Source organism: Populus alba, chromosome 14, assembly GCF_005239225.2.
Source record: "Populus alba chromosome 14, ASM523922v2, whole genome shotgun sequence".
In the NCBI taxonomy this organism is placed as follows: domain Eukaryota; kingdom Viridiplantae; phylum Streptophyta; class Magnoliopsida; order Malpighiales; family Salicaceae; genus Populus; species Populus alba.
Window position 1 is genome coordinate 19,640,875 of NC_133297.1, and position 72,089 is coordinate 19,712,963.

Below are 72,089 nucleotides of genomic sequence, written 5' to 3' on the forward strand. Positions count from 1 at the left end.
ATTACAGGGATGAAAGATTGTAGTTGGTAAATCAATTGTTCAGCAGTAGCAGCAGTGATTATGATTTGTCATGCCAAAGATGTTAGAAATTCCTGTTCCACAGCATGATCAAGAAAAGACAACAACTTATCATAAAAACTATTAACATTTAACAGACCTATGGGTTTATGGTGAATGTGCAGTTGGGCCTAAGAGGAAATATGAAAAATCTCTTCCAATGTGCCTAGACCACCTGGTAAGGCAATGAAGGCATCAACATGGTTAAACATTGCATTCATTCGATTAGACATTGTGGGGACCTGTAATTCTTCTCTAATTGTTTTTTCAATGATGTCCCCTTGTGCTAAAGCTTTAGGGACAACCCCCAATACTTTTAAACTTTTAGGATTGATTAGCCTTAATCACGCGTTGAAGTTCGATCAAAATATTTTGCCAAAATAAATTTTGAAAGAAACATCTTCTCATTTCAAAACAATAATAAGACTAAGAACAAAACATAATCCATTAAAAGGTGAGATGTGATCCCAAAACCAAAATGATGGACAACACAATTGACAACATGACATTTCTAAACAGCTTCTTCATCGGTCATTCACGTCTTGTTATCACTCATTGGTGATGGCCTGTTGATGATATGACCGTTGGTATCATTCTTCATAAAATCTACTTGTCTCTTGCTCGCAAATCCTTTGGACTTAATCTTCAAATTTCCTGCAATTCTTCAACTTTTCCTCTAGATTATTATGTCTAGAGGATCATGTCTTGAGGCAATGATCTAACTATGATTTTTTCTTGGTGGCAAAGGTGAGTTGGAATGGGAAGCACCCATGGAGCAGACCCCTTCCTAATTGTAGTATGTCAATGTGCCCAGTCTTAAAGTTGAAGAATATTACATCATGAAAGTATTCTCCCATCAGCACAACATCAGCATTGTAGAAGGCCAAGGGCTTATGTGGGGTTTTTTTCTTGTTAAAACCTCTATGTTTATTGAATGCCTCTTGCTCCATCGTTTCCTGTCATGATCCTCCATGATCCATACTTCCATGAAATTTCTCTCCCTATCGATGCAGGTCATGGCGAGCTTTCCTTTGTAATCAGTAAGTCTAATATCTTTGTTATCATTGCTCTTAGAGGTTGGTAGGGGAAGTGGGAACAAACAATGACTCTCCCTTTTTATATCAAATGCAAAGACGTTTCCCTTCCAAGTGCGCCAATGAAATGAGCCATTTACGGATACTTTTGTCATGCAATGAAGGGACTCTTCATGAGGCAACTTCACTTCGTCCAAAAGCTTCCATTTCCAAATTGCTGATTCAAACAACTCGACTCTAATGCATTGGTACATATAGAATTCTTTTTGTGAACAGAATTTGGGCTTAGAGAATCTCACAATCTTGTATCGTAAAGGCTTTGACCTTTCAATCATTAGGCCAAATTCTATAGTATCATATCGTGTCTTTGGATTCGGGATCTTTTGCCATTATTGGATCGACGGGATACACATATAATAGCATGATTTATTATATGCCTGACAAAGTAGAACTCCTTGATTTGTTGATGACACAATCTTCACATGTTCTGGAAGAAAATCAAAGGGTATTTGCATATGGGTTTTCACAGCATCAATTGAAACAAAGGAAACTTGATATTTGTTCCTAATCATGCTTTGGATGAGGAAACTAGAGACAATGTTGGTTCTTTGGCTGTGTAGCCTTGTGAAAAGGGATTCGTAGGTCAACTTGTTATACTCTTCAGAAAGAAGCCTACATTTCCCCACAGTCTCCATTGATGAAAGTGTTAGCACTTCGTAGATGGCATCTCGGCACAAGTCCTTAGCTGAGTCCATTTGAAATAGAGAATCTTATTACCATAGGTTGTGTCTTTTGAGCGAATTTTCCTTGCCACCATCAAATGTTGACAATTCTTAACTCTGAAATAAAAGCAGAATTAGGGGACCTTTATTTCAAATTATGAACATGCATGCTTAAATGTATGAGGATGTTTTATATGACAAGCTTGCCCTTCCAGAGTTGACACATGGTTGTAACCCTAAGAATTTTGATTTTTGCAACACAATGGAAATTTTCTATGTGACGACCATGTGTCAACCACAAGTCTTGATTTCAAGATGCTTCAGGAAGGGTTTACTTTGATGCAAAACAAAACATAAAACACACAACCTAAGGACATGTTCTATTCATTAAGTGAGACAAATTGTAGGTTGACTATCTAGTCTCAAAAAGGGTCTCATATCTGCCTAGTGACGATCTTTGTAAAGACAGTATGGGGGCGTTGCAAGGAACAGTTAAGGCACGTATGCCCACTATTACCAAGCAGGCACTCAGATATGAGTTGGGTGTTTCACGCATCTGAACCCCGACCAATAGTCATAGGAAAGATCGCTAATTCCCAACCTAACTTAGAAGCTTGTGTGTGCTTTCAAAAAAAAAAAAAATTAAAGCATGTGATGCATGAGGCAGTTCTACACAATGTATGAACATATATGTACAGAAAATTAAAGCATATAAAATAAATAAATAAATAAAATAAGCTTATTAACAAAAAACACACAAACTAAAAAAAAACACAATTATCAGACAAAAACAAAGCTTAGTCCACAAGGTCCCTAGTGGAGTTGCCATTCTGTCGCATGTGTGCGGCGTCGCGATGAGAAAATCCACTCTCAAAATTTTTGTATTATCTTATATTGATCTGGCAAATATTAGGAGACAAGGAATTCTTGTCTCTTATCAATGAAAAATTGGAATGGGAGTCGCCACCTAGTATTTTGGTCACTAGGAACTCTAACTAGTCTCAGAGATCGGGTATAGGGACTGATTGCGTAATGGGAAGGTATTAGCACCCCAAATACGCCCTACCTAAGGTAAGCTGCATTGTTTTATTGTCTGATAAAATTTAAAGTTTTTTGTGTTTTCTAGTTGTTGGCCCGTCATGGTTTAAGAAAAAGTCTTTGCGGTAAAGAAATCTTTATCTTATTGGGTAAAACCTAACCGTTCTAACATCAACAAATAATTTAATATCCGGAATACGTCTTACATATAAGGTCGTAATCCTAGATATTAAAAGAAAAACAAAATAATTTTTTTGGAATTTTTGAAATATTGGCCAGTTCTCGTGACTTTAATAAGCTGGTTATTAAAGCAAATTGCATGCTAAATTTTATTTTTTATATGAAGATATAATATGATTTTTTTGTTATATATATATATATATTTTAGAGAGACTTGGCCGTATGCATGAAAACAAAACATTTTATTTATTTATTTATTTTGATGAAAACCAGGTATTTAATACCAGATTTGTATCTTTACAGTATAAATATTGATCAAAATGCAGTAAAATATTTGCGAAAAATCATAGATTTTTTAAAAGAATTTTTTTGAATTTTTTTTATTTTTCAGGCAAGGCCCAACCCGGTCCATGTGGCTGGCTGGACCCAACAGGCCCTAGCCGGGTCACTGGCCTGATTTTTAGACGCAAGCGTGCATGAACAATTCACGCACGCCAGCTACAACCAGGATGTAATTAAGTAGCACCTGCACAGTATTTGTGCAATTATAAACGGAAGGAGAAGGAATGAAAAGCTTACCTAGTTCACAGCCGCTGTTGGGAGAAATTCCTCCTGAGCTTGTCACTGGAATTCTGGGAAGAAGCTTTGATGCCACTCCTTGCATCTGGCTTCCTTTCTGTTTGGTCTTCCTTTCGTGTCCGTCTCTTCTCCTCTCTCTGTGTTTGGTTCTCTCCCTCTCTCTGTTTCTTTTCTTAGTTCTTCTCCTGTTCTGCTCTGTCTCCTTCTCGTCGTCTCCTCCCCTGTTCTCCTTTCTTTTTATTTTGTCGTTCTCCCCTCTTTTGTTTTTTTCCTCCCTCTCTCTATCTTTCTCAAGCGTTCTATTGGTAACAGTCACGTGCATCACGGCGGCAAGGAACATCAAACGCAAGACGTGCCTCCTGATTGAAACAATTCCCCTATCATTGCCAACATCTCTTGCCTTTAATGCCACAACTATTATGTTGACAGTGAATATTGCTTCAATGGAACGACGCCGTTTGGATTTCTTCTGATTTGGTCATTGAAGGTTTTTTGCAATTTTGTAATCAAATCCCTGGAAAAACTGTAACTGGATCCCTTAATTTTAGCATCTTTCCTGGTTTGGTCCTTGGTTTCGGATTGTTTCAATTAAGTCCTTAATTGACCATCAAACTTCAATAATAATGCAATTAAGCCCCTGATTTAACCAAATCAACTCTTCAAAATTATAATTGCACCCCATAACTTTAATTACTTCTTCCAATAAAAGCCTAAATTGACTTAAAAACAATCAATTTTCTTGCAATTAAACCTTGGATAAAATTTAATTGAGTCCATAAACATCTTTTTTTGGACTTTTCTTTCTCAATTTGAATTTTCTTTGTCAACAGGGCTCTCATTAGTAGACAATATAACATAAAATTTCAATTCTTGTATTTATGAACCTCCTCAACCAATTCCTAGCCATTTTATGGGCGTTCCAGCATCATTTTCTCACTCTTGTTATTTTATTTTTTATTTTTTTATTTTTTATTCCTTCTGAATTATTTTTTTTGTATTTTCTCATTTTTTGTGTGGGAACCCAAAAATGGGTAACAATAGAGGCATTCCTTGAAATAAGGCAAAGTTGGACAGTCATTGGTTGCATGTTCATTTGTTTAACATATTTGACTCACAATGTCTTGAACAGATTTTAATTGACCACTCTTTTTCAATTCTAGTGCCTCGACTTTTCTAGCTAAAGATGCAAACTTGGCTTGGAGGTCATGATCTTCTCTAAGGTTATTCATACCTCCACTTGATGTAGGAGGTTAGGTTTTACTTGGTGCCTCATAAGTGCCTATAATGTCCCAATTTACGCATTTTCAGCTACCAAGTCTAGATACTCCATTGCTTCATTAAGGTCTTTATCTTCAAAAGTTCCATTATATATCAATTCAACCATTTGCCTATCTTTAGGTGTTAACCCTTCATAAAATTGTGAAACCAATCTCCATGTTTCAAAACCATGATGAGGGCAAGTATTAAGCACGTCTCGATACCTATCCCAACATTGGTAAAATGTTTCACTTGGTTTTTGAGTGAAAGTGGTGATTTGTCTTTTGAAAGAGTTGGTTCTGTGAGATATAAAAAATTTCTTTAAAAATTGTTGTTGCATTTCATCCCAAGCACAAATGGATCTTGACCTAAGATTTTGTAGCCATGTTTTAGCTTTATCTTTTAATGAAAAAGGAAAAAAGCTTTAATCTAATGGTATTCATGCTACAATTTAAGTCATTATAGGTGTTACAAACTTCTTCAAATTCTCTCAAATGCAAGTATGGATTTTCTAGATCTAAGCCATGAAAAAAAGGTAAAAGTTGAATAATGCCTGGCTTAAAATTAAAATGAGATGCATCGGGAGGAAAAACTATACATGAGGGTGCACTTGTTCTTATAGGATTCATGTGGTCTCTAAGTGTTCTAACTCGGTTATTCTCATTATAAAGTGACTGGTTATCTTCTTCGGCCATATTTTCTAAAAATGATGAGGATACCCTACAAAGTCTACCACTTAATGTACGTGACCAAACACTCATGCACGTGTAGAAAGAGAATAAAAGGAAGAAGAAAACAAAATAAAAGGAAACAAAACAAAAAAAAAAAAACAATGTTAGATACAAGAAAAGTGAAAAGAGAAAAAAAAATAAATGCTATAATTTGTACAAGAATTTACCTCCCCGGCAACGACGCCAAAAACTTGACACAACCAAAAAATTGATGTCTTCTTCCAAGTGCAGGAGTGTCGAAGTAATAAATACCCGGCAAGATCGGGGTCGAACCACAGGGAGGTTAATTATAAAAATTATAGACAACAATAATACAACAACAACAATAACAACAATAATAGTAGTAGTAGTAGTACTAATAATAATAACAATAATAATAAAGAAGAAGTTGATGAGAACTTTGAGATGGAAGATTAATGTAAGGATTAAATAATAATAAAAACAAATGTCAAGGTTAGAGGATCCACTAATGGTATTTCAAACAAGTATAGTATAAAACTCTTATTACTCAACTAGAAACCACACACAAAGGAGGTTGCAATCAGATGATTTGTCATTAATAGCTCATTATAAATTGTTGACATGATCATATTAATTATCTTATTTATGTAACACCAAACTTTTAAATATTATCAGGAATTCATGATGCTAACTTATGTTTACAACAAATCAAGTTCCTTTCATAGTATATGTGTAGGTAGTACCATACGATTGGGCTATGAGAGTGCCAAGCATTTGTTGTACCAAGTGTTACACAACACAAATTTAGATTAACCATTTAGCAAGCAAGGTATTAAGAATTAGTAAGATAAAAAGATAAGGCACGTTAATATTAAACATTAAGGTCCATGTTGAGTTTACACCATTAGTGTAACCTTTTCACCTTGACATAATAAACTTAGCTAAACATAATAAAGAAGGGAAACATAAATAAAAAAAATAAGAACATAAATAAGATAAAAGTTAACTAAGTAAAGAAAAGGAAATGAAAAGCATAAACAAGATATTAATGAAAGCAAAACTTAAGAATTAAAAAAAATATAAAGAGAGAGATCTAAACAACCAAGCCCCCAAATGCATGGTAAATGCCTTCTTTTATAGGCCAAAATTTGAAACTATTGATTTGATGACTAATTGTTGAGTGGGTGACCAACTCTTGACTTGATGAAAATCCTTATCTTCTTGTCTGAATAAAACGTCATTGCTAGCATCGGAACTAGATCCACCTATATGTATGAAAGTTATAGGAAATTGTCTTAGCTTTCCAAGAAAAAAAATTGAGGTCATTTGGACTTCTAGAACTCGAGATATGGGCTGAACATTAAACAGTGTCTGGGGTGCAGGACAGATTCGGACTTCTCCGTTATTGCTATAATTTGGACTTGAAAACGGCCTTTTTAGATCTTGGACTCCACATGAAAGTTATATGTCTATGTCTCACCAAATCGAGAATAATAGGTATTTGAGGTCATTTGGACATCGAGAACTCAAGATATAACTCAATTACCGAACAGTGTTCCAGTTTGGACTGCACCAACATCTCTTTTCTAAGTTTGGCATTCTCTTTGTCCTTTCAATTTCAATACTTAAACTCATCAATCAATCATTTCATTTATGTGATAGGCCTGCATTTATGATGAAAATTTACAATAAATTAAAGGTATCTTATATTATTAGGTATGTTATTATAAACATGCTTTAGTTAAGGAGTTATTGATACTTCAAGTGCAAAATGATGATATAAAACCTTGATAAAATGCACTTTTAAGTGCTAATCACCTCCCTTCAAAGAACTTGTAGCTTCGTGTCTTAGCTTTCTAACGAGATCAATCTCACTTAAAATGGAGTTTTTGAACTTTAGATATAGTTAAAATCTGATGAGTGTTCAAACAGTAACAGTTGAAAATTGGACAATAATAGTTCAAAGTTAGACATAACAGTTGGACATTACCTGTAACAACCCGGCTTTCCAAGCCCAAAGCAACATTAATTTTTTTTTTATATATATATTTAATACACATGGTGCCGGTAATCAAAGAACTTGAATCCTCACATCATCAAAATACAATCCATACAATTAACATTTCATTTAAAAGCGAATCTTACACAAACACATAATATTAAGGTTGCATAATTTGAAGTTCATATTAAAAATATATACATAGACATGAGTTTGCATTCTTATCCTACTAATAGCCATCACAATTTTAAACAAAAAGGATCTAATAAAAGTTATACATTTAGTACATTGATTCATACAAAATACATTGTGATTTAGAATGCATCAACATAATTCCTTGCAAAAGTAGGTTCCCGTGTATCGGGTATCCTAGACATCTCGTTGGTGTGACGTCCCTGCAGCAGTACAAAACATTTAAGAGAATGCAAATACTTAATAATAATAATAATGGTAACTAACGGTCTGGAAATTAAATAAAGCATTAACATTTATAATTTCTTCATGTATTTGATGTAACAGCTAGTAGTACATATAGATACACAAGTTTTTGGATGCCATTCGCCGAAACTAGTCATTCATTTGTCCCGGCCATCCATCCGGATTCCATAGCGATAGCTGCGTCGCTGCCGATCCAAAATCGGCAGCAGAAACTGCGTCCCTGCCGATTTCTGTATCGGCAGCGGAAACTGCGTCGCTGCCGATCCAGAATTGGCAGCGGAAACTGGGTCGCTGTCGATTTCTGTATCGGCAGCGAATACTGCGTCGCTGCCGATCCAGAATCGACAGCGGAACTGCATCGCTGCTGATTTCTGCATCGGCAGCGAAATCATTCCTTTATCTCGGCCATCCATTCGGATGCCATTAGCCAAAGCTAATCATTCTTTGTCCCGGCCATCCGTTTGGATGCCATTAGCCGAAGCTAATCAGTCCTTCATCCCGGCCATCCATTCGGACGCCATTAGCCAAAGCTAATCATTCTTTGTCCCGGCCATCCGTTTGGACGCCATTAGCCGAAGCTAATCACTCTTTGTCCCGGCCATCCGTTCGGATGCCATTAGCCGAAGCTAATCACTCTTTGTCCCGGCCATCCATTCGGATGCCATTAGCCGAAGCTAATCAACCTTTAATCAACAATTAAGCGTTCGACAATTTAATATCGGTTCTAACAATATGGTAGTACTCAAGTTAAAATATTTCAAGATTCAACGTATGAAAAAGAAAGGTGCAAGTCACCTACCTGCTCCACCTGTGGGTTGTTCCTGTGTTGATGATGGTCCAATCCCGACCGCACCACCTAAGACATCAATGGTCACAAATTAGCACAATTGTATTTATTTTATTTTTGAATCATATTCATCATCACACTTATTTCAAGAGTTCATATGTTCACATTCAAGTGTTCCATATTTTACACCATCATATCATGAAATTGTTACTAGCATTTAAGTCATTCCAGCCTAGGAGACTTATTGTAGAAATCGGCAGCGAATATCAATTCGCAGCAGGAGGTTCAGTTTCGGCAGCAATTATCAATTCGCTGCAAGAGGTTCAGTTGCGGCAGCGAAACAGAATTTCGCTGCCCAACACACAAATCGGTAGCCAATATCAATTCACTGCAGGAGGTTCAGTTTCGGCAGCGAAACAGAATTTCGCTGCAGGAGGTTCAGTTGCGGCAGCAAAACAGAATTCCGCTGCACAATACACAAATTGGCAGCGAATATTAATTTGCTGCAGGAGGTTCGGTTGCGGCAGCGAAACAGAATTTCGCTGCACAACACACAAATCGGAACCATCAATTTCAGCACATAATTCTTCAACAAAATTCCAGCAGAATACACACATGGAAAACCTTCAATTACAACATATAATCTTTCAATAAATTCCAGCATAACACATTAATTTCAGCACAACAACATCACAGCAGAACACATTAATTTCAGCAACAACATCACAGCAGAACACATTAATTACCCCAGCAGAACGCACACACACATGCATGCTGGCCTACCCCATAGTTAAAGCCAGCCCTCTACCATGATTTGTTAGATGTTCTGAAACTGACTTTATTTCACTTCTGTTTGCTAGTACTCCTAGTTAATTTGAGTTTCCTTCATATCTGGCTTAGGTCTTAGATCAATTTTTCTTAGGGTTTTTCTTCTTCATTTTCGTTTTTGATCTTAAGGGGGAGAGGAAGGGAGTTTCATGACCCATACCTTCTGAATTTAACTAAGTTTGAGGAAGGTTTGACACTATTCTTTTCTCTTCAGCTGCTGGTTCTCCTCCTTCTTCTTCCTCTCACGTTTTCCAGCTCTCTTTTTCCTCTCCTCTATGCAGCTGCCCACTCCTCTCTCGTTTTCAAAACTGCGTCGCTGCCGATCCAGAAATCGGCAGCAGAAACTGCGTCGCTGCCGATCAAGAAATGGGCAGCGAAAAACTGTGTCGCTGCCGATTTCTGTATCGGTAGTGAAGGCTGCGTCGCTACCAAATCCAGAATCAGCAGCGAAAACTGCATTAATCATCATCTCTCTCTCTCTCTCTCTCTCTCTCTCTAAATATATATATATATATATATATATATATATATATATATATATATATATATTTTCCTTTGGGTGTTTACATTCTCCCCTCCTAAATATGAATTTCATCCTCGAAATTTAAGAAGTTTCACACTCCATACCTGGTAGTTCAAATAAATTGGGGTACTTTTTTCTCATCTCAGCCTTCCTCTCCCAAGTTTCCTCTTCTACTTGAGCATTTTGCCATAAGATTCTGACGATGGGGATCTTTTTTCTCCGTAACTCCTTCACTTCTTGATCTAGTATCCTTATGGGCCTCAATTCCAGTGTTAAGTCTTCCTTGACTTCTACTGGGACCTGGGGTAGAACTCGAGCGGGGTCTACGTCAGCCTTCTTTAACAAGGAGACATGGAACACATCATGGACCCTGGCTAACTGTGGGGGCAAATCCACCTTGTAGGCTACTGGTCCTACTCGTTGTAAGATTTTGAAGGGTCCGATGAAGCGAGGAGTTAACTTCCCTTTCAATCCAAACCGTAAGATGTTCTTCCATGGGGCTACCTTCAGGAACACCTGGTTCCCTGTACTGAACTCGAGAGGTCTTCTCCTTACATCGGCATACTTCTTCTGTCTATCTTGTGTGGCTTTGATGCGATCCCTGATAGTTCTCACTTTCTCCGTGGTGACTTGGACCAACTCTGCACCATATAACTTCCGGTCCCCAATTTCCTCCCAACACAAAGGAGTTCTGCACCTCCTACCATATAAGGCTTCATATGGGGCCATCCCTATTGTGGCTTGGTGACTATTGTTATACGTGAACTCCACCAATGCCATGTGTTCCTCCCAGTTTCCTCCAAATTCTAGCACACAAGCCCGTAATAGGTCTTCCAAGACTTGGATGACTCTTTCTGATTGGCCATCCGTTTGAGGGTGAAACGCAGTGCTCATGTCCAATCTTGTCCCCAAGGCATGTTGTATGCTCAGCCAAAGTCGAGAGGTGAACCTGGGATCTCGATCAGATACAATGGACACCAGAATCCCACGAAGTCGTACCACCTCATTTATGTAGATCTTGGCAAGCTTGTCCACCTTCTCGGTCATCTTTATAGGCAAGAATAGTGCGGATTTTGTCAACCGATCTACAATGACCCATATCGCATCATTTCCTTTTCTCCCTTTGGGAAATCCTGACACGAAATCCATGGTGATCATCTCCCACTGTTGCGATGTCGCGGTCGCACAAATTAATTACCCTAGCTTAAAACACACAAGATAGTATAGAGCAAGCAAGGGGTCGATCCCACGAGGAAGTTTGAAGTTAGATTTTTATGTTGTACGTTATGTAATTGGGGGTTTGATTTGCAATGATTTAAACTATGGCAGAAATTAAACTAGCAAACAAAATCAATTGAAACTGAAATATATCAAGAAAACAAACCTTGGTTGCAAGCACACGTCCACAAACGGAAATTAGAACCGATCCTTGAAACGAAACTCCAGTTTATATTATGAATTTTATCTTTTCTTAATATTGGTTAATTAACGGATCCGCCGTATAACTATCCCTAACCAACAAACAATCACAGTGTCCGCACTAATGATTTAATCCAATGGCAGCCTTAAGATCCAGATAAATTCATTAATCTTAACAACCAAGTTGTCAATTTGTGTTGCTATGATCGAATGTTCTCCCTAAGTTTAATAACGTAGTTCCGCTACAATTATCAAGCTTAGTTGCTTCACAAGTTTATATACCACAACTCCGGTTTTGATATCAAACTTAGCAATAGATTGTTCACAATAATAACTTAGAGTCCGCTCTAGCAATTAAGATAAACAATCATAGGAAATATGCATAGGAAACAAACATACTCATTCATAACATAAACTGAAAATAAAAGGAAGAATAAATCTCACGGTTCTTGAAATCCGAAGGTTTGTTGTGTCCTTGCAACCAAGAAAACGAGCTTAGCCTTGCATATCTATTGAACAACTACTCCTAAAGATGAAAGAATACATAATTTCTGATTTGTAGAGAGGAGAGTTTGTGTTTCTTCCTTCTTCTTCTTCTTCTTCTTGCTACCTCCTTCTACTTCTTCTTCTTCTTGCTACCTCCTTCTACTTCTTCTTCTTCTTGCTACCTCCTTCTACTCACCCTCTATTTATACACAAATTGTAAGTAAGAAAATCAAAGTTCAAGTGTGAACATCAATCGATGGTGGTAGTGTGAAGGCGGCTGGCGGCTGGTGGCTGCTGGCTGGTGGCTGCTGTCTTGAGGTTGGTGGCTGCCATGAGGTTGGTGGCTGCCTTGAGGTTGGTGGCTGCCTTCCTTGACCTTCTAGAATATTTACTAGAGGAGCTAAATTGCTGGTCGGTTTGGATGCTTCTAGATGAAATTTGGATTCGTTTCTTCACGCAACCTGCTTGCTGGCAGAATTCAGCTGTCATCTTTGAAAAATCATATATCCCTCATATGACATCGTTTTTGGCTGAAATTTGGAGCGTTTATAGATCTTTGAGTAAGGAATCCACCAAAATTGAGTTTGCATCAATTGGACTTCTGAAGCTCCAGATATTGAATTTTGAATGGGCAAAGGTCAACATTGGCAGACTGCGAGATTTGACTTTGAAGGATGTGATTTCCATGATCTTTCTCTTTTTATTTTTCTTGCATTACATTTCCAAAAAGGTATGGATGTTAGCTTTTTAATGCCACTGGAATCACTTCATTTCGATCTCTGGAACTCACGCTCTGCACAAAATACCGACTGAACGTCAAATCTGCCAATTACCTCCAATTTACTCCTTTTTGCATCTTTCATCCAAAAATGCCTTCAAAACATAAAACAAAGAATATCAAGGCATTTTATATAAATAACATATGCAAAACACTAGTTAAATGCGGGTGAAACTATCGAATAATATGGTTACATCAAATACCCCCACACTTAGCTCTTGCTCGTCCTCGAGAAAGGATAAATAAAATTAAATTGAAAATAACTATGATCAATTTCTTAATCTCCCATCAATGTCTAAGAGTACAAGCATTATAAACAAGAATACAATCATGAAGGATAAATAATATAATTCTCATGAATTTATTTACATGCAAACTTCAAAACTCAATCAATCGTCTGGATTTAAATGAAATCTATGCCATGCCAAAGTGATAGGTCCTCTCATTGATATACACTCCAACACTCATGTGTTTAGGGTTTATGTGTTTAAATCTCTCAAATTCAATCAAAGAGTATGTTCTACCATAAGCTTGCTTTTCAATCTCATCTCCATTAGCAACTTATTACAAGTATTATATGAATCAAAAGGTCTTATTTTCCGGTTGTAATAGGGCTGAGGTTAAGGTGAGGTAAAAGAAAGTAAAAGGAAAGGTTCAAACCAAAGAAAGTAGAGCATTTTGAAAAATAATACTTCAAACAATATAATTCCATTAAAGCACATAAATTTTTCATCTTTAATCACAAATGCTTAACTCCTTTTGATTTCAAGCTCTTTCAACATAAAACCTTAAGAACATAAAGGAATACTTTTTTTTTTCTTTTTTCTTTTTCTTTTTTTTTTCTTCGGCAACTTTGCCCATTTTTTCATCAAGCATCACTTCTTTGTTTTCATATAATTTCCAACCATAATTCCATGAAATATTACAAGTATATGCTCTACTAATCCTTGGCCAGGGGAAAAGAAAAACATATATAAAGTTAAGGCTTATACATGGATAAAGCAAAAAAAAGATAACCAAGCTCAAAACGGGTTCACTAAGGATAATATGCTTTAGGTTGGCTTTTTGGCTTGAGGGGTTAAAATTCCTAATGCCTTTATCATCTTCATGTATATTTGTAATGGGATATAATCTCAATAAGATATGAAGCAAGTTCTAGAGATACTTATCATTGAAAGAATGCACACTCAAAGAATATAATTTTGAAGGCTCAAAAGCTTGCATTTGTATAACACTATAAAGTCAACATGGCATATTCTCAAAGTCAATCCCTAAACCAATTAAACCTTAAAATTTGCATGCATACTCCTTCATTTGATTTATATCTTCATCTATCTCAATTAATTCTCATACATAATACTCATATTCTCAAAAACCAATGGGAGTTAAAAAGATCAAAATTTGTGTTTTTTTTTTTTTAAGAACAACAAAGAAAATTAAAATAAGAAAACCAAAATTCTCTCAATACCCCCACACTTAAAACACAACATTGTCCTCAATGTTGAAATAAAAGCAAAGGAACATAAGAGAATGACAAAGATAAAGTAAAATACGAAAAATAAAAGATAAGGAAAAAGAAAGCAAATCTGATTGTTTTTTTCTTTTTGTGCTGGGTTGCCTCCCAGTAAGCGCTTTTGTTTTATGTCATTGGCTCGACATATTGCATGCTCATTATTCATAGATTGGTTCAATTAACTCTACAGAAGCGGTGAGTTCTGCCGTCCAACCTTCATAGAAAGGTTTCAAACGATGCCCATTGACTTTGAGTATGTTGTTCGTTTCTAAACTTGTAATTTCAACTGCACCATAAGGAAAAACATTAGAAACAACAAATGATCCAATCCAACGAGAGCTTAACTTTCCAGGAAAAAGTTTCAAACGCGAATGATAAAGAAGGACTTTGTCTCCAACATGAAACTCCTTTCTTGTAAGCATTCGGTCATGAAGATTCTTAGTCTTTTCTTTGTAAATCCTTGCATTCTCGTAAGCATCATTTTGAATCTCTTCCACCGTAATTCCAATCTTTTTAGGCACCAAAAGGATAGGCGCCACCCATTCACTATCCGTGATGGGGTAAATGACTCCTGCATCATGAAGGACAATTTGCAAAGCTTGCAAATCCAATGTTGATTCATGCATGTTTTGGGGAACACATATATGCCTTTCCATCTCTTCTATCTTGGTAAAATCATAGTCATTGCTCAAAGCCATGCTTAATCCATACTCATCATCAAAATCACAAACTGGCTGCACACACTTATCAACTTGGTCATAACATGTGATAGAATAAACATTGCTATAAGGATATGTCATTGCATCATGAAAATTAAATTCAATTTTTTCATCTCCTACCTCCATAGACAAGGTATCCTTACCACAATCAATCTTTATGTTGGCAGTTTTCAAGAATGGTCTCCCAAACAATATAGGAGTGCTGGTTGATGAATCACAAGAATCATGTTCCATATCAAGAATATAAAAGTCACATGGAATAACCAAACTATCAATCTTGACTAGGACATCTTCTATCACACCAAGTGGGTAAACAAAACTACGATCCGCAAGTTGCATTACAATACTAGTTTTATTCAAAGGCTCTAGACTAAGAGAATCATAAACATGTTTAGGCATAACACTAATGGATGCACCTAAATCGCATAAAGCTCTTTTAAAACTAGCATTACCAATAACACATGGGATAGTAAACGCACCTGGGTCTTTTTGTTTCAAAGGCAGATTCTTTTGAACAACAGCAGATACAACTTCACCCATACTTACCGTTTCATGACCTTTCAGTTTGAAAGCTCTCTTGGTAGTACACAACTCCTTCAAGAATTTGGCATACTTGGGAATTTGCTTGATAGCATCAAGCAAAGGAATGTTGAGTTCTACTTTCTTAAAAACCTCTAGAATCTCTTTTTCCTTGTCCTCTTTCTTTGACCTAGAAGAACTCACGGGAAAGGGTGGAATTGTTGTAAAACTGGAATTCATTGAGTGAGGAGTTACCTTTGGAGTGTTGGTCTTTGTTTCAGTTTGTGGAGGAGAAGGATGATGTATCTTCTTTGTACTCAATTCAGTTTCTATCTCTTCTTCTTCCTCCATCTCAATTTGTTTTGACCTTTTCTCTTCAATTTCTTTCCCACTTCGCAACATGATCGCACTAACATGCTCTATTGGATTCAATGCTTGGGAGGGCAATTTTCCATTCATTTGTGCTTCCAATTTTCCCACACTTGAAGCTACTTGCCCCATTTGCTTTTCCAAGTTGTGAATACTTGACCTTGTTTCCTGTTGAAAAGACATGACATTTTGTTGCAAGGTAACAGTATTAGAAGCCAAAGTTTTCATCATCTCACGAAGATCATCATTGGATGACGATTGTCTTGCTTGATAATTCTGTTGGGGTTGAAATCCATTGGGATGGAATTGTTGGCCTTGATTGCCTTGTTGAGGTTGGTTCCCATATCGTAGGTTAGGATGATCTCTCCATCCAGGATTGTACGTGTGGGAAAAAGGATCATACTTACGCTGAGGTTGTCCGTTGAATGCTCCATCAATTGCATGAGCTTGTTCAATGTAATCTTCTTGCATTGTTGGGCACATATTCGAAGCATGTCCTTGTGAGGAGCATATGCTACAAACTTTCACCTGCTGCACATTTCCACAAGCCAAAGAACGCACAAGAGAAGTAAGATCATTAACTTTATTTTCAAGGTTAGAAATACTTACCTCATTTACTCATTTGTTGGAGAAGTCTCCATGAGTGCCAAATTGTTTTGAGTTGGCTGCCATGTTTGAGATCAATTGGCGTGCAGCCTCAGGTGTCTTATCTACCAATGCGCCTCCACTTGCAGCATCAATGATACTACGGTCAGTAGGCATCAATCCTTCATAGAAATATTGAATGAGCAGCTGATCGGGTATTTGATGATGAGGGCATTGAATGCATAGTTGCTCAAATCTTTCCCAATACTCTGAAAGTGTCTCTCCATGAGATTGCCGAATCCCACATATTTCTTTCCTTATGTTGGCAACTCGAGATGCTGGGAAATACTTCTCAAGGAAAATCTTCTTCATGGCGTTCCAAGTTCTAATAGATCCTGGGAGAATAGAGAAAAGCCATGCCTTTGCTGCCCCTTTTAAAGAGAAAGGGAAAGCTTTCAACTTAACTTGTTCTTCATCAACTCCATTCGGTTTCATGCCAACACAAACCATATGGAACTCCTTGAGATGAGTATGAGGATCTTCTCCTGCAAGACCATTAAATGTTGGTAACAAATGTATAAAACCAGATTTGAGCTCAAAGTTTACATTATTGTCAATGTTTATGCACAATGGTTGATTCTCCACGTTAGGAGCAGCAAGCTCCTTGAGTGTTTGTTGTCGTGCAACCGCCATGGTGTTGAGGTGAACTTCCTTTCTTAACTTGCGTAAAGTGCTTTCTATTTCAAGATCAACCTGCACTAGACTCTGATTAGTAGAACGGGTTACTGGCATCAATCGCTAAGAAAACTCAAAAGAAAGCAACCACACAAGCGATAAAAATAATAATAATAATAATAATAATAATAATAATAATAATAATAATAATAATAATGCAAATTATATGAAAATCCTATGCTAGAAAACTAAAACTACCTAAAAACCTTAGAAAACAGCAGAATTTGGCCTCGATGGGGTGGGGCTAGTGGTATACCACTAGTCTTGTTCAGAACGTCGTTTCACTTCAGAAAATGAAGGTTAGAAACCTAATTCCACAAACAATTCTGTCTTCAACAGTACCGCTGCGGCAAGTGAACAGTAACACCGCAAGCAAAAATTCTGTTTTTTTTTCTTTTTTTTTTTTTCAGAAATGTAAATAACAATCACAGAAACTAAAAATAACAGTACAAGCACAAGAATCAACTAAAATTACCTCCCCGGCAACGGCGCCAAAATTTGTTGCGATGTCGCGGTCGCACAAATTAATTACCCTAGCTTAAAACACACAAGATAGTATAGAGCAAGCAAGGGGTCGATCCCACGAGGAAGTTTGAAGTTAGATTTTTATGTTGTACGTTATGTAATTGGGGGTTTGATTTGCAATGATTTAAACTATGGCAGAAATTAAACTAGCAAACAAAATCAATTGAAACTGAAATATATCAAGAAAACAAACCTTGGTTGCAAGCACACGTCCACAAACGGAAATTAGAACCGATCCTTGAAACGAAACTCCAGTTTATATTATGAATTTTATCTTTTCTTAATATTGGTTAATTAACGGATCCGCCGTATAACTATCCCTAACCAACAAACAATCACAGTGTCCGCACTAATGATTTAATCCAATGGCAGCCTTAAGATCCAGATAAATTCATTAATCTTAACAACCAAGTTGTCAATTTGTGTTGCTATGATCGAATGTTCTCCCTAAGTTTAATAACGTAGTTCCGCTACAATTATCAAGCTTAGTTGCTTCACAAGTTTATATACCACAACTCCGGTTTTGATATCAAACTTAGCAATAGATTGTTCACAATAATAACTTAGAGTCCGCTCTAGCAATTAAGATAAACAATCATAGGAAATATGCATAGGAAAACAAACATACTCATTCATAACATAAACTGAAAATAAAAGGAAGAATAAATCTCACGGTTCTTGAAATCCGAAGGTTTGTTGTGTCCTTGCAACCAAGAAAACGAGCTTAGCCTTGCATATCTATTGAACAACTACTCCTAAAGATGAAAGAATACATAATTTCTGATTTGTAGAGAGGAGAGTTTGTGTTTCTTCCTTCTTCTTCTTCTTCTTCTTGCTACCTCCTTCTACTTCTTCTTCTTCTTGCTACCTCCTTCTACTTCTTCTTCTTCTTGCTACCTCCTTCTACTCACCCTCTATTTATACACAAATTGTAAGTAAGAAAATCAAAGTTCAAGTGTGAACATCAATCGATGGTGGTAGTGTGAAGGCGGCTGGCGGCTGGTGGCTGCTGGCTGGTGGCTGCTGTCTTGAGGTTGGTGGCTGCCATGAGGTTGGTGGCTGCCTTGAGGTTGGTGGCTGCCTTCCTTGACCTTCTAGAATATTTACTAGAGGAGCTAAATTGCTGGTCGGTTTGGATGCTTCTAGATGAAATTTGGATTCGTTTCTTCACGCAACCTGCTTGCTGGCAGAATTCAGCTGTCATCTTTGAAAAATCATATATCCCTCATATGACATCGTTTTTGGCTGAACTTTGGAGCGTTTATAGATCTTTGAGTAAGGAATCCAACAAAATTGAGTTTGCATCAATTGGACTTCTGAAGCTCCAGATATTGAATTTTGAATGGGCAAAGGTCAACATTGGCAGACTGCGAGATTTGACTTTGAAGGATGTGATTTCCATGATCTTTCTCTTTTTATTTTTCTTGCATTACATTTCCAAAAAGGTATGGATGTTAGCTTTTTAATGCCACTGGAATCACTTCATTTCGATCTCTGGAACTCACGCTCTGCACAAAATACCGACTGAACGTCAAATCTGCCAATTACCTCCAATTTACTCCTTTTTGCATCTTTCATCCAAAAATGCCTTCAAAACATAAAACAAAGAATATCAAGGCATTTTATATAAATAACATATGCAAAACACTAGTTAAATGCGGGTGAAACTATCGAATAATATGGTTACATCACCCACTTCCATTCTGGAATTTGTAATGGTTGTAATGGTCCCGCAAGCCTTTGGTGTTCAACCTTGACTTGTTGACATATCCCACACTTTGACACATACTCAGCTATTTCCCTTTTCATATTAGGCCACCAATAGAGGTGTTTAAGGTCTCGATACATCTTAGTGCTGCAAGGATGTATGGAGAATTTGGACTCATGTGCTTCTTGTAGAACCATTCGTTTGACTGTTTTGTCATCAGGCACGTACAACCGTTATCCCATCATCAAGGATCCATCATCCGCTACTCGGAATTTCATTTCTACCCCGGCCTCCACATTCTTTCTAATCTTGGACCCCACCTTGTCATGGAATTGAGCATGTAGTATTTGTTCTTGATATGTTGGTCGCTCCACTAATTGGGCTACTAACCCACCTCCTACATCAATTCCTAAATCTGCACCCAACTCTTTTAATTCTGCCAATTGCCGCTCCTTTCCCACTGTTAAGATTCCCAAGGAGGCTTTATTTTTGCGACTGAGGGCATCTGCCACCACGTTTGCTTTCCCCGGGTGGTATTCTATGGTGCAATCATAATCCTTAATGAGCTTTATCCATCTTCTTTGTCGCATGTTCAACTCCTTTTGTGACATCAGATACTTCAGGCTCTTATGATCAGTAAAAATTTGGGTTCGAGACCCATACAAATAGTGTCTTTATATCCTCAAGGCAAATACTACAGCTGCCAACTCCAGGTCGTGCACCGGGTAGTTCACCTCATGAGTCTTTAATTACCTTGATGCATAGGCGATCACCTTCCCATGTTGCATCAAAACACACCCCAATCCCTTCCCCGAGGCATCACTATATACCACAAAACCCTCGGTCCTTGAGGGAAGGGTTAACACTGGAGCAGTGGTGAGCCTCCTCTTCAATTCCTGGAAGCTTGCCTCACATTCTTCTGACCACACCCATTTCTTATCCTTCCTAGTTAGCTGGGTCAAAGGGGTTGCAATCAGGGAAAAACCTTCTATAAATCTCCGATAGTATCCTGCAAGTCCTAGGAAGTTACGTATTTCAGTGACCGAAGTCGGTCTTTCCCATTTCAAGACTGCTTCGACCTTTTGGGGGTCAACAAAAACACCTTCGGCTAAAATGACATGTCCCAGAAACGTCACTCTTTTCAGCCAAAATTCACATTTACTCATTTTTGCATATAGCTGGTGATCTCTTAAGGTTTGTAAGGTTTGTCTCAAGTGTTCTTCGTGCTCCTTGAAAGAATTCGAGTACACTAGTATATCATCAATGAATACCACCACAAACTTATCCAGGTATGGTTGGAAAACCCGATTCATCAAATCCATGAAGAGGGCTGGGGCGTTTGTCAACCCGAACGGTAACACCAAAAATTCATAGTGTCCGTAACGAGTTCTAAATGCGGTCTTTGCTACATCCGCTTCTTTAATCTTCATCTGATAGTACCCTGATCTCAGATTTATCTTCGAGAATGCCCTCGCTCCCTTTAATTGGTCGAACAAATCATCTATCTGAGGTAACGGATACTTGTTTTTCATTGTTATTTTGTTCAACCGTCGATAGTCAATACAAAGCCTATGGGTACCATCTTTCTTTCTTACAAATAGGACCGGTGCTCCCCAAGGAGAATTATTGGGCCGTATGAACCCTTTGTCTAATAATTCCTGTAATTGAGTCTTTAACTCGTTCAGTTCTGCTGGAGCCATCCGATACGGTTGTTGGGCTATGGGTGAGACTCCAGGAAACGTGTCTATAGACACCTCTACCTCTCGCTCCGGGGGTAGTCCTGATAGTTCTTTAGGAAACACATCTGGGAAATCCTTCACCACAAGAATATCCTTCAATCGTGGACCTTCATCATCAAAGTTTAAGATGTATGCGAGGTATCCCGTACATCCCTTTCTTAAAAGTTTTTGGGTTGTTACCACCGATATTAAAGCATTCAGTTTGAGAACTCTCTCTCCTTCAAAAGTCAATTTCTCGCCCTTAGGTGTTTGGAAAGTAACAGTTTTAGCATAACAATCTATTAGAGCCTTGTATTTACTCAACCAATTCATGCCTAATATTATGTCAAAATCATGCAGCTCTAAGGGAATCAACTTGTCAATCAATCCTTTCATTTATGTGATAGGCCTACATTTAAGATAAATATTTACCATAAATTAAAGGTATCTTATATTATTAGGTATGTTATTATAAAACATGATTTAGTTAAGGAGTTATTAATACTTCAAGTGCAAAATGATGATATAAAAGCTTGATAAAAATGCACTTTTAAGTACTAATCAGCTGCCAACTGTGTCAGAATTTTAGCCATATCGCTCCTCACTGTCCTTAATTCTAGCAACGGGGTTATGGCCAACAACCTACTACCAATCTAGTGCAACACAATCTCTCCTCAACCAGTTCTATTGATTGGTTTCTGAATATGGGTGCCAATCAACACATCACACCTGATCTTGCCACCTTGACTGCTTCAAAACCATATCTTGGTAATGATAATTTGCATGTTGGTGATGGTAAGGGCCTCCCTATATCTCATCTCGGTCATACAAAAATATATACACCACATCGTTCTTTCACCTTATCTAATGTTCTTCATGTTCCTAAGATCACGAAACCTCTACTCTCTATTCAGAAATTTTATCTTGATAATAATGTTTATTTTGAATTTCACCCTTGTGTGTTTTATGTCAAGGATCTCAACACCCATGAAGTCATTCTTTCAGATTAGAGTAAAGATGGTCTCTATGCCCTGACCAAGTCTTCTGTCACGTCAGTTCCTCAAGCCTATTGGTCTCCCTGCACCTCTGCCTCTACCGATTTATGGCATCGTCGACTAGGTCATCCTACCCCATGTACTTTTCAATTGTTAGTCTTGAAAAATATGATCATTTGTAACAACAAACATCTTAATTTTCAATGTCAAAGTTATCCTTTAGTAAAATCCTTGTGTTTGTCTTTAAGACCTACGGGTCATAAAACTTCTACTCCGCTTGAATTACTTTTTTTTTCTTATGTATGGGGCCCTACTCCCCTCTTTTCTTCAGATGGCTATCATTATTTTGTTATCTTTGATGATGCTTAAACTAAATATGTATGGTATTATCCTCTTGTTGCCAATTATGATGTTTATTCTGTTTTTCATCAATTTCAGACTCTCATTGAACGTCCATTTTCATTAAAAATAAAATCTGTTCAAACTAATTGGGGCGGTGAATACTGAAAATTGTCCACATTTTTTCAGATTTTTGGTATCCATCATCGTCTGATTTTTCTTCGCAATCATTTACAAAATGGCATAATAGAGCGTCGTCATATGCATATTGTGGAAATAGGTCTTACTCTTTTAGGGCAATGTAAAACACCTTTTTTATTTTGGAATTATGCTTTTGAAACCTCTGTTTATCTTATCAATCGCATGCCTGCTCCTGATCTTGCCCATCGATCTCTGTTTGATTGTTTATTTCAACGGTCTCCTAATTATCATTTTTTGTGTACTTTTGGATGTCTATGTTTTTCTTTTCTGCGTCCATATAATAATCATAAATTGGATTTTCATTCCTCTCCATGTGTGTTCTTTGGTTATCATTCTTCACATCTTGGTTATCGATGCTTTGACATTGCATCTCATTGTATTTATATTTCTTGTCATGTCCGCTTCCATGAACATGTGTTTCCATTTGATAATTCTGAACAAATTGCAAAGGTCTCGAACACAACCCCCACCCAACTCGCTACTATCACCCTCCCAATTCTACTCCACCACCCACCACTACCCACTTCCAACAACCACTAGCACTCAACTCTGCCACTCCAAACAGCCACCCGACCATAGCCTCCACACATCCTTTAGCCATCATCCCATGTTTTTTTATCTAACCCTTATGATGCAGGTTCAGCTCATCAATTGGTCTCATCTCCTCCTAGTCTTGGGGCACTCTCTAGTCCCTCCTCTACTTCACCCTCCTTTACCAGTATTCCTGCAGATTTGGTCTCTGCTTATAGCCCCTCCTTTGCTGATAATCCTATGCTTGCGACTACTTCTTCATCATCCTCTCCAGCTTCTCTGCAACTTATGATTGATCTATCTTCTTATCTGCTGCCACAGGTCTTCTCACTGCAACAATCTTCCCCTGCGTCTCCACCAGCAAGACAGCAAATCTAGTTGCTTATGCTGCCGCCACCTCTGCCTCCACACAGGTACTGCATTCTCCCTCTTCTGAGCCTCATGCATTTTCTAATGTTGATCGGTATGCAGTTTGGCATAATGGTATGTGTGATGAGATCGTTGCTTTGCACTCTAATCGCACTTGGTCTTTAGTTTCCTTTCATCCTTCGATGAACATTGTTGGAAGTAGATGGTATATTGGATCAAACGTCGTGTTGACGGTAGTATTGAGCGCTATAAAGCGCAACTTGTTGCTAGAGGTTTTGTAATAGTCTGAAGTGTACAACTCAATCAATGTTCAAAGATCCAAACATATCCTCTTTATTTGAGGATAATTTATTTTTTTTCATTTCCAAAAAATTTCGGCAGAGTTTCGTTTGCATTTAGGACATCCCAAGTTATCGACTACTATCAATTTACTCAATCAATCCATCATCATAAGGTCCCATAATTCCATACCTTATATCAAGCCTCATAATTCCACACCTCATACAATCCACACAATATATATATACTATGAGTAAGTTCAATATGAACATAGTCGAACACATCATATCATAAAATTTAAAAGAAAAGGAATACTAACATGCTAAGACCTTGCAAAGTTTAATCTTGTTTTTCATTTCATGGCAATCCTATCACGAATGTCATTAGCTGAAGCTAATCATATAAATCATATCCCAGTAAATCCTCTCACGGATGCCATTAGCCGAAGCTAATCATGTAAATCATGTCTCGGCAAATGCTATCACGAATGCCATTAGCCGAAGCTAATCTTGTATTTACGCTAGACTTTATTTACATTGAACATGATATTTATTGTAATTGCATTCACCAAAATAATTTTAAATTGTATAAGTGCAAATAGGACGAAAATCACGCACCTGCTTCGCTTGTCTCACGACCTGCCCTAACAGAAGATATAATCCTAGTTGGTCCTCCTGAATCATAAGGAAGTTTTTGGTTATGATTCCTTCAAGCCGATATTATAGAGAATCCATATTCATCCATTACTCATATGTTACTTTCTATGCATGTTCATTTACTCATAATATCATACATACATATATCATGTATATTTTCAGAGTTAGTATCTCAATGTGCAAGTGTTCGTATGACACAATTCTTTTACATTCTTATATATAGTATTCACGTAAAAGTCTACTATTACTGTGTAACTTTGAATTGTTCCTGTCCAATTTTCAACTGTTACTACCCAACCGTCATTGTCTAATTTTGAACTGTTACTGTCCAATTTTCAATTGTTACTGTCCAACCGTCATTGTCTAATTTTGAACTGTTACTGTCCAATTTTCAACTGTTATTGTCCAATTTTTCAACTATTACTGCACAAACACTCACCAGATTTTTAACTATATCTAAAGTTCTAAAACTTCATTTTAAGTGAGATTAATCTCATTACAAAGGTAAGACATGAGGCTACAAGTTCTTTGAAGGGAGGAGAACCCAGTTTTGCCTCAAAGATCGTCAAAATAACTCATTAACTAATTAGTCCTACTGCCCTACATAATTAGTGACGACTTAGTCTCAGTTGGTAACTCATAAATGGAGTTCTACATCTCCAAATTGAGCAAGATCAGTTTCCTTGGTTAGCTAACATTCAAATATACAATTTCTATGAGAAACCCGATCCTAATCCCCTCATCCTCCTACCCGAAATCTCTTTGAAAGTTAGGAGACAAGTCTTTCCAAATTTTTCTACCCCTCCCCTTCATACAATACTTTCATAAACTACATGCCACACATATAAATGAACTTAATCTCAACAATAAGTACCTTTTCCCCAATTTATGTCTAAGAACCCTAACTTATGATTCAATATCAAGACATCAATTCTTTATCGAATTAAAAAAATGAATTTTTTTAAGATTATGTTTAGAATACCTTACCCGGTACGAATTAAGATTTTGATCTTCAACCAGATGAAGATTTTCAACTCCCTCCTTTCTTTTCTTGTTGTTCAATTTCTTGGTAATCCTTTGCTCTCAAGTGTTTATCCCATCTATAAGCTCTTAATCTTGGATGGGTTCTTGAATTTTAGTGTTTCTCTCTTGATTTCTCAAGAATGGGTGTAAAACTCCATATCTTCTCTCCTTATGGTTCCTATAGATTTTTTTTTTTGGTGAGGAGAGAGTATTTATACTCTATATTTTCCCTTATTTGCATATAGGCCCCCCTTTTTCTTTAAGTGTATTATTCTCTTCAATTAAATCCAACTCTCAACAGTACCGGGTTTATTATAATGTCTCGAATTATTTCCCCCAGAAATTTATATTCAAAAATTTCTGAATTTCTGTTTTTATTTAACCATATGCATGAATTTCTTCACTTTTACTTTTTTTTATATATATAAATTTTTTTTCCCGGGGTTTACAGGTTTTACCTAGCAAGAAGGCATTAATTATTCTGAAACCTTCAGTCTAGTTATTAAGCAAGACACCATCCGATTGGTTTTCTCTATCGCAGTTTCGCGAAATTGGAAGATTTATCAGCTTGATATTTATAATGCCTTCCTCAATGGCGTTCTTTGACACGACCAAAAGATTGATGTCTTCTCCCAAGTGCAGGAGTGTCAAAGTAATAAATAACCCGACAAGACCGGGGTCGAACCACAGAGAGGTTAATTGTATAAATTATAAATAACAATACGATAACAACATCAATAATAACAATAATAGTAATAGTAATATTAAGAGTAATAATAATAATACTCAGTATGTGGCATTGTTATACCTGAGAATGATCTAAAAGATCGGGTCATAGGTTTCCAGCCTATATACTGAGTTTATGAAAACATCAAAGAAATATATTATATAATATAAACAAATTTCTGATGCGAATGAACAAGGCAAGACCAACAATGTCAGGATCCTTGATCAAACACAGAGCATACTTAACGTACATATAATATAACAAGAATGTAAATAATAATAGTAGTAGTAGTAATAGTAATAAAAAAAGAAGAGGAAGAAATTAATAAGAACTTTGAGATGAAAGATTAATGCAAGGATTAAACAATGATAAAAACAAATGTCAAGGTTAGAGGATCCACTAATGGTACTTCAAATGAGTATAGTTTAAACTCTTATTACTCAATTGGAAACCACACATAAAAGAGGTTCCAATCAGATTATAAATTGTTAACATGATTACATTAGTTATCTTATTTGAATAATGCTAATACTTGTAAATGTTGTCAAGCATTCATGATTATAACTTATGTTAACAACAAATCAAGTTCCTTTCATAGCTCAGGTGTCGGTTATACCATACAGTATGGGCTATAAAGTACCAAGTATTTGTTGTACCAAGTGTAGCACAATGTTGTTACTCAATTTTGAACCCAAGTGCTGGAGACGGAGTGTACCCGTTTTGAACCGAGTGTAGCTCATGTTTGTTGGAAAAATTGATAAAAGCAGAAAAAGAAATATTTTTTTTCTGAAACCCTGTTTGAGCTGTTTTTTGCTCTCTTTATCCTTCCCCTTTGCTGCCAAAATCATCAGGTTTCTTAGATTGACTAGAATGCTAAATTCATTCCTTTGTTATCTTGTTTTTGAGGTTGAATAAATCCTTCAGAATTTGCACTAAAAAATGGTTCTGCTGTTGTCGCAATTTTTTGTTCCAACTTAGGCTTTGATTCTGACTCAGTTTCGTACGATATCTAACCATCCTAGGTATATTCTGTCACTCATTACATGTTGAAAAATTGACGTACACCTTTATTAGGTCCTAGGGATCATTGTTCTTAGGGCAGATTCTCAGTCAGATTTGGATGCTCAGCATTGTCAGATCAAACACCTTTTTGACCAACTAGATTACTGCCAGTTTTTGTTCTGTAAAAAGATTTTATCTCACTTTGACTCCTTCATCAAAGTTGTAGTCCTAGACGCATAGATGAATTTGAGCTTTTGAATCACTTGATTCCTATATAAGAGGCTCAAGTTGTTCCCGTTTGAATATCTAGCGTGAAGGCAGAGAATTCTGCCGCGAGAAGGTTACTGACCCGAGTCTGCACTAAAAAAACTCTATTTTTGGGCTAGTTTTTGTGATTTTTGTTCTTAGTTCATACTCTCAGTCATATCAGGATTCTCGGCATTCATCAGTTTTTGAGTTTGATCCAGAGACCCCTTTTGACCAACCAAATTACTACTAGATTTTGTTCTATAAAAGGATTTTATTTCACTCCGACTCCTTCATCAAAGTTGTAGTCCTATACGCGTAGATGAATTTGGTCTTTTGAATCACTTGATTTCGATATCAGAAACTCAAGATATTTCCATTTGAATATCTAACGTGAAGGCCGAAATTCTGTCGCGGGAAGGATATAGTCTAAGTTTGCGGGACTGATTCGAAGGATTTTTTTTGGACCAAGGACTGAATCGAGAAGTGCTAAAATGAGGATTTTAATTAAAGAAGGATAATGGAAGCTGGAGAGGGAGCTAGATCATCATAAATGACCGGATTTCTACCACACCAAATGAGGAAAATCACGTTTTTGTGCAGCTATAATTCATAGGAGACAACAGCCTTTGACAGCTGCAAAATGCCATAAAGAGAATAACCTCACCATCATCTAATGGCTGGGATTTTATCCCTAACATAGATGGCTGGGATGATGTGTTAATGTTGGAAAGAAATCACTAGAATCAGCACATAATCAATGAGAATATTGTAGTTTCCTCATTTGTATTATTTGGCTGCAAATCAGCTGGGATTGGCATCCTAGATTAATGCATTGAATCTTTCCTAATAAGAGCTGTGTATAGACTACATATACTATGCCTCTGCTGACCTAAAAAAAGGGGGGAGGACGGCAGCAAAAAAAAAAAGAGCACAAAAAAAAAAAAAACAGGAGAGAAAGGGAAGGAAAAAAGAGAGAGAAGAGACCAAAAACAGAAGGAGGAGAAAGAAGAGAGAGACGCAAAGAAAGAGTGAAGAAAAAACCGAGAGAACCCGCATAAGGCTGAGTTGAGAGACACAGAAAAACGAGGCCGAAAGGCAAAGGTTTTTCCATCTATCTGAACTTCATCTTCTGCATTCCGACAAGTAAGATCTGCAAGTTAGTTTTCCAGTTTTTTTTTTCTTTCTTGCTATATTCAAACTTGACATCTGTTGTTTTTTTCTGTTCCAAACCTCTTCCTTCCTTTTGCTCTGGATATTCGTTTCTGGTTGGACAAAAGGACATTGCTTGGCTTGGAGTTTAGATTTTTTGTTCATGTTAAAGTTACGTTTCTTTTCTTATTCTCTTGCTGTGAGGAACCGTGAGCTTTAAAGGCTTTCATTATCTTTCCCTTTCTTTGTTCGAGTGTCTCTTTGCCTTAGGATGTTGCATAGTTTGAGTTTGGCTCCTAAATAAAGCTCTATCTAGAAAGTGAAACACGAGGGAAGTCCCTTTAGAGTCAAGGCGGTCTTTTAACAGACTTTCGGTTCATGTTTTCATTTTGATTGTTTTTTCTGAAAAAAGAGCTAGCTGGCCGTTGGTTTGTGTTTGTAGTTTTGTATTTGCTTCAATATAAAGGTGTTGCTCAAGTCATTTCCTTTTGCATGAGACTAACGAGTGTGGCAGTATTAAAGATCGGAAAAAGGATGGGTGTTGAGTCATGGTTACTGTTATAGGTTTTGGTTTTCAGAATTGTGGATACAGACTTGTTATTTTTTTTTTTTAGTTATAGGATTTGGGTTTAAATGGACGTACTAAATCTTGTGTGAGTAAAGTTTGGCTTTGGGAAATTTAATATATATATATATATAAAGTGTTTGGGGCCTTTTGCAAATTTTGGAATGGATGTGTATGGCTGTTTTTTTTTTTTTTTGTGATGCTTGCGTTTTGACAAAAAAAAAAATTAAAATTTTTTTTTGCGTGTTACATCGGCCAATACCCTAACATGTTTTGAATATTTTTTTTTATACAAAAAATATTGGAAGTTTCGAAAATGTGTTTTCGCATGGATTTCTTAAACACACAAAAAAAAAAATATTTTCTTGCATTTCTGGATTTTACAACATGTTTGTAAAACTCCAAAGGGTATTGGCCAATATTCCAAAAAATATAAAAATCTTATTTTGGGGGGAATTCATCTATTATTCACCGCTAATGTTTAGATAAATAAATCCTTAAACGACGAATATCCAAAATTTTATTGGGAATAATTTGTTATTATTCATTGTTAATATTTGGATAAAGAAACCCTGAGTGGTAAATATCCAAAATAATTTTTTTAGGAATAATAAATCCTCACACATTCTTGAAAGAAGCCTTGATTATAATCGAGGACATTTCAATTTTTTTACTCCACGGTTTACGAGCCGTGAGAGTATAAAACACTATGGCAAAAAAATAGGTTTTTTTAAAGCGCCCTAGATTTCTAAATTTTTGTCCCTCCTCCTTGCGATTTATGAGTCGCAAACTTTTGAAATACTAAGGGGAAAATGAGCTTTCGAAGCACATGAAATCTCCTTGGATTTCTATCTTAATAAATTTTATTTGAATCAAACCTAGGAAAACTGATGGGATTAGAAAACACCAACACCATTGCAATTATAGAGCAAACCCAAACACCAAGCAGCTTACCTTAGGGGTGTTAATACCTTCCCTTTACGCAACCAGTCCCTTGCCTTAGAATCTCTGAAAGACCAGTTAGGGTTCCTAGTGACCATAATACTAGGTGGCGACTCCTTTACTCCAAAAACCAATCAAGCCAAAATAATAGGAAAAATCGCCGCGACACCGTGCTCTACCGTGAGGGTGCGACAAGATGGCTACTCCGCTGGGGACTTAGGACTATGCTTGGTAATTTGTTTGTTTATGCTATGTGTTATTGGTTTTTGTTTTCTTATATCAATGATACTTTGTTTAAAAGCATTAGCATGCATCTTTTTTGTCATACATGGTATAATCACGCATCACTTTTATTATTATTATCTTTTTGAGGGCACACACATTTAACTTTAAGTTAAGTGGGGAACTAACAGCTTGCCTTATGACTTGAGTCAAGGTTTAAGTTTGTGTAAACCCCAACTCTTTGCTGAGTGTTTAGACTGATAGTGATTGGTACATGTGCCATCCCACCATCTGTTGAACCCCCATATTGCCTTTACGAGGGCGATCACTAGGACAACAGTAGACCCCTTTTTAGAGACCAAGTAGTAAACCTACCACATGTCTCACGTAAAAGAACTAGAACCTATCCTTAGGGTGTATGCTCCATAATATCTTTTGCATCAAAACAAGTCTAACCCCAAGGCATTTTGAAGACCAGGACTTGTGAACGATATGGCCACCATTGCTAAATTTTCCATCATAGAATATGGAAAAATTCTGAACTATAACAATTGACTGAAGGAGACTGCCTTAGAAGCGATGCTAAGAAATTGTCACCAATCAAGAACCTGAATTGCATTATGAATGAGGTGAACAAGTTAACGACTCGCTTTTAGAATGTGGATAAGGATGCATTTTTTAGGAAATACGGACATTTGGTGGAAATTGCAAATGTAGAAGTTTTAAGCCTAGCTGTGCGAGCCTTAGTTCATTTTTGGATCTAGACTACCAGTGTTTTTTCTTTTAGAAGCATATACCTATGTCCCACTTGGAGGAATATGAAATGTTGACTGAGTTTCCAAACAATCTGTATATGATTTATTTTCCTTTGAGATCTGGCAAGATCATCCCCGAACTGTCAAAACTGCTCAGAATCGCCAACTTCAAAAAGTTTTTGGAAAAGAATACAACCGGTCTAAAATGGAGGATGTTAGAAATTGAACTAGAAAAGAAGTCAGGATTAGAAAAAAAGAGATTGATTGCTTTAGGCATTTTTGGCCTTGTGTTGCTCCCAAGCCAGACGGGTGTAGTGAGTTTGGAGGTCGTTGCTGCTTATGTAGAGTATGAGAATACACAAATCAATCCAATGGCTGTTATTTTAGCCGAAACCATCTTGACACTTAACCATTATAGGAGGACCAGAAAAGAAGCAATGAGATGTTGCACGCAATTGTTGTATATCTGGATGGTTAGCCATATCGAAACAAAAAAAAAGCCTGTCTTTAATAATTTTTGGTGGTTCACCCAAAGACCTCTGAAGTTAGTAGAAGAAGAAGAATGGGGAGATGTAGACAACCAAGGTTGGGTTGACAAATTAGAAGGTTTGCCTAATAGTGATTTTAAGTGGAGAGCCCTATAGGTAATGACAGTGGAAGTCCTAATGAGTTGTGGACAAAGACGTTGGGTGCCATTGGTAGGGATTACAGGTTATGTGAGTTATGTTCCTGCCCTAGTGGTAAGGCAACTTGAGGGCATGCAGTTTATTCCAAGGACTATGGGAATTGCTCAATTCTTTGATTTGTTTAAAGATCCCATTGCACAAGAAGTTTTGGAGATCATCAAACAAGATTGGAAGCATTTGGTTTTGGTTGAGATAAAAGGTTTAAAGGATCCAAGTGCAAGTGAAGGATATGCGAGATGGAGAGACTTAGCAGCTTCAACCATGCCTTGTGTAGAAGTCAAATCTCCCCAAACTGTAGAAGAGCCTATTAAGAGGAAAAGGGTCAATAATGAAGAGGAGTTGAGAAGACAAGTGGAAAAACTTCGGATAGAGTTGAGCAAAAGCAAAAAAGACAAGGCAATATTGGAAGAAATGATGCTACAAGAAGATAAAAGGAGAGCATATCTAGATGAGCAAATACAATCTAGAGATGTGCGAATAACAAGGCTCTAGAGATGTGTGAATAACAAGGCTTGAGTTAAAGCTGGGCGAGGAGAAGATTGCTAGGGAAAGAAGTGAGAAGGAGCTAAGAGGGATGAGTTTGGATTAGATGCAAAGTTGCTCTAAACTTGAAGAAATGGAGATTGACTTTAACGAATGCCAAGGAAGTGCAGAATATTACCAAGAAAAATTTGCACAAGTCCAGTTCAAACTGATGGATAGGATTGGGAAGTATAAGGATTTGAACAAGAAATATATGGAGTTGGAAAGCCGTTCAATGGGGATTGCAAAAGAAGAAAGTAAAAGGAAAGGTTTTGAGGATGTTGAAACAAAATTAGCGGTTAAGAAGAATGAGATAAAAGTTATGAGGATAAAACTTAACAAGGAACGTGAAAAGGTGAAGTATTTGGACAAGAAGCTAGCAGCAATGGAAAAACACAAAGATCAAATTGACGCCAACAACGCTGTTTTTAAACAGAACCAATTGTTTCTCAAAGAAAAAAAGAACAAGACAGATGAGAAAATGGACGAAGCTGCTACATATGCTCGGATTATTAGAATCAATGCACAAAATGTGGGAGGGGACATCATTCGGTATCACCGAAGCTTAGCTGAAACTGATGCCTTTCTAGGGAAGATTGAGAACCACGGCTTTGCCTTTTTACCTTTAGCTAGAGAGTTTGTGGAGGAAAGGGATTAATAAATTTTGTATTTATAAATGTAATAAACTTATCAAGCATTAATGAAAAGGGCGTTGACCCATCTTCTTATGCAAAATTTGTCTCTTGGTGAATATGATTCAAGCAAACGACTCAAAAGGCAGTACTCCTAGCAATGTGACAAGAGAACCTATGTTTATAAGGTGGTGGCTATTATTCGTTCACAAGAAGGTTGCATCCATACCCAATATAGAAAGCATTCTTATCACAATCATGCATTGTATCATGCATTTTCAAGCATTCTTATGCACGTATCTGTAGACCTAGAAACGTAGGTCCCTCTTCTAGAATCAACAACACTTGACTAAGGAAAAGGATGAAAAAATGAAGTAAGGTCACACCTAGGAACTTAGTACCAAAAAGAGCTTGAAGGAATTTGGAATAATGTTGCGCACCTAATTAGTTTGCTCGAGCAAATGTTTTTTAGAAAATTTTTTCCCTTTAATGAGATCATGCATTTTCAAAAGTTCATCTTGGTGTTTTTACACATCACTTTCCATTTTCAAAGTGGATCTTCCATAACAACATCTACACTTTACACTAAGAATGAATGGCCGGATTTTAAAGAATACATAGTAGTTGTAGAAGAGGAAGAATTGGATGAAAATAACATTAGGGAATTCACAAAATAAATAGGACACTATGAACAAGCTTGGAAACCCGCTAGAGAGGAGTTTGAAACAATAGATGTGGGTAATGAAAAATTATAAGAAAAAACTAAGGATAAGGATTGTGATCACTCCTAAAGTGAGAAGATTTGATTGCATTACTCTGAGATTATATAGATATGCCTGGTGGATAGGGTACTACTATTAGAAAGATGCAAACCAATTAAGCAAAAGTTGGGAAGAACTCATCAAGATGCCTTGATCAAGTTAAAGACAAAATTTGAAAAGCAGTGGGATGTTGGTTTTCTAGAAAGTAGTCAAGTATCCTCAATGTGTTTCCAACATAGTGGTAGTACCTAAAGAGGAAGATAAAATCAGAGTTTGTGTGGACTTTAGGATTAGCCCTAAAGACAATTTTCCTTTATCACACAATGCAACTTGTAGCTCCATATATTCTTTTATGGATGGATTTTCGCGCTACAATCAGATGAAAATGGCACAATAGGATAAGGAGAAGACAACCATGGTAACACCATAGGGAACCTTTTGCTACAAAGTCATGATATTAAGGTTAAAAAAAATGTCGGGGCCACCTACCAAAGGGCCATGGTGGCCCTATTTCACAACATGATGCAAAAAGAGATTAAAGTATACGTGGATGACATGATCTAGAGAGGGAGAGAATCATGTCCAAATATTGAAGGAATTATTTGAAAAAACTAAGGAAGTACAAAGTTGAGGCTTAACCATGCAAGGTGTTCATTCGGGGTCAACTCTAGGAAGTTTTTGGGATTTATGATGAGTGACAAAGGGATAGAAGTGGACCCTGTTTAAGTAAAGGTTATTTAATCTATGCCAACTCCTAAGACTAAAAAAGGATGTAAGGAGGTTCTTGGGAAGGTTGAATTACATTGCTCGGTTTATATTCCAATTAACCACAACTTATGACCTCATCTTCAATTGTTAAGGAAGAAGAATCTTGGAATTTGGAATAAGAGTGTGAAGAAGCTTTTGTGAAAATCAAGCAGTACCTACTAAACCCACCCCTATCTATCAAGCTGAATTGTGAAATGACAAGTTCTACTAGCTAAGTACGACATAATATATATGACAAGGAAAGCCATGAATGTCATTGCCGATCACCTAGCTGACCATGCTGTGGAAAGATTATGAGCCGTTAAAATTTGATTTTTCTGATAAAGATGTGCTTTCAGTCAAGGAAGGGAAATCAGATTGGTGGATTATGTACTTTGATGGTGTTGTGGTAATAGTGTGGGGGTAGTGCTAATCTTTCCTAATAAGAAATAGTATATGGTTTTAGTTAAGTCGCAATTTGGGTGCACTAACAACACAACTGAGTATGAAGCTTGCATTCTCGATCTTAGAGGTTGCATTGGAGCTAAACATCAGAACGATAGATGTGTATTGGAGACTCGATTTTGATTATTTTCCAAGTGAAATGAAAAGGGCAAACCAAGGATGGTTGAGACCTTACCAAGAATACCTATCAAATTTGGCTAGAGAATTTGAGGAAATAAAGTTCACCAATCTAGGAAGAGAAGGAAACCATTCTGATGTTTTGGTCACACCAGCTTCTATGGCTAGATTAAACTTTGGGCACAAGGTACAACCGATACACATTGATATAAGAAATAACTCAGCTCATTGTTACTCAGTCAAAAGGGAAATAGATGGAAACCCTCGGTACTATGATATCAAGAATTTCATCCAAAACCAGACATATCCCATGGGGGCATCCACAATCGACAAGAAGACTTTGAGGAGTTTGGCAATGGATTTCTATCTTGATGGGGAAACTTTGTATAAGAAATCATCTGACGAAACTTTGTTAAGATGTTTGGATGACGTTAAAAAAAAAGTGGTGAAGAAATTTATGGAAAGATATTTGATCTGTCGATATGGTCCACTAGAAAAATTAATAATGCCCAGAACTTCAATAGCAGGATGATAATAGAACTCTACGCTAAATGGAAATCAAGTATTCTAATTCCTCGCCATACATGCCGAAGATGAATAGTGCGATAGAAGCTACTAACAAAAATATCAAGAAGATTATTTAGAAGATGGTAGTCACTTACAAGGATTGGTATGAGATGTTGCCATTTTCCCTTCACGCGTACCGCATTGCAATCCAAACCTCAACAGGAGTCACCCTGTATACGTTGGTATATGGAATGGAGGCGGTGATATCTTTAGAAGTTGAAATCCCCTCATTAAGAGTATTGATAGACTCCGAGCTAGAAGAGGTAGAGTGAGTAAAAGTTAGATATAAATAGTTGAATCTGATAAATGAAAAGAGGATAGCTGTAATTTGTCATCATCAACTATACCAAAGAAGAATGGCCAAATCATATGATAAGAAGGTCTGACCTCTAGGATTCCACGAAGAAGATCTTGTATTGAAGAAAATATTGCCTTTACCTGGAGATGATCAGAGTAAATGGACGCCTAACTATGAGGGCCCTTTGGTGGTAAAGAAAGCATTCTCGGGAGGAGCTTTATTGTTATCTAAAATGGATGGAGAAGATCTAGGTAAACTTATAAATGCCGACTCTATAAAGAAATACTATGCTTCCCAATCAATAAAATAAAGTTCAGCCATGAATTCTCTTTGTAAATAACCCCTTTTTTTTTCATAAAACGTATGATCTCATAGCATTTGAAAGCTTTTACTTAAAAGAATTTTTTTTTTAAAGTATGACTAAGGAAATGACTCCGTCAATTAGAGGGAACCAAACCAATTTTAAAACTAACACGTATTGCACACCACACTGGGGGCAAGAAAAATGCACATAGAGGTCCATAGTGAACCAAAGCCCAAAAAGGTATCATCATACTTATGAATTTTTTACGAGTATTGCTAATTGCATTGAAGGTTGCAGTTTTCATGAACAAAACCAAAACTTTTGAGTTTTCTTGTCAAAAATAATAATAAAGGACAATACTCAATGGAGCAAGAAAGGGCCCCATAAGGAACCAAAGATCTCTTCACCAAAAGGATATGAAGTATAGTGTGTGGAGCACATTCTAGTTTAAGAGAAAAGGTTGGACAAACAAATGGAAACAAGAGCTCGAAAAAGTTTACAACGAAAGGGGGACCTATGTTTCCAAGACAAGTAACAAAAACATGCATGTTATTTGTCATAACACTAACCTGGCAGGAAAGGTGAGATGAAAGCCCAAATTAGTTCCAAGTTTTTGGGAATCACTAAGAGATAGAATCTCAAATCAACAGAGCTATGGAAAAAAATATGAATTATGAACCAGCACTGTTTCATTTCCTAAAGGTAAGATGTTTTCTTTTGAAGTTTGAGATGGGCAGGTCACCCGATATTGAGACTATTTCTTAGAAAAGCGTGGAGTTTTCTAAGAATTTTTAGATGGACCGGTCGCCCGATAATGAAACCATTTCTTAGAAAAGCGTGGAGTTTTCTAAGAATTTTAAGAATTTTAAGAGGGGGTCGGTCGCCTGATATTGAAACCGTTTCTTAGAAAAGCATGGAGTTTTTTAAGAATTTTAAGATGGGCCGGTCACCCAATATTGAGATTATTCCTTAGAAAAGCGTGGATTTTTCTAAGAATTTTAACATGGGCCGGTCACTTGATATTGAGACTGTTTCTTAGAAAAGCGTGGAGTTTTCTAAGAATTTTAAGATGGGCATGTCACCTGATATTGAGACCGTTTCTTAGAAAAACGTGGAGTTTTCTAAGAATTTTAAGAGGGGCCGGTGACCTGATATTGAAACCGTTTCTTAGAAAAGCGTGGAGTTTTCTAAGAATTTTAAGATGGGCCGGTCACCCGATTTTGAGACCATTTCTTAGAAAAACGTGGAGTTTTCTAAGAATTTTTTAAGATGGACCGGTACTTGATATTGAAACCGTTTCTAAGAAAAGCGTGGAGTTTTCTAAGAATTTTAAGATGGGCCGGTCACTTGATATTGAGAATGTTTCTTAGAAAAGCGTGGAGTTTTCTAATAATTTTAAGATGGGCAGGTCACCCGATATTGAGACCGTTTCTTAGAAAAGCGTGGAGTTTTCTAAGAATTTTAAGAGGGGCCGGTGATCTGATATTGAAACCGTTTCTTAGAAAAGCATGGAGTTTTCTAAGAATTTTAAGATGGGCCGGTCACCCGATTTTGAGACCATTTCTTAGAAAAGCGTGGAGTTTTCTAAGAATTTTTTAAGATGGACCGGTACTTGATATTGAAACCGTTTCTTAGAAAAGCGTGGAGTTTTCTAAGAATTTTAAGATGGGTCGGTCACCCGATTTTGAGACCATTTCTTAGAAAGGCGTGGAGTATTCTAAAAATTTTAAAAGGGGTCGGTTACCTAATATTGAAATTGTTTCTTAGAAAAGCGTGGAGTTTTCTAAGAATTTTAAGATGGGCCGATCACCTGATATTGAGACCATTTCTTAGAAAAGCGTGGAGTTTTCTAAGAATTTTAAGATGGGCATGTCACCCGATATTGAGACCATTTTTTAGAAAAGCATGGAGTTTTCTAAGAATTTTAAGAGGAGCCGGTCGCCTCATATTGAAATTGTTCCTTAGAAAAGCATGAAGTTTTCTAAGAATTTTAAGATGGGCAGGTCACCCATTATTGAGACCATTTCTTAGAAAAGCATGGAGTTTTCTAAGAATTTTTAAGGTGGGTAGGTCACTCGATGATGGGTCTATATTCTTAGAAAAGCATGGAGTGTTTTCTAGAAATTTTAAGATAGGCAGATCACCTGATATGGAGACCATTGTTTAGGAAAAGCACTAAGTTTTAGCATGATCAGACAATTTATCTTTACAACACTTACTACGCGAAGCACTTGACAAATTTTGCTTCGTAAGCATTGTAAAGAGGGGGCATTTGTTGTTACTCAATTTTGGACCCCAAGTGCTGGAGACGGTGTATACCCGTTTTGAACCGAGTGTAGCTCATGTTTGTTGGAAAAATTGATAAAAGCAGAAAAAGAAATATTTTTTTTTCTGAAACCCTGTTTGAGCTGTTTTTTGCTCTCTTTATCCTTCCTCTTTGCTGCCAAAATCATCAGGTTTCTTAGATTGACTAGAATGCTAAATTCATTCCTTCGTTATCTTGTTTTTGAGGTTGAATAAATCCTTCAGAATTTACACTAAAAAATGGTTCTGCTATTGTCGCAATTTTTTGTTCCAACTTAGGCTTTGATTCTGACTCAGTTTTGTACGATATTTGACCATCCTAGGTATATTTTGTCACTCATTACATGTTGAAAAATTGACGTACACCTTTATTAGGTCCTAGGGATCATTGTTCTTAGGGCAGATTCTTAGTCAGATTTGGATGCTCAGCATTGTCAGATCAAGCACCTTTTTGACCAACTATATTACTGCCAGTTTCTTTTCTGTAAAAAGATTTTATCTCACTTTGACTCCTTCATCAAAGTTGTAGTCCTAGACGCGTAGATGAATTTGAGCTTTTGAATCACTTGATTCCTATATCAGATGCTCAAGATGTTCCCGTTTGAATATCTAGCGTGAAGGCAGAGAATTCTGCCGCGAGAAGGATATAGCCTAAGTTTGCGGGACTGATTCAAAGGATTTTTTTTTGACCAAGGACTGAATCGAAAAGTGCTAAAATGAGGATTTTAATTGAAGATCATCATAAATGACCGGATTTCTACCACACCAAATGAGGAAAATCACGTTTTTGTGCAGCTAAAATTCATAGGAGACAACAGCCTTTGACAGCTGCAAAATGCCATAAAGAGAATAACCTCACCATCATCTAATGGCTGGGATTTTATCCCTAACATAGATGGCTGGGATGATGTGTTAATGTTGGAAAGAAATCACTAGAATCAGCACATAATCAATGAGAATATTGTAGTTTCCTCATTTGTATTATTTGGCTGCAAATCAGCTGGGATTTGCATCCTAGATTAATGCATTGAATCTTTCCTAATAAGAGTTGTGTATAGACTACATATACTATGCCTCTGCTGACCTAAAAAAAGGGGGAAGGACGGCAGCAAAAAAAAAAGAGCACAAAAAAAAGAAAACAAGAGAGAAAGGGAAGGAAAAAAGAGAGAGAAGAGACCAAAAACAGAAGGAGGAGAAAGAAGAGAGAGACGCAAAGAAAGAGTGAAGAAAAAACCGAGAGAACCCGCATAAGGCTGAGTTGAGAGACACAGAGTGAAACCTGACATCTGTTGTTTTTTTCTGTTCCAAACCTGTTCCTTCCTTTTGCTCTGGATATTCATTTCTGGTTGGACAAAAGGACATTGCTTGCCCACGATTCATGCATGGCTTGGAGTTTAGATTTTTTGTTCATGTTAAAGTTACGTTTCTTTTCTTATTCTCTTGTTGTGAGGAACCGTGAGCTTTAAAGGCTTTCATTATCTTTCCCTTTCTTTGTCTGAGTGTCTCTTTGCCTTAGGATGTTGCATAGTTTGAGTTTGGCTCCTAAATAAAGCTCTATCCAGAAAGTGAAACACGAGGGAAGTCCCTTTAGAGTCAAGGCGGTCTTTTAACCGACTTTCGGTTCATGTTTTCATTTGATTGTTTTTTCTGAAAAAAGAGCTAGCTGGGCGTTGGTTTGTGTTTGTAGTTTTGTATTTGCTTCAGTATAAAGGTGTTGCTCAAGTCGTTTCCTTTTGCATGTGATGTAGAACCGCATAAGGAAGGAATGGAATCCTAGTCCAGCAAGGATAAACACGTCAGGATTCAAGCTTCAGAGTTAGAAGCACACTTTATCACCACTGCTCTTTTCCTTATTTCACACGGATTCCATTATTTAAGATCCCTCTGCTACTGATATTATTGTTTCCAAGTTAGAACTCTAGTTTACATTTTTAAGTAGGAATATTGTATGTCTTTATTAATTATCTCCGCAAGTATGTTCTGATTGGAATTAGGATTCGCAGCTATAAATACAAGCAACCAATCCTCGTTACAGGGACTTAAAATTTTCATTGAAATAAGAATTTCATTCAGAACTTCAATCTCACTCTCGTGGATTCGAGAAAACTATTTCCTGCTCGTGGATTCGAGCATTACCTACAAAGGGACGATGTTCCTTTTTACTTAATAAGCTTCCACTACGTCATTTGGTATCAGAGCAGGTTTTTACTTGTTTAGATGGCAAATACACGGAGTGAAAACGAAAACCTTATGACGGCAGACATGAAGAGGGCATGATCTGATGCGAACCTCGTGATCACGTGGTCACGCAACCCACAATCAAGATTGAGATCTGATCCCGGAAAGCCAAAATAGGTCTGATAGGAGTGTGGCACAATGGAAACCTACCCCAAGGCACCAACACTATTGGAATGAGTAGAATGACGCCACGAAGCTAGTTAATCTTCGATAAGTCAGATTCAGTTCGTTCAAGAACTGAAGAATGCAAGAATCACTCTCACACGTTAAAACTGAAAATTTCAGAATAATAATCATCAAAGCTGCCGAAATTGTGGCTTACATGAGTTTAAATAGTTCTTGAAAAATTAACCCTAATGGACCTCTTATGTGGACTTATATGAGGTCCACTCAAAACTGGCCCAAAACCCTAAACTAAAAAGCCCATAACCTGATCCAAACAAGCCTTGGATCCTAGCTGAAAACAAAGTATTAATTAAGCCCAAGCATGAAAGAAAATAATAAAAATAAGTAACTTGTCAATAAATACCACCAGCCCTTCTTTCCTTGTGTAGCTAGGATGAATAAGGAATCCTTATAAGAAAAGGATTCTGAAACATTAATGAATCCTTGCCAAAATAGGAGATTATATTGCAACTCATTAAAGATCCTTGTGGAACTAGGAAATTCCCAAAACCAGCTCCCACATCCTTGGAGGAAAAGAATCCTAATCAAATAGGAAGTCCACAAGTCAAATGGAAGTAAATAACAAAATCCGTACAGCCTCTGTTGACCAGTATTGGGGTGCCTTCCCGAACTCCGATTGACCTGCAATTTTAAACCAAGGTAGTAAGATATGCCTGGAGAGTCCACATAAAATATTAGCCCGATCCAACGGTCGGATTGAGAATTATGATTGTTGCCATAAACCTGGACTGTTGCGCTTTTTACCCCAAAATCCGAATCTGACCTTACTTGGGTCGTATCACAGGGCTGAACCGTATCATTCCCTCCCTCTTCAAGAAGATTCGCCCTCGAATCTTGAATAGCATTAATGGTGACTTCAGTAGCCTCTTGTTTAAGCCTTCGGAATCCTCTTATTGCTAACACCTTTCTCCAACAACACTGTACAGAAGTAGTGACTGATAAGAATTTCAAATAAGCACGCCGTACTAACCACTTGCGTACATACTTTTGAATGATAACCACAGCGAAACTCCTTTGTCTTTCATCCTTTTGGTGTTGTACCTCTTTTTCCCATGAAGCTTCAAGATCATAGAATAATCTTCTACACTTATCAACTTCTCGTTCTAGAACCCCCCAAACCATGGCTTAGTATTTCGCATCGTTGATCTACAATCCTCCTCTGTTCCCTCTCCCTTAGTGAATACATGACATAGATAGGGGAAAAAAAAACAAGAAGACGATGACAAGAATAGAGTTTATAGCATGAAGAACATTGATTTAGACTCGATAATACAAATCTGACTTTTGTTTGGACCAGAACTTATCGAAAAACAAACTAATGCGAGGGTGATGAAAATGACTTAAACAACAGCCAAATATCAAAATATGATGATAGTATAATGGCAGGAACGAAATCAACAGAAACAAAACAAGTTTTGAAAGATAACACCAAACAGACCCGTTACGACAAAACAAGACCTAATTCGAGAAACCTAAAGAAACCGATATCCAAATGACCTCGAATTTAATTTTTATTTTTAGCCCGATCCAACGGTCGGATTGAGAATTATGACTGTTGCCATAAACCTGGACTGTTGTGCTTTTTACCCCAAAATCCGAATCTGACCTTACTTGGGTCGTATCACAGGGCTGAACCGTATCATTAATGATGCGAACCTCGTGATCACATGGTCACGCAACCCACATGCAAAGACACCAATTCCCGGAAAGCCAAGTAAATCAGGTTTGATAGGAGTGTGACACAAAGATAACTTGTACCTAGGCACCAGCACTATTGAAAACGGAGACCCCCACCCAACGAATATTGATTCGCGAATGAGAAGTATAAGGATGACGCCACGAAGACAGTTGTTCTTCGATAAGTCATTTTCAGTTCTTTAAAGAACCATGGAAGGGAGATTATCTCACCAACACACACACACAAAATGCGGCAAACAAGAAGTTTTATTAATCTGAATTGTCTAACTTACATGTCTGGTTATGCCTTTATTTATACTGACTCTAGACCTAAATAAACCCTAATGGACCCCTTATGTGGACTTATAGGATGCCCACTTACAATTAAAGCCAAATAATATAAATAAACCCTAAACTAGGAAGAAAATAACAATAAAATAAATAAATCCGAATTTAATATCCTAAATATGATAGGATCATATTTGTAGCCCTTTAGAAGTCCTATATAAGCTAGGAGAATCAAATCTGAAGGTAGAATTAGTTCTGAAATCTTCTTTCCTTTTTGTAGCTAGGATGAATAAGGAATCCTTGTAAGAAAAGGATTCTGAAACATTTATGAATCCTTACCACACTTGGAAACTATGTTGCAGCCCATTAAAGATCTTTGTAGAATTAGGAGATTCCCAAAATAAGCTGCCGCATCCTTTTAGGAAAAGAATCCTAGCCAAATAGGAAGTCCACAAGTCAAAAGGAAGTAAATAACAAAACCCGTACAACCTCTTTTGACCCGTGTTTGGATGCCTTGCCGAAGTCCGATTGACATGATATTTTAACCCAAGGTAGGAAAACATGTCAGGAACCTCCACATAAAATTTTAGCCCGATCCAACGGTAGGATTGAGAATTATGACTATTTCTGTAAAACTGGATAGTTGCAAATTTTACGTCAAAATCCGAATTTGACCTTGCCTGGATCGTATCATGATCACACAAACTAAATTCAGGAACTTCCAACGTGAGACCCAGCAAGCATTACAAGCCATACAAGCAACCCTTGCTAGGCTAACAACAGGAAATAACCTGCAGCATGAAGGCAAAAATTGCAGAGAAAGGATTGCTCCTGCTCGTGAACGCCATCCACTTCCACGTAGGCAGTTAGCTTACGAGGACGAACTGAGTGATGATGAGGAATATGTCAAACACATGTTTCGACACAATCGCCAGGGACAACGCAATATGGGAGGAAGAGAACCGCAAACCTTCCGTATGAAAATGGATTTACCCAGTTTCAATGGTCAGTTAGAAATAGAGGGGTTTCTTGATTGGCTAGTCGTAGTTGAAAGGTTTTTCGACTACATGGAAATCCCTGAAGATAAGAAGGTAAAATTGGTTGCTTACAGATTGATGGGAGGAGCCTCTGCTTGGTGGGAGCAACTCACACGGGCGCGACAAAGAAAAGGGATGGTGCAAACATGGGCAAAGATGAGATGGCTTCTACGAGCAAGATATTTACCACTAGATTATGAACAAATCCTATTTCAACAATATCAGGATTGCATACAAGGAAGCAAAACAGTGCAAACATATGTTGAAGAATTCCATAGATTATCATCACATAATAATCTATCAGAAACTGACGCACAACAAGTCAGCAGGTTTGTGAGTGGTCTACGTTTGGCTATACAGGATCTGGTCTCCATGCAAACTATATATTTTGTAACTGAAGCCATCAACCTGGCTACAAAAGCAGAAGCACAACTGGAAAGGGCAAAGTCGATAGCTGGAACGAGAAGCTCTTTTGATCTTAATCGGGTTGTAGTAGACAAAGGAAAGCTTCCAGCTTTTCAACCACCGCTCACCAATACTTCCAAAGGACCACACAGTAATGGGGCACCCTAAAAAACTGGAGGAGTGATAGAAGCACCTAGAAATCCTTATGCTCGCCCATCGACAGATAAATGCTATCGATGTGGGCAGCCAGGACATCGCTCCAACCAATGTCCCAAGCGGAGCACAGTGAACTTAATAGAACCAGAGTTGACAGCAGAAGGAGTAGAAGATGAATTAACATACACCTATGAAGAGGACGAAGTCACAGGGGGAGATGAGGGAGAATTATTGTCACGTTCCCTAGTAGTTCAAAAACTACTACTTGCGCCAAAACAGATAGAACAATCGCAGCGACACAACATATTTCGAACCAGGTGCACTGTGAACAAAAAAGTATGTGATGTAATTATAGATAGCGGCAGCAATGAAAATATAATCTCAAAGAGCATGGTAACAAAACTGGGGTTAAAGACGGAGAAACATCCATCACCATATAAGATCGGCTGGATCAGACAGGGTGCAGAAGCAAGGGTCACAGAAATTTGCCATATTCAATTCTCCATTGGGCAAAATTACATAGACAACATTACTTGTGACGTAGTTGAAATGGACGCCTGTCATATAATTCTAGGCAGACCGTGGCAGTTTGATGTAGATGTTATATACAAGGGGCGCGATAACGTGTATATCTTCATGAGTAAGGGGCAGAAAGTTGTGTTGGGTCCAATAAAGGAAGAATTTTCTGTAGTCAAACTGAAAGCTAAAGGGAAGTCAGTTCTTCTAGTCGATGGAGAAAACTTTATAGACGAAGCCAAGAAAACAGAAGAGTTGCTTGCAGTAGTAATTGAGGGAGGAATCGGTACTGAAATTCACAACATTCCACAGGAGCTAAAACCGTTACTAGCAGAGTTTTAGGAAATCATACCATCAGAGCTACCAGATGGGATACCCCCCATGCGAGATATTCAGCACCAAATTGATTTAACTCCAGGGGCTAGTCTGCCAAATCGACCCCATTATCGGATGAGTCCGAAAGAGAGTCAGATCCTACAAGAGCAGGTAGAAGAACTTATCAGAAAGGAACTAGTTCAGGAAAGCATGAGTCCTTGCGCGGTACCAGCCTTGCTAGTACCAAAGAACGATGGTAGTTGGCGCATGTGCATAGACAGCCGAGCCATTAACAAAATCACAATTAAGTATCAGTTTCCAATTCCTCGCCTAGAGGATATGCTAGACATGCTGTCAGGATAAAAAAAAATTTCAAAAATTGATTTACGAAGTGGGTATCATCAGATTCGAATTAGACCCGGGGATGAATGGAAAACTGCTTTCAAGACGAGAGAGGGCTTATATGAATGGCTAGTAATGCCCTTTGGACTGTCCAACGCCCCGAGTACCTTCATGCGCCTAATGATTCAGGTACTTAAACCCTTCATCGGCCGTTTTGTTGTAGTGTACTTCGACGATATTTAATTAATAGCCAAAGCAAGTCTGACCACTTTGAGCACTTGAGGGAAGTGCTAACAGTATTACAACAGAACAAGTTGTATGTTAATTTGACAAAGTGCGAATTCATGACCAGTAGTTTGCTATTTTTGGTATTTGTTGTGAGTGCTGAAGGGATTAAAGTCGATGAAAGCAAAATAAGAGAGGTTGTCTTCCTCTCCAGTTCTCGCATTGCCAGATTTTGACAAATTATTTGACGTGGAGTGTGATGCATCAATCATCGGTGTTGGTGCTGTATTATCTCAGGAAGGCCGACCTGTTGCTTTCTACAACGAGAAACTAAATGAATCTCGCAAGAAATGGTCCACCTATGAACTTGAACTTTATGTTGTGTTTCATGCTTTAAAGGTTTGGGAGCACTACTTAGTGCAAACGGAGTTTATCCTCTTCAATGATCACCACGCCTTACAATTCATCAATAACCAGAACAGTGTGAACCGAATGCATGCACGTTGGATATCCTTCATCCAAAGGTTCACCTTCTCCCTGAAACATAAAGCTGGACAGTTAAATAAAGTAGCGGACGCTCTAAGTCGAAGGGCGTTATTGCTTGTCACCATACAGACTGAAGTTATGGGTTTCGACTGCCTCAAGGATTTGTATGCAGAGGATGAAGACTTTGGCCCTATCTGGACCAAATGCCTACAGGGACTCTCACAGGAAGGCATGCATATTCAAGAAGGATATTTATTCCGGGGCAATCAGTTATGTATCCCCAGGAGCTCCTTACGGGAACAGATAACCCGCGAGCTACATGGTGGTGGTTTTGGGAAGCCATCTTGGTCGGGACAAAACAGTGGCCATGGCAAAAGAGAGGTATTATTGGCCCCAGCAAAAACGAGATATTGGTAACCATGTAAAATGTTGTCCCACGTGCCAAGCAGCTAAAGGACACACGCAGAACACAGGTCTCTACATGCCGTTACCCATCCCAGCAGCCCCTTGGGAAGACTTATCTATGGATTTCATTCTGGGACTTCCATGAACTCAGCGTGGATTTGATTCCATTTTTGTCGTAGTGGACAGGTACTCTAAAATGGCACACTTCATCACATGCAAAAAGACATCAGATGTCGTGCACATCGCAAATATGTTCTTTAAAGAAGTTGTTCGTCTACATGGGGTTCCTAAATCCATCACTTCGGATCGAGACACGAAATGTTTAAGCCATTTTTGTTGGACATTATGGAGATGATTTGATACGTCACTGCAATTCAGCAACACTAGCCACCCTCAAACCGATGGACAGACAGAAGTGGTAAACCGCACTCTTGGAAACTTAATTCGCTGCCTATTAGGGGAGAGACCAAAACAATGGGATCTTACATTGGCACAGGCTGAATTTGCCTATAACAACATGCTTAACAGGTCCACGGGGAAAACTCCATTCCAAATTGTCTACTGTCATCCACCACATCATGCACTGGACCTAGCACCGTTGCCTAAGATTCCAGGAATGAGCATCGCAGCAGAGCATATGGTTGACCGGATTAAAACAATTCAGGAAGAAGTACGAGCAAATCTAGAGGAAGCTAATGTCAAGTACAAAACAGCTGCAGATCGCAAACGACGAGCCAAAATCTTTCAGGTTCGTGATCTTGTGATGATATATCTACGTAAGGGGCGACTACCAGCAGGAACGTATAGCAAGCTGAACCATAAAAAGCATGGCCCTTTTCAAATCCTATAGAAGATTAATGACAACGCATATGTTGTGGACCTCCCTACAGAAATGACCATTTCTCCCACCTTCAACATTGCTGACTTGTTTGAATATCATCCCCCTGATGAATGTTCTTCTCACCTGATCAACGCAAGGACGCGTTCTGTTCAAGAAGGGGAGACTGATGTAGAACCGCATAAGGAAGGAATGGAATCCTAGTCCAGCAAGGATAAACACGTCAGGATTCAAGCTTCAAAGTTAGAAGCACACTTTACCACCACTGCTCTTTTCCTTATTTCACACGGATTCCATTATTTAAGATCTCTATACTACTGATATTATTGTTTCCAAGTTAGAACTCTAGTTTACGTTTTTAAGTAGGAATATTGTATGTCTTTATTAATTATCTCCGCAAGTACGTTCTGATTGGAATTAGGATTCGCAGCTATAAATACAAGCAACCAATCCTCGTTACAGGGACTTAAAATTTTCATTGAAATAAGAATTTCATTCAGAACTTCAATCTCACTCTCGTGGATTCGAGAAAACTATTTCCTGCTCGTGGATTCGAGCAATTACCTACAAAGGGACGATGTTCCTTTTTACTTAATAAGCTTCCGCTACGTCAGCATGAGACTAACGAGTGTGGCAGTATTAAAGATCGGAAAAAGGATGGGTGTTGAGTCATGGTTACTGTTACAGGTTTTGGTTTTCAGAATTATGGATACAGACTTGTTATTTTTTTTTAGTTATAGGATTTGGGTTTAAATGGACGTATTAAATCTTGTGTGAGTAAAGTTTGGCTTTGGGAAATTTTATATATATATATATATATATATATATATATATATATATAGTGTTTGGGGCCTTTTGCAAATTTTGGAATGGATGTGTATGGCTATTTTTTTTCTTTTTTGTGATGCTTGCGTTTTGAAAAAAATATATATAAATTTTTTTTTTGCGTGTTACATACGGCCAATACCCTAACATGTTTTGAATGTTTTTTTTTATACAAAAAATATTGGAAGTTTCGAAAATGTGTTTTCGCATGGATTTCTTAAACACAAGAAAAAAAATTATTTTCTTGCATTTCTGGATTTTACAACATGTTTCTAAAACTCCAAAGGGTATTGGCCAATATTCCAAAAAATATAAAAATCTTATTTTGGGGGGAATTCATCTATTATTCACCGCTAATGTTTGGATAAAGAAATCCTTAAAGGACGAATATCCAAAATATTATTGGGAATAATTTGTTATTATTCACTGTTAATATTTGGATAAAGAAACCCTGAGTGGTAAATATCCAAAATAATTTTTTTAGGAATAATAAATCCTCACACATTCTTGAAAGAAGCCTTGATTATAATCGAGGACATTTCAATTTTTTTTACTCCATGGTTTACGAGCCGTGAGAGTATAAAACACTAAGGCAAAAAAATAGGTTTTTTTAAAGCGCCCTAGATTTCTAAATTTTTGTCCCTCCTCCTTGCGATTTACGAGTCGCAAACTTTTGAAATACTAAGGGAAAAAATAAGCTTTCGAAGCACATGGAATCTCCTTGGATTTCTATCCTAATAAATTTTATTTGAATCAAACCTAGGAAAACTGATGGGATTAGAAAACACCAACACCATAGCAATTATAGAGCAAACCCAAACACCAAGCAGCTTACCTTAGGTAGGGCGTACTAGGGGTGTTAATACCTTCCCTTTACGCAACCATTCCCTTGCCTTAGATTCTCTAAAAGACCAGTTAGGGTTCCTAGTGACCATAATACTAGGTGGCGACTCCTTTACTCCAAAAAACCAATCAAGCCAAAACAATAGGAAAAATCGCCGCGACGCCGTGCTCCGCCGCGAGGGTGCGACACACAACATAAATCTAGATTAACCATTTAACAAGCAAAGTATTAAAAGTGAACAAGATAACAAATATAAAACATGTTAGTATCCAACATTAAGGTCCATGTTAAGTTTATATTATACTTATTCTTACACCATTAGTGTAACCTTTTCACCTTGACATAATTAACTTAGCTAAACATAATGAAAGAAAGAAACATAAATGAACAAGATAAGAACATAAATGAGAAAGAAGTTAACTAAGTAAAGGAAAGGAAATGAAATGCATAAGCTTGATATTAATGAAAGCAAAACATAAGCAATACAAAGAGAGAAAGCAAGAGCACGATCTTGATCTGGAAACCAAGATGCCTCAATACATGGTAAATGCCTCCTTTTATAGGCCAAAATTTGGAACTATTGATTTGTTGACTAATTGATGAGTGGGTGGCCACATCTTGACTTGGTGACAATTCTTATCTTCTTGTCTGAACAAGACGTCATTGCTGACAATTCTCATGAAGCTTCTAGGAAATTATCTCAGCTTTCCAACAAAAAAAAGATGAGATCATTTGGACTTCTCGAACTCAAGATATGGGTTGAACATTGAACAGTGTCTGGGCTGCAAGACAAATTCGGACTTCTTCGTTGTTCCAACAATTTGGACTTCAAAACAGCCTTTTTAATTCTTGGGCTCTTCATGAAAGTTGTATGCCTATGTCTTAGCTTTCCATCCATATAAATTGGACCTAAATCCGAGATCTAGAGCTTCAGATATGATACAATTACCGAGCAATGTTCCGGTTTGGACTGCACCAGCATCTCTTTTCTAAGTTTGGCCATCTCTTTGTCCTTTCACTTTCAATACTTAAACTCATCAATCAATCCTTTCATTTATGTGTTAGGCCTACATTTAAGATGAGCATTTACCATAAATTAAGGTATCTTATAGTATCAAACTTGTTATTACAAAACATGCTTTAGTTAAGGAGTTATTGATACTTCAAGTGCAAAATGATGATATAAAACCTTGATAAACATGCACTTTTAAGTAATAATCATTCTTACTGAAGAGGTCTACATGAAATAGCCTCCAGGTTTTGTTGACTCTTCTCTTCCATCTCATGTGTGCAGATTGCACAAATCATTGTATGGTTTTTTCATTTTGATTTATGGGGTAGATTTTTTCAATTAATTTTAAATTGGTTTTTAAGAATATTCTGGATAATATGACTCCTACATATAGTTAGGTTACAGGTTTGATTTCTATTTGAAGAATTAACTATAACTAAAACTTATCAGTATTTTACTATAGCACGGGCTACTGTGCACTATGAATGCTTTTACTGTGGATTGCATTGTTATGCATTGTAGACTATGAGTGCTTTTACTTTGGACTGTACTATTTAGGTGGGGTATGGTAAGGCTGCAGCCTGTAGGCCCTAAGCGCCAAGCTGGAAGCAAGCCCACTGGGGCTGCAGACACCTAGCGCTTGGCTGCCAGGCCTGGGCGTTGGAAAGGCCATGCTTGCCTGGCTGCACCCTAGGCTGCAACCACCTGGCGCTTGGTTTGCCCAGCCTTGGGCATTAGGGGCAGACCCGAGTGCCTGGCTGCAACCCCAAAGTGAGCAGGTCTGTAGCCCCCCACCTCTAGGTGTGCACACCCATGAGGCGAGCAGGTCTGCACACCCGAGCACTTTACCTGCAACCCTGCGGAGATGAAAAATGAAAACAAATATATAATAATAATTATCAATATTGTTATTGTTTAAAAAATTATTATTGTCTTATAAATATTATATTTTTATTATAATTAAAAGTATTATAATTATAAATATTATTATTTGTATTATAAATATTATTTTTTATTAGAATTAAAAGTATTAATATTAAAAATAGTATTATTTGTGCTCTAAATATTATTATTTTTAGTACAATTAAAATTATTAATATTACAAATAGTATTATCTATGTAATGAATAATATTATTTTTATTATAATTCAAAGTATAAATATAGAAAATATTATTATTTATGTTAATTTGTGTTATAAATATTTTAATTTTTCTTATAATTCAAAGTATTCATATCAAAGATATTATTATTTGTGTTAAAATATTATTTTTTATTAGAATTCAGAGTATTAATATAAAAAAATATTATTATTTGTGTTATAAATATTATTATTTTTCTTATAATTCAACATATTGATATCAAAGATATTATTATTTGTGTTATAAATATTGTTATTTTTATTATAATTCAAAGTATTAATATAGAACATATTATTATTTGTGTTATAAATATTCTTGGAATTCTTAATCTAATTATTTGTGTAATAAATATTATTATTTTTATTATAATTCAAAGTATTCATATGAAAGATATTATTATTTGCGTTATAATATTATTATTATTATTTTTATTCTAAGTATTAATATAAAAAAAATATTATAATCTGTGTTATAAATATTCTTTGGTTTCTTAATATAATTATTTATATTATAAATATTATTATTTTTCTTATAATTCAAGTATTCATATCAAAGATGTTATTATTTGTCTTATAGTATTATTATTTTTATTATAATTCAAAGTATTAATATAAAAAATATTTTTATTTGTATTCTAAATATTATTTTCTTTATTGTAATTAAAAGAATTAATGTTAATGATAGAAGAAAATTGAAAAATATATAATAACAATTATCATTATTATTAATGTTAAAAAAATGTTTTTGAATAAAATATTATTGTAGGCGCCAAGAGCCAGGCTTAAGGCACAACCCCTAGGGCTGTGTACACCTGGTGCTTGAGCTGCCAGGACAAGGCAGTTGGCATGCCAAGCGCGTCTGACTGCACCCTAGGTTGCAGCCACCTAGGGCTTGGTCTGCCCAGCCATGGGGACTCGAGGCAGACCCTAACGACACTTGGTTGCATCCCCAGGACAAGCAGGTCTGCAACCCTGTAACTCTGGGGTCTGCACCCTAACAACGCAGGGTTTGCATACCCGAACATTGGGTGCACACTCGGCCATCAAGGTTTGTGCTGCCCACCCTTTGGTTTAGAGCCCGCACGGGTGGATTGGCAGACCGTGCATGGCAGAAAAATGAAAAACAAAATATAATAACAATTATCATTATTATTATTATTGTTAATAATTTTTTAAAAAGAAAATTTTTTTGTAGAAACTTTGGTTAGGCAAGTTTAGTATTATTATTAATATGATATGATAAATATTATTATTATTATTATCATTAAAAAATTTTAAAAAATTATTATTACTATTGAATAAAAACATAATTGCTTTTGAAAGATTAAAAAAAATAATTTGGCAAACAAGTTAGATATTATTATTAATATTATAAATGTTATTAAATTCATTAATATTATTAAAATTAAAATAAATATTATTGCTATAACAAAAAACATAGATTTGATTTTAAGGTTAAAATAAATTATTATTATTATTATTTTTTCACTAGAAATTAATATCTTTCCTTAATTCATATTAAGATGTTTTTGTATTATTTTGATGTGAATATATAAAAAATATATTTAAAAATATTATCTCAATATATTTATTAAAGCATGTTTGGTTTTGGGTTTCAAAAATGCTTTGAAAAAAAATTAATTTTTTTATTGTTTTCTTTACTTAAAATTAATATTTTTTATGTTTTTGTATTTTTTAAAATACATTAAAATTGGGTCTGGCTGCACAGTCACACCCAAGAAAATATATTAAGTTGGGTCCTGCCTAGCAGGACCCATTCGAGTTGGGTCTTGCCCAGGAAGGACACAAAATAACTTTGGGTTCAGCCGTTGCTAGACCCATCAGTGTTGGATCCTGCCCTATTTGAACCCGCCTGTCCCAAAATTTTAAAATCTATTATTATTATCAAATAAAAACTATAAATTTTTTTTTGAAAGATTAAAAAAATAAAAGTTTTGACAAACAAATAAAATATTATTATTAATATTATTGTTAAGTTTGACGTTGTAGCCAAACTCAATACTCTTGGATCCAATGTTATAGCCAGAGCCAATGCTTTTACAATATTTTCAAGTCTTGTCGCATCCGACATCGAGGCGGCCCTAAAAATAATCTTGATTTATGGAAAAAATAATAGATATTTGGCATCTTGTTCTTTTAGGAAAAAATGTCTTGTTTAAAGAGGAACCCTAACTAGGAACCCTAACTGGTCAACAGAGATTTTATGGCTCGGGATTGGTTACGTAAAAGGGAAGATATTATCACCCCTTAAACGTTCTGCTTGAGGCAGACTGCATTGTTGGTTTTGTCTTAAATTGCTAAATGTTTATTAGTTTACGTTATGATAATTTGCTTATAATATTTCTGACTCTGGCGCCAGTGAATATTCAACTACGAATAATTCAAACTCTGGCGTTGGTAAATATTACGTAGCTATAAAATAAATTTATATCAATATTTTTATTCTGAATCTAACGCTAGTGAATAAACAAATAAAATACATTTATTGTTACGCATGCACATATTTTTTTTTTATTTTTCTAGCTAAATAAAATAAAATACAATGAATAAAAATAATATAAATTTAAACTAGTATTCTTATTCCTAACTCTGGCGTTAGTGAATAAACCAATAAATTTATATTATTTTTATTCATACATACATATTTTTTATTTATATTTTATTTTTTCTACTTTTTATTTTTCTATTTTTTAATTTTTTAATATTTGTTTTGGGGCTGGGCTGGACCAAGCAAGCCTAGCTGGGTCACAAGCTTGACCCAGCTAACCATTTTTTTTCACCAGCAGGCGTGCGTGAGCAGTTCACGCATGCCCGCTATAGTAGCATGTAATTAAAATACAAGAAGAAGGGAAAGCACAACTTACCAAGTGCTGGAAGTGGCGACCCGGATTTTTCAGTCTTTCTTGGTCGTCTATCCTTGCCTCAAGATCCCTGCATTCATTCATTGCCCTTCTGTCGGTGTTCCCTTCTGTGAGCTGCTCGTTCCTCTCTTTTTTTTTTAGCTTCTTCCTCTGGTTTTGGAAGCTGGTGCTGGAGAAGAGGCAGTCAGTGGTGATGCTGGTGCTTTTGTCTATGGGTTTCTTATTTCCTTGTCCTCCTCTCTGCCTATGTTCTCAAAGAAAGAAAGTGTTGGTGGGAGAAACCACTGGTGGTGGCTTTGAAACACTCAGAGGGGATAAAACACAAAGTTTTATTACAAAAACAAGAAGCTTACAATAACGCACAAGATTAATACACGCCCTCTCTCTCTATATCTAGTGTTTCTCTCTATTCTCTCCACACACATTAACCGAAGCTGGGCACTCTATTTATACACAAATTCAGAATACGAAAAAAACAAACTTTCACGTGTGAAGGCGGCTGGCGGCCGATGGTGTGAAGGCGGCTGGCGGCTGCGGCTGCGGCTGGTCGGTGGGTGGTTGCCTTCCTTGACCTTCTGGATATTGAGTTTAATATTCAACAAATCTCCCCCTTAAACTCAATTGAGGGATGTCATGCCAAGCATGAACTTTAATCAGATAAATACTTCTCCCTTCAATGGCTTTGTGAAGATGTCTGCAACTTGATCATTTGTTCTGCAAGATATCAGTTGGACTTCTTCATTCTTCACATGTTCCCGGATAAAGTGATGACGTGTATCAATATGTTTGCTCCTCTTATGATACACTGGATTCTTTGCCAATGCGATTGCTGATCGATTGTCAATATAAATCTCTGTGGGATTTTCTTGAGGAAATCCCAAAAACTTCAGCATATTCCTTAACCATATTGAATGGCATACGGCTGAGTTGGCAGCAACATACTCAGCTTCACAGTTTGATAATGTTACAATCGATTGCTTCTTGGATGACCATGTGAAAGATGTGTCTCCCATGAAAAAGACAAACCCTGTTGTGCTTTTCCTTTCATCCAAATCTCTACCCCAATCACTATCCGAGTAGCCTACAAGATTAAAGTCTTTACTTGAGGTATAAAACATACCTTCATTCATTGTGCCTTTGATGTAGCGAAGAATTCTCTTGGCTGCATTCAAGTGAGACTGGTCTGGTGTCTCCATGTATCTGCTAACGAGTCCGACTCCGTAGAGTATATCTGGTCTGGTACATGTCAAGTACCTTAAGCTTCCTACTAAGCTTTTGAAGTAAGTTGGATCAACATTTCCAACCTTACTCTTCCTCAATTCCACTCCATTCTCAACTGGAGTTGATACCGGATTGCTGCTTTCCATCTTGAACCTTTCAAGAATATCTTTGGCGTAACCGCTTTGGGATACAAAAATCCCTTCTTCCTTCTGCGTTACTTCTAAGACAAGAAAATGTGACATTAGACCAATGTCTGTCATCTCAAACTCCTGTACCATGCTTCGTTTGAAGTCTTCAAACATGGTGGGATTGTTGCTAGTGAATATCAAATCATCAACATATAGGCACACAAATAAGATGCTGCCATCTGCTCCTTTCTTCACATATATTGCATGTTCATATGGACATTTTTCAAATCCATTATCTTGAAAATACCTGTCAATTCTGGTATTCCAAGCGCGCGGAGCTTGCTTCAAACCGTAGAGAGCTTTCTTCAACTTGTATACTTTGCCTTCATTTTCAGCTTCAATGTATCCAAGTGGTTGTTCAACATAGATCTCTTCTTCTAGGAAGCCATTCAGAAATGGTGACTTCACATCGAGTTGATAGATCTTCCATCTATGTTGTGCAGCTAGTGAGATCATCAGTCTGATTGTCTCTAGCCGGGCTACTAGAGCAAATACTTCTCCATAGTCAATGCCTTCTCTCTGTTTGTAGCCTTTGGCCACTAATCTGGCTTTGTATCTTTGCACATCTCCTTTTGCATTCTTCTTTGTCTTGTAGACCCATTTGACACCTATTGCTTTCTTGTTTTCTGGCAGATAAGTCAGCTTCCAGGTATCATTCTTCTCAATGGCATGTATTTCTTCATCCATTGCTTTAATCCATTTCTCTTATGTGACAGCTTCATTGAAGCTTAGTGGGTCACTATCTGCAAAGAAACAAAACAAAGTTGTATCTTCCATGACTTGAGTGGCATCGTACAACTCTTCAAGATTTTGCATCGTTCTTGGTCCTTCTAATGAGGATGCTGATGGTGGTGTTCATGATGATGCTCCTAGTGTGTTCCTCCTGTTGAATACAGGGAAACTGTGTACCGAACTTTGTGGTTCAGCTGCTGGCACAATCGGTTTTTCGACAAGTACTATTGGTACTTCTTCACCTTCAAGGATCAAATCAGTGTTGATCCATCTGACTGCTTCTTGGTTATCATTCCATTGCCAAGATTTATCTTCTTCAAAGATAACATCTCTACTCATGATTACCTTCTTCGTGATGGGATTATACAGCTTGTATCCCATCCTTCTTTCACCATATCCGACAAAGATGCATTTCTCGCTTTTATCATCGAGCTTTCTCCTTCTTGCATCTGGGATCTGTGCATATGCCACACAACCAAAGACTCGTAGATGAGTAACACTTGGTTTGTGACCACTCCATGCTTCTTCTGGAATGACGCCTTGCAAACTTCTAGTTGGACAGCGATTCAACAGATACACTGCACATGATACAACTTTAGCCCAGTATTGCTTGGGCAACTTCTTTGCTTTGAGCAAACTTCTTGCCATGTCAAGAATTGTGCGATTCTTCCTTTCTGCTACACCATTCAGCTGTGGTGTATAAGCTGGTGTTGTCTGATGTCTGATGCCTTGTTGTGTACAAAAGGCTTCAAAGTCATTGGCTGTATATTCTCCACCTTGATCAGATCTCACGGTTCTGATCATGTAGCCACTTTGCTTCTCCACAATTGCTTTAAAATCTTTAAAACAATTGAATACTTCTGACTTCCTCTTCAGAAAGTATATCCACGTCTTTCTGCTAAAATCATCAATAAAAGTGAGGAAGTACCTATTTTGTCCAGTCGACATAGGCGTAATTGGGCCACACAATCTGTGTGTACTAACTCCAGTGGCCTCTTTGCTCTCCAGTTGGCTTCTTTGGCAAAACTGGATCTGTGATGTTTGCTGAGGACACAACTCTCACAGACTTCATCTGGATGATCAATATGAGGCATACCTTTGACCATCTTCTTGCTTGATAGCATCTTCAGACTCGTGAAATTCAGATGTCCAAGCCTTAGGTGCCAAAGCCATTCTTCACTGTTGGTGATGGCACTCAAACACCTTGCTGCATCATACTGGATGTTCAAAGGAAACATCCTGTTCTTGGACATTTTCACATAGGCCATTAATCTCCAATTGTTGTCTCTAATTGTCAGATGACAATTCTCCGAGTAAAAAGTATAGCCTCTCTCCAAAAGTAGTCCTAAGCTGATCAGGTTCTGCTTTATGGCTGGGACATAATACACATCGGCGATGTAGCTGGAATCGCCGTTCTTCAACTTGATTGGGATGTTGCCTTTACCTTTGAATGGAACCTTTGTGGTATCTCTAAAAGTAACTAGACCTTGCTTGGTCTCATCTAGATTACTAAATAATTCTCGGTAGCCGCACATGTGATTGCTGGCTCCATCTAGATACCATATATCCTCTTTTTTCTCATCAAGTCCTTGTTGGACAAGAAATGCAGCTTCTTCTCTGTCATCCTTCTCTACATAGTTGGCTTGCTCGCGTATCTCTAACGGAGCTTTTCTTCTGCATTCAGTGCTATAGTGCCCAAATTGATTGCAACTATAACATTGGATATTCCTCTTGTCACAGTTATTGTAACCGCCTCCTCTTCCTCTTGGAGTGAATGCCTGTTGTCCTCGACCTCCTCTGGTGGTGTTTCTGCCACCTCTTCCTCTAAAGCTTGTATTCCAAGATCCTCTTCCTTGGAATTGCTGAAATCCTCCTCTGGATTGTTGACTTCTTGCTTGAGTGGGATATCCACTTGTTGAAGTCTCCCCTTGCTCATATCTGTCCTTGAGAGACAGCTTTGCTTGTAAGGCATGCTCGATGGCCTTATCTCCATTTCGCTTTACAATCTTCTGCTCATGAGCTTGCAAAGAACTCATAAGCTCATCAACTGTCAACTTGTCCACTTCCTTGGACTCTTCAATTGCGACAACAACAAAATCAAATTTTGTATCTAGGGATCTCAAAATTTTCTCAGTAATTCGAGAATCGATGAGGGCTTCTCCATTTCTTCTCATCTAATTGACTATCACCATAATTCTTGTGTGATAATTAGAAATAGACTCCGAGGACTTCATTTGCAATAACTCAAATTCTCCTCGCAAAGATTGAAGACGAATCTTCTTGATTCTGTCAGCACCTTTGTATTTTTGTTGGAGAGCCTCCCATATATCATGTGATGTTTCAGCGGAAGCTATGATCTCAAATGTATCTTCATCAAGACCTTGGTAGATGATGGTCTTTTCTTTGTTGTCCTTCTTTCTGTTGACTTTCAGGGCTTGCTTCTGTGCCTCTTGTAGAGCATCTTCTGCTTCTTTGGACTCTGGTTCATCATAACCATGTTGTACAATATCCAAACACTCTTGTGAACCAAGGAATGCTTTCAATCTGATGCACCAACTATCATAGTTGTCTTTGGTCAGCTTCAGGATGAGTGTATGTGTACCTTATGTAGTCATTTTGTTCTTTGAATGACTATATCACCTTTCTGGGAGCTGAATTTGGCCAAACGGACACTGTAGATCGATCCGGAATGGTCCAAATAGTAGGGAACTGGTCTGACTTTGTAGAAATCGGGTCAGAAAATGGGTGAACTGGTCAAAAAACCAATTCTGTACGGCGGGCGGTTTGTTGGGTTGAACCGGGAATATTTTGGGGAATATTCGGGGAATATTCTGGGAATATTCTCTCGGCGCGCTGGCGGCTGTAACGCGGCTCGGCTCGGCGTGGAGGACGGCTCGTCTTGTGGCTCGGCTTGCGGCTCGGCTAGGACTCGGCGTAAACGGCTCGGCGCGGCTCAAATATGGCGCGCGTGTGGCTCAGTCGTCTTCAACCTCTGGCGGCGTGGGCTGCGCATGGTCGTCGGTGCAGAATCTTCAGGCGGTGCGTGTGGGCTACCTCGGACTCCGATGAGGTTGATTTTTGCTGCAGTGAGTTCGTCTTGATGAGCTCTACACTGTGGAATGATCAAAACCTGTTTTTTACAACTTTGAAAATTCGGATATACCCCAAAACTCTTCTGTTTTCTGACGAACGAGGATCTGATACCAATTGTTGGTGGGAGAAACCACTGGTGGTGGCTTTGAAACACTCAGAGGGGATAAAACACAAAGTTTTATTACAAAAACAAGAAGGTTACAATAACGCACAAGATTAATACACGCCCTCTCTATCTATATCTAGTGTTTCTCTCTATTCTCTCCACACACATTAATAGAAGCTGGGCACTCTATTTATACACAAATTCAGAATACGAAAAAATCAAACTTTCACGTGTGAAGGCGGCTGGCAGCCGATGGTGTGAAGGCGGCTGGCGGTTGCGGCTTGCGGCTGGCGGTTGCGGCTGGTCGGTGGGTGGTTGCCTTCCTTGACCTTCTGGATGTTGAGTTTAATATTCAACAGAAAGAAACACTCTGGTTTCTGTTGCTCGCAGTTGCAGACGACGATGACAAGTAGAAGGGTTGTCCCACCAACACTGCCACTGCCTTCTCTCCTCTGTTTTGTTTTTCTTTAACTTTCCCTTCTCCCTTTTCTTTCCTTACGCTCTCCCTCTCTTTGTTTTCTTCTTTCATCTCTGTCTTTTTTGTTCTCTATCGTTCGTTTGTTCCCCTTCTCAGCCCCTCGGTTCTGTCCTCTCTCCGTTATCTTTTCTTCTCCCCTATTTCTCTTTGTTTTCTCTGGCTTTATAGCCACAGAATGCCACCGTTACCAGGTAATAAATCGACTGTTATTGCAGGAGTAATGGCGATGCATCCGTTTTTGTTCGGTCGAGTGAAGAAGATGAACAGTGTTGATGGACATTTGTGTTTTGGTCCTTGATATTTTAAAAGTTTTGTAATCAAGCCCTTGGATAAATTTTAATTGGACCCCTGCATTTCAGCATTGTTTACAAAACAGTCCCTGGATTTTAATTTCTTGCCAATTTGACCAGAATCAACCCTATACTTTGATAATTTTTCAATTAAACCCCTGATTGAATTTTAATTTCTTGCATTTCAGCAATGTTTACAAAACAGTCCCTGGATTAAATTAATTCCAAGCTCAATTAAGTCTCAAAACTTATCAATTCTCCAATTAAACCCTTGATCTCACCATGGTTTATGATGCTGGACTCTCTACAAGTAGCCAGGTAAGAACAACATTTACGTGCAATTCATTGGTATTTTGAGTTTTCAACAACCAAGTGTTCTATTCCTGAGCTTTCCTTTGATTTGGCATTTAAATTTCTGTGTTTGGTTTGGAAGATGGGTTTTAAAACATCACTACGCATTTTGTTTGTTAACAGAATGGACAGTTCCTTTTCAGGATAGAAAAAGGCCACATTGTACTAAAAAAAAAAGCCCCTTGAACTTAACTTCTGAACCAAAAAAATCCTGATTTTCTATCCTAAATATTATCATTTTTGGAATAGGCTTGTTCTGTTAGGAAATTAACAAAAAAGGAAAAACCCAACCCATAACATCTTTCTAATCGCTCTCTATTAATAATGATAAAAACAAGGTAGAAAGAAAAATTCAATTTTTCAATCTAACATATTCATCATTTTTAGACAAATAAATCCAAAATATTCTTGCATATTTCACCTGTAAAAACCCATTTAATTTATTGAAACATATTCGATCACTACCAGCAGCACAACTGCTACTGGCAGCAACGCAACCACCACTACAAGCAGCAGCCACTAGCACCAGCACCAGCACCAATAACAGTAGCACGGGCACGGGCACGAGCACGAGCACAATCACAGGCACGGGCACAAGCTCGAGCACGAACACCATCAGCATCAACAACGGCAGCAACAAAGTATGTTCAATTAGGATTTTCAATTTAGGTTTGTTTTATGGGTTTATGGGACTTTCTTTGATTTGCCTTTTCTTTTATGACTTGCAAACTTAGAATTAGAAGTTGCAAAGTGACGATGAAGATACGTTATGGTTTTTCTCCCTGTTTTTATATGTTTCTCTGGTTGAGTATTATTAATAATAGTTTTTTTTTTTTAAAAAAAAAACTATTTAGCCATAGAGGAAAGAAAGGAAAAGTTAATTTTATGAGGAAGCTCCATATACAATTTTACATGGTTCACTCAGTTCCCAATCCAATGGGACGAGGAGAGGTGTTGCACAATATCTGGACCAACTGGCTCATTTTGTAGAAATTTGATCTTTATTCTTTATAAGTATTAGAAATCCCAATTTTAGTAGATTTCATTGGTGGAATTGTGAATATTTTTACATGATGCTTCTTTTATAGTTCCTATCCATGCAAACAATAATAAAATATATATAGCCTTGTTGCAAGTGGTTAACAGAGAGAATAAAAAAAGGAAATGAAATCATAAAAAACACGTGTGTCTTCATTAACAAAAGGAAGTCCTTCACCAAACCCAAAACTTTACTTCTAAGTCCACCATATATTAGCTAAATTTAAACACCAAGAAACAGAAACATGTAAGAAAAAACATTACAAATCATAGAAAGCTCAAACACCTCTTACAGTTTCATCAAAATCCTCGATTTTCATGACATCTGGAGTTACAATTTTCTCAAGAATCAACTGCACAATTCTATCACCAACCTTTACCTTGAAATCAACATTAGAGTTGTTAAACAAGATAACCCCAACATGGCCTCTATAATCAGCATCTATGATACCAGCACCCACATCAATCGAGTGCTTCCATGCCAATCCTGATCTTGGTGCTAAAACAACAAAACTCAATTTTAGAAACAAAACCAAACCATGTGTGAACATAAATTAAAGGGTAAAATTATTATTATTACTACTATTATTAAATTAATAAATATGAAGAAAAATATTAATATTATCAAAGAAAAACAATAAGTTTTATTTGAAGGGATTAAAAACTATAAAAACTTAGGTTAGATAAGTTTAATATTATTATTAATATCATAAATATTATTAAATTTGCAATAAATTTTATTATTATAAAAAAAACATAAATGTGATTTCAAGGGTAAAATCAATTATTTTTATTATTATTAACTTGAGTCTAGAATGGCATGTTAGACCCAAGTTGCTTAGGAGTGGTAAGGGGCAGATCAAAATCCACTAGGTCTTACAACTCTCCCTGACCCAAAACAATTGGGTCAAGAGTTAAACCCTAGGTTAATGGGTCCGCGTTAGGACCCAATACTCTTGGGTCTTACGTTTTCACTTAACTCTAATGGGTTCGGAATGTAGTTAGACCCAAGGTTTTTGGATATGCCATTTAAGAGGAGCCCAAAGCTCTCGGACCTGGTGTTACAGCCGAACCCACTTAAACTTGAGCAAGTTTATTGTTATTATTAATATTAAAAATATTATTATTTGTATTAAAAATATTTTTAATTTTATTGAGTTGAGAATAATGGAATGTGTTGGGTTGTGCCTTAGCCAACCTTCCTATTTATATAGAGGCAGCAAAACACTGCAGTAACTGTAATGATTACAACACCCTATATTAGAATCCTATTCTGATAGATACATGAGTAACTGTAATGATTACAACATCCTATATTAGAATCCTATTCTATAATATGCCCCCTCAACTGAGGGTGGGGGATCAACCCGAAGCTTGAATCGAAAAGCAATAAAGGATGCAACAGGAAGCGGTTTAGTGAAGACATCGGCAAGTTGATCCCGAAAGGGAACAAAACGAATCTGAATTTCTTTCTTGGAAACACGGTCACGGACAAAGTGATAATCCACTTCAACATGCTTAGTGCGAGCATGGAAGATAGGATTTGCTGAGAGATAGGTAGCACCAAGATTATCACACCAAATGGTAGGGGCAGAGACTGAGGGAACCTGCAAATCTGTTAACAAGTATTGAAGCCAAATGACTTCAGCGGTACCATCAGCAAGGGCTTTATACTCAGCCTCAGTAGAGGAGCGAGCAACAGTGCGTTGCTTGTCGGATTTCCAAGAAATTGGTGTCTGACCAAAAAAGACAAGATAGTCGCCCGTAGACTTGCGATCATCAATACTACCAACCCAATCTGCATCTGTAAAGCCATGTAGAGCAAAAGAGGAGCCTCGAGTCATATGGAAACCATAAGATGCCGTACCTTTAAGATAGCGTAAAATATGTTTGACAGCGGCCCAATGAGAATCTATAGGAGCATGCATAAACTGACAAACTTTGTTAACAGCAAAGCATATATCTGAACGAGTGAAGGTAAGATATTGAAGAGCACCCACGATTTGATGAAATCATGTAGGATCAAAGAATGAATGATCCAGTAATAAAATGACTTTCGAAGGGGAGACTGGAGTATCAACTGGCTTGCAGGAAGTCATACCAGCTTGGGTGAGGATGTCAAGAATATATTTATGTTAACGCAGCATTAAACCCATACCTGTGGCAGCTGATAAGAAGACAAATCAACCATAAGTTGCAGACCAGCGGGAGAGGATGATAAAGAAGCAGCCTCAAGCACAGGACTGCCAGCAGAGGAGGGGCTGGAAGTAGAGAGTGAAGCTGCAGGAGTGCTGGCCATGGAGGGCAAAGTAAAGGAGGGACTAGAAAGTGCCCCAAGACCATGAGGAGAGGAGACCAATTGACGATCTAAACCTGCATCACAAGGGTTAGATAAACAAGCATGGGATGATGGCCAAGGGATGGGTGGAGGCTGTGGTCGGGTGGCTGTTTGGAGTGGCAAAGCATAGTGTTGTGGGCTGTTTGGGTGGCTAGTGAAAGTGGGTGGCGGTGAGTGGTTTAGCAAATTTTAGAGGGTGACAGTAGTGGGTGGGGTGGGGGTTGTGGTGGAGACCTTTGCAATCTGTTTAGAATTATCAAATGGAAACACATGTTCATGGAAGCGGACATGACGGGAAATATAAATACGGTGAGATGCAATGTCAAGACATCGATAACCAAGATGCGAGGAACTATATCCAAAAAACACACATGGAGAGGAACGAAAATCCAATTTATGATTATTATATGGACGCAGAAAAGGAAAACAAAGACACCCAAAGGTACGCAAAAAATTATAATCAGGAGACCGTTGAAATAAACAATCAAACGAAGAGCGATGGGCAAGAATAGGAGTAGGTATGTGATTTATAAGATAAATAGAGGTTTCAAAAGCATAATTCCAGAATCGAAAAGGTGCTTTACATTGCCCTAAAAGAGTAAGACCTGTTTCCACAATATGCCTATGACGACGCTCTATTGTTCCATTTTGTTCATGAGTGTGGGGACAAATCAGACGATGATGAATACCAATGGTCTGAAAAAATGTGGATAGTTTTCGGTATTCACCGCCCCAATCAGTTTGAACAGATTTTATTTTTAATGAAAATTGACATTCGACAAGAGTCTGAAATTGATGAAAAACAGAGTAAACATCAGACTTGGCAACGAGAGGATAATACCATACATATTTAGTATAAGCATCAACAAAGATAACAAAATAACGATAGCCATCTGAAGAAAAAAGAGGAGCAGGGCCCCATACATCACAAAAAATTAATTCAAGTGGAGCAGAAGTTTTGTGACCCGTAGGTCCTAAAGACAAACGCGATGATTTTTCTAAAGGACAACTTTGACATTGAAAATTAAGACATTTGTTGTTACAAATGATCTTATTTTTCGAGATTAACAATTGAAAAATACATGAAGTAGGATGACCTAGTCGACGATGCCATAAATCGGCAGAGGCAGAAGTGCAGGGAGACCAATAGGCTTGAGGAACTGACGTGACAGAAGACTTGGTCAGGGCATAGAGACCATCTTTACTCTGATCTGAGAGGACTTCATGGGTGTTGAATCCTTGACATAAAACACACGAGGGTGAAATTCAAAATAAACATTATTATCAAGACAATTTCTGAATAGAGAGCAGAGGTTTTGTGATTGCAGGAACATGAAGAACATTAGATAAGGTGAAAGAACGATGTGGTGTATATATTTTTGTTTGACCAAGATGAGATATAGGAAGGCCCTTACCATCACCAACATGCTAATTATCATTACCAAGATACGGTTCTAAAGCAGTCAGGTAGCAAGATCAGGTGTGACGTGTTGATTGGCACGGGTATCCGGAAACCAATCAACAGAACCGGTTGAGGAGAGATTGCGCTGCACCAGGTTGGCAGTAGATTGTTGATTAGTACTTAAAAGTGCATGTTTATCAAGGTTTTATATCATCATTTTGCACTTGAAGTATCAATAACTCCTTAACTAAAGTATGTTTTATAATAACAAGTTTGATATTATAAGATACCTTAATTTATGGTAAATGCTCATTTTAAATGCAGGACTATCACATAAATAAAAGGATTGATTGATGAGTTTAAGCATTGAAAGTTAAAGGACAAAGAGATGGCCAAACTTAGAAAAGAGATGTCGGTGCAGTCCAAACCGGAACAGTGCTCGGTAATTGGATCATATCTGGAGCTCTAGATCTCGGATTTAGGTCCATTTTATATGGATCGAAAGGTAAAACATAGGCCTACAACTTTCATTTGGACACCAAGATCTAAGAAGGCCGTTTTTAAGTCCAAAATATAGGAACAACGAAGAAGTCCGAAGCTGTCCTGCAGCCCAGACACTATTTAGTGTTCAGCCCATATCTTGAGTTCTAGAAGTCCAAATGACCTCATCTTTTTTTTGTTGGAAAGCTGAGACAATTTCCTAGAACATTCCTGAGGATTCTGGGCAAATTATGATGTTAGCAATGACGTCTTGTTCAGACAAGAAGATAAGGATTGTTATCAAGTCAAGATATGGCCACCCACTCATCAATTAGTCAACAAATCAATAGTTCCAAATTTTGGCCTATAAAAGGAGGCACTTACCATGTATTGAGGCATCTTGGTTTCCAGATCAAGATCATGCTCTTGCTTTCTCTCTTTGTATTGCTTATGTTTTGCTTTCATTAATATCAAGTTTATGCACTTAATTTCCTTTCCTTTACTTAGTTAACTTCTTTCTCATTTATGTTCTTACCTTGTTCATTTATGTTTCTTTCTTTCATTATGTTTAGCTAAGTTAATTATGTCAAGGTGAAAAGGGTACACTAATGGTGTAAGAATAAGTATAATATAAACTTAACATGGACCTTAACGTTGGATACTAACATGTTTTATATTTGTTATCTTGTTCACTTTTAATACTTTGCTTGTTAAATGGTTAATCTAGATTTATGTTGTATAACACTTGGTACAACAAATACTTGGTACTTTCATAGCCCATACTGTATGGTATAACCGACACTTGAGCTATGAAAGGGACTTGATTTGTTGTTAACATAAGTTATAATCATGAATGCCTGCCAACATTTACAAGTATTAGCTTTATTCGAATAAGATAACTAATGTAATCATGTTAACAATTTATAATCTGATGGGAACCTCCTTTATGTGTGATTTCCAATTGAGTAATAAGAGTTTATATTATACTTGTTTGAAGTACCGTTAGTGGATCCTCTAACCTTGACATTCGTTTTTATCATTGGTTAATCCTTACATTAATCTTCCAACTCAAAGTTCTCATTAATTTCTTCATCTTCTTCTATTACTACTACTACTACTATTGTTATTATTATTATTGTTATTGTTGTTATTTACATTCTGTAATATATCCCTTTGATCTTTTCATAAACTCAGTATATAGGCTGGAAACCTGTGACCCGGTCTTTTGGATCATTCTCAGGTGTAACAACGCCACGTACTGAGTATTGTAATTATTATTGTTATTATTATTGTTGTTGTTGTTGTTTTGTTATTTATAATTTATACAATTAACCTCTCTGTGGTTCGACCCCGGTCTTGCCGGGTTATTTATTACTTCGACACTCCTGCACTTGGGAAAAGACATCAAGCTTTTGATCGTGTCAAGTTTTTGGCGCCGTTGCCGGGGAGGTAAATTCTTGTATAAATTATAATATTTAATTTATTTTCTATTTTCACTTTTCATTTTATCTATTTTTGTTTCCCTTGTTTTGTTTTGTTTCTTTTTCTTCTATTTTCTTTTCTTGCTTTTATTCTCTTCTTACACGTGCATGAGAGTTTGGTCACGTACATTAAGTGGTAGACTTTATAGGGTATCCTCATCATTTTCAGAAAATATGGCCGAAGAAGATAATCAATCACTTCATAATGAGAATAATGAGAATAACCGTATGAGAACACTTAGAGACCACATGAATCCCACAAGAACAAGTGCACCCTCATGCATAGTTTTCCCTCCTGATGCATCTCATTTTAATTTTAAGCCAGGCATTATTCAACTTTTACCATCTTTTCATGGCTTAGACTTAGAAAATCCATACTTGCATTTAAGGGAATTTGAGGAGGTCTGTAATACCTATAATAACTCAAATTGTAGCATGAACACTATTCGATTAAAGCTTTTTCCTTTTTCATTAAAAGATAAAGCTAAAACATGGCTACAAAATTTGAGACCAGGATCTATTCATGCTTGGGATGAAATGCAACAACAATTTTTAAAGAAGTTTTTTCCATCTCACAGAACAAACTCTTTCAAAAGACAAATTATCACTTTCACTCAAAAACCAGGAGAAACATTTTACCAATGTTGGGATAGGTATCGAGATTTGCTTAATACTTGCCCACATCATGGTTTTGAAACATGGAGATTGGTTTCACATTTTTATGAAGGTTTAACACCTAGAGATAAGCAAATGGTTGAATTGATGTGCAATGGAACTTTTGAAGATAAAGACCCTAATGAAGCAATGGAGTACCTAGACTTGCTAGCTGAAAATGCTCAAAATTGGGACACCACAGATACTTATGAGGCACCAGGTAAAACTCAACCTCATACATCTAGTGGGGGTATGCACAACCTTAGGGAAGATCATGACCTCCAAGCCAAGTTTGCATCTTTAGCTAGAAAAGTCGAAGCACTTGAATTGAAAAAAAGTGGTCAATTAAAATCTGTTCAAGATATTGTGTGTCAAATCTGTGAAACCAATGAACATTCAACAAATGATTGTCCAACTTTGCCTTCTTTTAAGGAATGCCTCCATGAACAAGCCCATGCTTTAAACAGTTTCCAAAGACCCAACCATAACCCATACTCACAAACATATAACCCTGGTTGGAGAAATCACCCAAATTTTAGTTGGAAGAGTGATAGCAACAATGCACAAACTTCACAGCCACCGTTTCAAGCACACCATAATTTTCAAAATTCTCATGGATATGCACCTCTTTATGCTCCACCTCCTAGAAGAAATTTTGAGGAAACATTGCATGCATTCATTGAAAAGCAGGAGACAATCAACACTCAACTTGCTCAAAGCATGACAGATTTTAAAGATGCTCTTGCAAAATTAACATCTGCTCTCAGTTTCCAAGAGAAAGGTAAGTTTCCATCTCAACCACAACAAAATCCAAAGGGGCAATACAATGCAAGTAGTTCCGGAAGCCAACACATGGATCAAGTCAAATCAGTCATCACTCTTCGTAGTGGTAAGGTTATTGAAAAACCTATTCTTGAACCTTGTGAGAAATATGATGAGTCTATCTCTGAGGGTAAGGAAGGGGTTGAACCTGAACATTGCAAAGAAAAGGCTGATTCCCCGCCAGCACTTCCATTTCCTCATGCCATGACCAAACAAAGGAAAGTCAATCACAACTCTGAAATCTTTGAAATTTTCAAACAGGTAAGGATCAATATACCTTTGTTGGATGCTATTAAACAGGTTCCTTCCTATGCTAAATTTTTGAAAGATCTGTGCACTGTGAAGAGAAAATTGAATGTGAAAAAGAAAGCATTTTTAGCCGAACAAGTAAGTGCCATTCTTCAGAACAATAATGCTTTGAAATATAAAGACCCTGGTTGTCCTACAATTTCTTGCTTTATTGGAGAACATAAAATTGAAAGAGCCTTACTTGATCTTGGAGCTAGTGTGAATTTACTTCCATATTCAGTTTTTCAAAGTCTCAATCTAGGTGAGTTAAAACCAACTTCTGTAACTCTTTTACTCGCCGATAGATCTGTAAAAGTGCCTAGAGGAATAATTGAAGATGTGTTAGTACAAGTCGATAAATTCATTTATCCTGTGGATTTTATTGTCTTGGACACGCAACCTGTTGAAGCATGTAATTCATTTCCTATTATTTTAGGACGTCCGTTTCTTGCAACTTCTAATGCATTGATTAATTGTAGGAATGGACTCATGAAGTTATCTTTTGGAAACATGACATTAGAGATGAATATTTTCAACGTTTGCAAGCAGCCTGGAGATGATAATGATTTACAAGAAGTAGATCATATTGAAGAATTAGTTCATGATCAACTTGAATCTACTTTGAGTAAAAATGAGTTGGATGAATATGAAGATTTGCAAATGATTTATTCTCAGGAAGAAATCACGGATGAAAAAGGCACCGAAAATATTGATGCCGATCTTTTGTCAAGAGTGACAACAGATTTGATATCTGACATCACACCAATCGATGATTACTTTCCTGAAGAATCCTTACTTTCTCTCAGTTCAATGCCTCGGTTTGCTAAAAATATCAATTTTCTTGCAACAGGAGATTTGCCAGCTCACTGGAGTACCGAAGACAAAGGAAAGTTTTTGAACGAAGTGAAGAACTTTTACTTAGATGACCCTTACTTATTCAAAAATTGTCCTGATCAAATATTTCAAAAATGCATTCCCGACAATGAGGTAAGTAATGTCATTAAACTTTGTCATTCTGAAGCATGTGGGAGTCAATTCTCATCAAGAGAGACGACTGCAAAAATCTTACAAAATGGATTTTATTGGCCCACCATGTTCAAGGACACACATGCATTCTGCAAAACTTGTGAAAATTGTCAAAAAGTTGATATTGGTCAAAAAGTTTTGCTTTATAATTCTCAACTCCATTTATTTCCTGAAAAACTAAGATCAAGATGGAGCGGTCCATTTATTTTGAAACATGTGTATCCTTATGGGGCCCTTGATATTGAGAATCCAAATAATGACAATGTTTTGAAGGTAAATGAACATCGTTTAAAAGCTTACTTTGATGAGTTTCCTAGTGAAAATGAATCCATTGGTTTGAATAATCTTATTGATAAAGGTTGATTATTTTGTTTTTATCACATTTTTTTTGCTTTTTAGTGTGACTTTTGTTTTGCTAGTCTCTCACCCCGGTCAAATGGCGGATAACGGTACTCCGTGACTCTTAAGTCGGTTCTTTCAGTTTCCCAAATAACTGATATTTGTATATATTTGTACAATTCTCTGCTCTTTCTCCCTTCTTTGAATATTTTCCCCAATTCTAATTTTAAAATGGACACCACTCTTGAAAAGTTGAAAAGGTATTTTCCCGCTCTGCCTCAGAATGCGATTACAAAAATTTACCGTGCTAGGTGTGCAAGATTGAGGTTGTTAATGAATCATGGAATTCCTGAAGATATTCGCTGGCTAATTGAAGCAAATGTCCGATTATCAGGTGAGTCCTCCAATTCTTTCATTTCACACATGCCTGGAACAGGTAAAAGCACTTTTGCAAAGAAACATCGTGCAAAACGACTGAAAGTCTGTCATCGATGTGCCAGATGGACTTGTAATACGACATGTCGTTCTTTAGGAATGGTATCTGTAAACCGTGAAGATAAGATACAATTCATTAAGGATGGCCTGAGTAAGGGGTCTTTAGATAATCTTTTGTTGACCCTTGAGACGCATCCTAGTGGAGATGTGCATCGTGTAATTCATGATTTATGGCCACAATTCCATAAAGAACATGATCGACTTAGTCTTGGGAATCTGACTAAAAAAGACCCTGTTTGCCAGTTTTTAAGAAAACTGGATGGGAAGCCTATCCCCGACCCATAGAGGGCGTTTAAGCCGTTCTTGGACGTAAAACCAAGGGAAGATGTGAGCCACAATCACAACTACCTGTACATACATGCTTTTTCAAAATAAATAATTAATAAAGAGAGAGAGAGAGAGAGAGAGTTTGTGAGACTACAGCTGGCCTACATATAGGTGGTATGATTGCATTTTCACTTTTTCATCTATAAATTCTTCTCTTCCTTCCCTTCATTTCTACTCATCCCATATATTCATCAAATATAGAAGTGTGTAGAAATGGCAGGTTCCTCAAGTCATCATATAAGAAATATTTGTGTTTTCGGTGGATCCAGTTCTGGGAAAGAAAAAGAGTTTTTAGAATAAGCAAATCATCTTGGTCGGGTACTAGCTGAGAGAAAGATTCATTTAGTGTATGGGGGAGGCAGCCTTGGGTTAATGGGAGGTGTGTCAATGGCTGCATTTTTAGGAGGCAGTCAAGTTTTGGGGGTTGTCCCCAAAGCTTTAGCAACTGGGGACATCATTGGAAAAACAATTGGAGAGGAACTACAGGTCCCAACAATGTCTGACCGACT

At 37.2% G+C, this 72,089-nt stretch overlaps 2 protein-coding genes across 2 annotated transcripts; one reads left to right on the forward strand and one right to left on the reverse strand.

Moving 5' to 3' along the window:
• Positions 1–14,524: 14,524 nt before the first annotated feature.
• On the reverse strand, positions 14,525–16,575 carry LOC140954500 (uncharacterized). Its single transcript, XM_073404309.1, has 2 exons — positions 14,729–16,575; positions 14,525–14,616 (listed from the first exon to the last, which is right to left on the reverse strand). The coding sequence occupies exons 1-2, from the start codon at positions 16,418–16,420 to the stop codon at positions 14,599–14,601; spliced, it is 1,710 nt and encodes a 569-aa protein (XP_073260410.1). The 5' UTR covers positions 16,421–16,575; the 3' UTR covers positions 14,525–14,598.
• A 27,121-nt stretch (positions 16,576–43,696) lies between these two features.
• LOC140954559 (uncharacterized) lies at positions 43,697–47,933 on the forward strand. Its single transcript, XM_073404611.1, has 8 exons — positions 43,697–44,597; positions 44,670–45,404; positions 45,537–45,786; positions 45,850–45,964; positions 46,298–46,867; positions 47,043–47,077; positions 47,270–47,639; positions 47,742–47,933. Exons 1-8 carry the CDS (start codon positions 43,697–43,699, stop codon positions 47,931–47,933), a joined length of 3,168 nt encoding a protein of 1,055 aa, XP_073260712.1.
• The last annotated feature ends 24,156 nt before the right edge of the window (positions 47,934–72,089 follow it).

What these genes read in the sequence shown, in the direction of transcription:
- LOC140954559 (XM_073404611.1), top strand. Translation starts at nt 43,697, where the DNA reads ATGATCACACAAACTAAATTCAGGAACTTCCAACGTGAGACCCAGCAA. An exon ending in TACTTCCAAAGGACCACACA is followed by an intron (nt 44,598 to 44,669) that starts GTAATGGGGCAC and finishes GCCCATCGACAG; the next exon opens with ATAAATGCTATCGATGTGGG. An exon ending in GTGGCCATGGCAAAAGAGAG is followed by an intron (nt 46,868 to 47,042) that starts GTATTATTGGCC and finishes CCATGAACTCAG; the next exon opens with CGTGGATTTGATTCCATTTT.
- LOC140954500 (XM_073404309.1), bottom strand. Translation starts at nt 16,420, where the DNA reads ATGTGCCCAACAATGCAAGAAGATTACATTGAACAAGCTCATGCAATT.